Source organism: Phascolarctos cinereus, unplaced genomic scaffold, assembly GCF_003287225.1.
Source record: "Phascolarctos cinereus isolate Bilbo 61053 unplaced genomic scaffold, phaCin_HiC Scaffold_4;HRSCAF=312, whole genome shotgun sequence".
Taxonomy (NCBI): domain Eukaryota; kingdom Metazoa; phylum Chordata; class Mammalia; order Diprotodontia; family Phascolarctidae; genus Phascolarctos; species Phascolarctos cinereus.
Genome location: NW_027555847.1, coordinates 581,498,174 through 581,570,262, shown reverse-complemented (window position 1 = coordinate 581,570,262; position 72,089 = coordinate 581,498,174). Strand labels below are relative to the sequence as shown.

The following is a 72,089-nucleotide window of genomic DNA, read 5'->3' as shown; positions in this document are numbered from 1 at the left end:
TTCTCAGACGGTCCACATATGATCTGCCAAAGTCAAACTAATCAATTTACTTCAACAAGCATTTATTAAACATTGGCATGCTGATTGGAGAACAGGCCCAGAAGTCAGGAAGTCCTGAATGCAAGTTCTGTTTCTGGCACATACTGGCTATTTGACTATTCTCAGCTCCCAGACAACCCTCTGAGCTTGTAACTTGTAGGACTTTGCTGATCTAAATTGGCAGGGAGAGTTTCCTTCCTTGGAATTCCATTTACCAGCAAAGTCACAGATTCTTCTGCTGTCCCCTTTGCCAACCCCTCCCCCAAGTGCCAGATACTGGTATGAATTTAAACACAAAATGAAAAAGTCTCTGCCCTTGAGGAGCTAACATTCTAATGAAGAGATTTTAAAACTGCTATTACGTTAAAGGATGTAAAAAAGAAAAGGAAAAGAAAAAATAAATTGAAACAAAATTGATGATAATAATAATAATAGCTAATATTTATAGAGTGCTTACTATATGCCAGGCACTGTGCTAAGTGCTTTACAATTATTATCTCATTTGATTTTCACAACCAGCTTTGGAGGTAGGTGCTATTATTATCATTATTGTACAGATGAGGAAACTGAAGCAAACAGAGATTAAATGACTTGACCAGGGTCATATAACTAGTAAGCATCTGAGACTAAATTTAGACACAGGTCTTCTTGACGTCAGGCCTTATATTCTATCCGCTATACCACCTAGCTGCCTCTAAAACAAAAAGAAACAAAAATTTTCCTTCATTCCAAAATGTCAATGTATGTACCAGTGACTTTCTCTGCTATATCTTCTCCATCCAGTGTTATTGCCAAATGTACTTATTTTGATCAGACCCTTAACTCTATTTCTACTTGTTAGGGAGTGATTTGACGTCATCCTTATAAGCAATAATAAGGAAATATGTCTCTGTATAGCAGATTATCTCTTAGGGTTGTTCTACAATAAATCGAGGCCTTCCTTTATCAGACCCCTTAACAAAAGTTTGGGATCTATCAGAAGAATGAAAATTTGCCATCTTTTGGGCTTATCTATTTATATGAAGAGTTGAGCTGCCATACCATTAAGTTCCCAACGTTGTTAGTTAAGCTGGCTCTGTTTGTTAGTTGACTGGAGGGTTTATTTCAAGGGATGAAGGCTGACTGCACTCATTCATTCTGCTTGGGAGAACTTACTAAGAAGCATATTTGAAGAAAGAGAAAATGGGAAGTTTGCTAGAGAAAATAATGATTAACTTTATTTAAAATACTCATTTTCAGGTTTCAAAGCAGGTGATAATTGCATGGCTTTAGGCAAAAGGACTTTGCAAGAATAACAGCACGAAGAGTAGGTATAATGAAATTTAAAAATTCAAGATAAAGATTCAAACAGAGAAAAATTAGAGTGAGTTGCTGAGTGTAAGAATAGATAAGATTTTCTGTTTATTTCATAAAAGGTAATATTAAGCCAATGTATCACTGTTATTTTTACCTAGAATTATAGCTACACTTAAGACAGAATGAAAACTAGTTTCCTATCCTTGAGGAGTTTACATTTTAGTACGTTTTAGGACTTTATGGATAATCTAGAATAGGAGTGAACAAAGTAATGCTGGGTGTAGCTTGTTTTTAGACATTAAGAATAGTTTTCCATTTTCAAATAAAGTTTTGTTGTATTGTATTTTAAATTGTAAAAATCATTTGTAGCAAGCTGGCCAACCCAAAACAGGCCATGACAGATTTGGCCGTTTGGCTATAATTTGCCCACACCTGAGCTAGAAGGGAACTGGATATAAATAAATGAATGTCCTCATTTTATGGATGAGGAAACAGTTCCAGAGCCAATGCAAGTCCAAGGTCACATGGCTAGTTTATGTCAGGGCCAAGACTAGAATCCAGGTTTTCTGAATGCCATCTTAGTATTCTTTCCATTGAAAGGTGATGCTTCCCCACGAACGATCTCAGACCAAACCCAGTCTTTTGGGATCAAATCAATGAAGTATGAACAATAATAGTAATGGCTATCATTTATATAGCACTATGTCGCAGGCAGAGCAGCTAGGTGATACAGTGGATAAAGCTCAGGGAGTGGAGTCAGGAAGGAATGAGTTCAAATCCAGCCTTAGACACTTGCTAGCTGTGTGACCCTGAGAAAGTCACTTAACCCTGTTTGCCTAAGTTCCCTCATCTGTAAAAATGAGCTGGAGAAGGAAATAGTAAACCACTACAGTGTGTTTGCCAAGAAGACCGAATAATCAGATACAACTCAGCAACAACATTTTAAGAACTTTTTCCTTTCCATAAGACATAACTTTCTTCTTTACACTTCTCGTGCATTGATTCTATCTCTGCCCTCTGGATCCAAGACTAATCACTCTAAACTGTCTTCCACATAACAGCATTTCAGCTGCTTACAAACAGCTATTTGTGGCCCATCTGAGTCTTCTCATCCTCAGGCTAAATATGCCCAGTTCTTTCGACCTAAGTGAAGGAAATGAATAAGGAAAAAGAATGCAATAATAACAGACCATTTTGGGGGTAGAAAAGATGAAAAAAACTTTTGATGATGTGCCTACTTTTTGTAGTAGCAAAGAACTCAAAACAAAGTAGATGCCCCTCAGTTGGGGACTGGCTAGACAGCTTTTGTGTGGCACATAAAAGTAATGGAATATTAATCTGTGCCTAAGAAATTATGAAGATGAAGAATTTAGAGTCTCATGGGAATACCTACAGGAACTGATGCAGAGTGAAAGAAATATAACTGGGAAGACAACAGACACTATGATTAGTCACAACAGAAATGGAAAGAACAGCAAAAACAAACAAATTAAAACAACTCCGTGGAACTGAATTCTTTGTAAATTTTTTTTTGGGGGGGGGCGAGGCGAGGCAATTGGGGTTAAGTGACTTGCCCAGGGTTACACAGCTAGTAAGTGTCAAGTGTCTAATCTGAGACCAGATTTGAACTCAGGTCCTCCTGACTCCAGGGCCGGTGCTGTATCCACTGTGCTACCAAGCTGCTGCAGATTCTTTGTAATTTTAATCATCATTTGGCCAAGAGGAAGAGATGAGTGAAGAAGTCTATCATTCCTTTGTAAAAGGTAAATTCTCCAGATGTGGAACATTGCATATCAACATGTGATATTACATAGTTTTACTCAACTGCTTCATTTTCCTCTTTTTCTCTTTCTTTCTTTCTATCTATCTATTATCTATCATCTATCTACTATCTATCTGTATCTATCTATCTATCTATCTATCTATCTATCTATCTATCTATCTATCTACAATGAATGGCTCCCCAGTTAATAGAGGCAGGAGTAATATGTTCATAAATGAAAGTCATATTAAAGAATAGCATGCCCAAAAGAAATAAAAATTAAAATTGAAAATTGTTTATAAAGCAAGAGAATATTCACGAAAGGATTGTGTAATGAGAGTCCTGAGAGAAGACAATTTTCATGTCAGCAATTCTTAAAAATGAGGTCACTGTGGGCTATTATCTTCTCCAAAAAAGCACTGTGGGGTCTATATGGATGTGCACCTAATTGTGTACTTGCCAATTCAAATGATTTCTTAAGATTTCAACTTATACCCAATTTTCCCTGAGGTTAAAGGCAAATCTCTAGCAATTTGACAGACACTACTCTGAAAGCAGTACTTTTTCCAGAAGCAACTGGCAGGCATATTAATACTCTAGGATAGTATACACTTCAAGCTGCTTGTATTTCAAGTAGACACGGGGGAGGAAACCAAAATCACGACCCAGGGAGACAGATTTCAGTTTCAGATTTTGTTTTTGAATTTGGGAAAGAGGTACACAGTAGGTCATATGCATTCCAGATCCAGATCCAGATCAAGAGAAGCTGTTAGGTTTCATGTAACTATATGAGCCCGACTGGCAGTCCTGATACCCAGTCAGAGAGTGTAAGATGCTGGAGAGGTGAGATTCCAATAGCTCGTGAGGCTTGTGTGCTTGAAACTAAAGATCCTTCAGGCACTGGTCAGCCAAAGAGGTGGTTAAAACCAAAGCCAGAGACAGTACACCTTTTCTGTTTATTTCCACTAGTGCAGGTTTATAATCTTTTTAAAGGATTGGGAATCAGGAAATGGAGCCTTGGGTTGGTCTAGGTGATATTAAGGGAAATTTGCATAGGATTTCATGACTTCTGAAGAGGAAAATCCAGTGTCCTGAAATCCTAGAGAGAAGTTGATTGACAATGCCAAAGGCTGCAAAGAAGTCAAGAAGGATAAGGACTGTGAAAAGGCCCTTTGATTCACCATTTAAGAGATCATTAGGGACAGGTAGGTGGCACAGTGGTGAGAGCACTGGCTCAGGAGTCAGGAAGTCCTGACTCAGCCTCAGACACTAGCTGTGTGACCCTGGGAAAGTCACTTAACCCCTATATATATATATGTGTATATGTATATATATATATATATATATATATATATATATATATATATATATATATATATATATATATATATATAGAGAGAGAGAGAGAGAGAGAGAGAGAGAGAGAGAGAGAGAGAGAGAGAGAGAGAGACTTTCCTCATCTGTAAAATGAGTTGGAGAAGGAAATGGCAGTGCCTTTGCCAGGAAAACCCCTAAGGGCTCATAAAAAGTTGGACATGACTGAAAAACAACAAACAACAACTTAAATATGAGTTATTTTTAAAATATTATTAAGCATTATATGCTTAAGATTACAGAGTGTTTTCCTCACAGCAACATTATCAATCAGGTAATGTAAGCATTATCTCCGTTTTGCAGATGAGGAAACTGAAACAAAAAGAGGTTAAATGACTTATTCAGGGTTAAACAACAAATGATATGTGATAGCCAGGACATGGGATTATGTCTAGGTTTCCTAATTCCAGGTTTGAAATAATTCCTGCTGGAAAGACCCCATGAGCTTTGTGGATATACAAGTCTAAAACTCAGGAGCAGTAGTAGTGCTTAGAAATGATAGTGAAGATATTTATTATCCATATCTGTGTCTATGTATATATTTTTATCCATGCATAATATATACACACATTTTTAAATACATATATACACATATCAATATCTACACACATATATTTATGTGTTTATATATACCCAGGTATATATATATAATGCTATATATGTGAATATTTATGTGTATGTATGTGTATGAACATATGCGATGGATATAAATTAATGAGACCACCAAGAGAGAGAAAATGTAGAGAAAAGTGGAAGCCAAGACCCTTGATTTAACTTCAACTAGCCTTTAAATTATTTTCAGTAAATATATACAATTAATAGCTTAACTATTACATGTCCTCTATCACCAAAGGCTGCCTGACTTTCTTTTTAAAAACTCTTCTCTGTCTCCCCACTGTTTAAGAAGGCTTTGCAGGGCCATGTTCAAACACTACAAAGTGACAGGGAACCCTGGAGGTTTTCTAGTTCATTTGACCCATGTAGACAGCCAAACTGGATCACTCAGTCCTCAAAGGAACATGATTTTATCCCATTACACTGAAAGTCTATGTTAACTGGAACTTTCATTCAGCTTCAGTGTACCAGAATCATCCCCACAAAGCCAAGAAATGGAATACTCAAACCAGACAGACTCAGGATCCTAAGATTAAGGTTTGGGAGCAAATTTTGTTGTTTGATCAGACCAGGAGGATGAGAAGAGATTGCTGCCTCTATCAGCTTAATCCTTTCATAATGTCCTAGTGTAGCAAACAAATATATTTTAAAGGCTTCTGAGGGCTGGGTTGGGGAGGTGGGGTGGGAAAGGTGTCCTTCTTAAACTTTCTTTTACTTGAAATGATTTTTAACCCTGAGCCACCTGCTTTATTAAAGGTAGGAGTGTAGGAGTGTTAGCCCTTTGCGTTGTGGATCTTGGTATTCCTTTTTACTTTCCTAGTCTTCCTAGTCAATAGTCAATGAATATTTATTAAGCACTTACTGTGTGCCAGGCACTGTGTCAAGCACTGGGGATGCAAATAAATAAAAATAAATAGTACTTGTCCTCAAGGAGCTTGCAATCAAATGAGGGAAAACAATACATGAGAAGAAGCTGAAAAGGAAGGGCTAGCACCAGAGGGTACTGGGAGAGCAGACATGATGTTAGTGAAGTCAAAACTAGAGGGGAGAAGAAGGGAAGAAAAGAAAAGAAGAGAAAAGAAAAGAAAAGAAAAGAAAAGAAAAGAAAAGAAAAAAAGAAAAGAAAAGAAAAGAAAAGAAAAGAAAAGAAAAAAAGAAAAGAAAAGAAAAAAAAAAAAAAAAGAAAAAAGAAAAGAAAAAAGAAAAGAAAAAAAAGAAAAGAAAAGAAAGTTTCATGATGACTTTATTATATCTTTAAAAGGAATAGGAAGTTGTACATAATAGATTTGCAGTTTCATATATAATCATCTTTTTTATTCTACTATATATTATAGAAATGCTTGTTTTATTTCATAAATTAAAAATAAAATAAAAATCAATCAGAGTAACTGGTGGGAAGTGAAGAATTAGCTGGAAAATTCTGAGCCCTCTACAAAGGAAGAATTTGGGAGTTTATTGCTCCTTTCTTTAGCCCTCCAATTCGAGAGAGATTGGCGTCATTAGATATTGGGTTATCCTTCAAACTAAAGCTGGTAGATTATTGAAGTTGGTTATAACTGACATTTTTCACTCCAGCAGCTGCTTTTCTACTTTTTCCCTTCCAAAGGGTCACTGGTTAAAGCAATAGGGCTATGAGAGAAGATAATTCTAGTTCCTTTCCCATTCAAGTCAATATGTTCCACATAGAGTCAATGTCTTAGAAAAAGCCTGGGGCTATGAGTCAAAATTCTTGAATTGTAGTCCTGTTGCCATGACTTTATCTCTTCATGCCCTTTGGTAAAGAGGCAGAGTATGGTACAGAGGAGAGAGATGAAACTGAAGCCACAGGACTTGAGTTTGCATCTGAGTTCTGCCAGTAACTATATGTGTGACCTTGGAAAAGTCACTTAATTCCCTTGGTTTCAGGTCTCTTACCTGTAAAATGAGAAGGCAGTTGTACATAGCCTCTGATTTCCCTTTCAGTTATAGATCTTTGATCCTGTGATTTATAAAGGGAGGGGCTTAGATGACCTCTAAGAGCCTTTCCCACTAGAGATCTATGAATCTCTCTGAGTTTCAGCTTCCTCATCTATAAAATGTAACTAATATCTATCTTGTGTACCTACCAAGGCTGTTGTGAAGAGCATGAGATGAGGAATGGGACCATGATCTGAAGACTACAATAGGAGACAGAACAGGGAATGGACCTGTGATCCCATTGGCATAGAGAACTCTTAGGTGAGGAAAGCTTCTTCCCTGAGGCAAATTGGCAGCTACTCTGCAATTGAGAGAATTGCCTAGAGCAGGGAGAGGACAAGTGGCTTGCCCAGGATTACACAGCCAGCTTCTGTCAGAGGTGGGATTTGAGCCTAGATGTTTTTGGTTTGAAGGTCAGCTCCTTATCTACCAAGCCAAGCTACTTTTTAGCAGTGAAAACTACAAAGTGCTATGAAATGTAAGATATTTATTCTCTGTCTACAATTATTTCTCTGCTAAAGATTTCCTTGGATGACTCTTAATGGCACAGAGGCAGCCCTGGTGCATCAGAGTCTGTATCAGTGGAACACAAATTCTTTGAGGTTCTACCAAGCCAGAAAGGCTTTGAGTAAAGCCTGGTGGTAACTGGATGTCTGTTGTCCAAGGATCAACCTAGTTATGTTGGGGGAGGCTCATCATCAGATTGGCTCCTGGGGGATAGATTTGCCATCAATAACACCTCTCAGGGGGCAGTTAGGTGGCACAGTGAATAGAGCTCTGGCCTTGGAGTCAGGAGAACCTGAGTTCAAATCCAAGCCTTAGACACTTAACACTTACTAGCTGTGTGACCCTTCGACCCAGATTGCCTCACCTAAAAAAGAAACAAAGCAAGAACAAACAAACAAAAAAAACCACCTCTCAAAGCCTGTCTATTGAGCCATAGAGAGATTTCCATTTGCAATGGAAGTATACACATCAACTAATTATAAATACTTCTAGAAATGAGACATAAGAACTCACTGACCCAGCATCACTACTAATGACACTCCCCATTTCTAGCTAGGTGGCACAGTGAATAGAGTGCTGGACCTGGATCAAGAAGTCCCCAAGTTTCTAGTTCTGCCTTAGGCTACCATCTTCCTTCTAAAATTATATACAGTTTCTCCTGTATATATGAATTGTGCACATCATTTTTTTGCATGTTGGAGCTTCAGACGCTTACTAGCTATGAGGTCTTGGTCAAATCACTTAACCTCTGTATGCCTCTGTTTCCTCAGCTGTAAAATAGAGATAATAAAAGTGCCTGTCCTTCCAGGGTTGTTGTGAGAATCAAGTGAGATAATATTTGTAAAAAAAAAAATTAGCATGGTGCCCTGCACAAATGCTTGATAAATGTTCTAAGGAATATGATCATTCAATGTATTTCTCTGACCTTTTATACTCATCATTTAATTTTTCCCCTACCTTCTTTGCTCTGATCCCCAACAATGCACCTTCCATTTCTCTTCCCCGTTTATGTTCATGAAGTTGAACCAACACCTGAAGAAAAATATCAGAAAAGAGGACCAATAACTCATGTTTCATGTCCTACCTTGCTATTTGGTTCATAGCATCTGCTCCAGGTTAACGGTCTCAAATTCCCTGGACCTCACTTCTAATGTTTCTTTATTCTCCACCTGCTCAGCACCTCTATTTGTAGAACATAATTTACAGCATACTTACTCTTATCAAAATAATGCTAGTTTTCTGCAAACCATGTGTTATCGCAAGCCATCTCAAGCTAGTTTCTGTCCTCTGTTTGGCTTTTAAGCCCTTCATATTCTGGCCCCCTCCTACCTTTCCAATCTTCTTATACCTTACTTACCTCCATGAACTCCACATTCCATTGACACTGGAACCTTGCTGTTCCTCACAAAAAAAAAAAAATTCTATTTCCACACTCCACATGCCACCTCCCAATTCTGTCCATTTTCATTGACCCCATGCTTAGAATTCTCTTTCTCTTTGTTTCCCCCTTCTGGCTTCCTTTAAATTTCAGCGAAAATCCCACCAAATGCAAGAAGCCTTTCCTAGTCCTCCTTAAGGCTAGTGCATCCCAACATAATCTACAATTTATCCTGTATATATGTTGTTTATACATTGTTTTTGCATGTTTTCTCTCCAATTAGATTGTAAGATCCTTTAGGACAGGAACTATTTTTGCTTTTCTTTGTATCCCTAAAGTTTGGCACAGTGCCTGGCATATAGTAGGTACTTAATAAATGCTTTATTGAAAGACTCATAATCTACATGTTTATATACCATTTATGCAGTGACTCTGATACCATTGCCCTGAGAAATGAGAAATTTGGATTATATACCTGGCTTAATCATGAATCATTTCCTACTGAGGGTATAGAAGCTAACTTTTTTATGCCTCTCTTTCCTTTTGCATAGTGGAAAAGTAACTATTATTAATGTATTAATATTTGCAGAATACTTTTGTTCCCCAAATGTCTTCACCTACATCCTCTTACCTACTTCAAATAGTTGTGATAGGAATGTGTTGTGTAATCTTGATCCAGTGTATTGAAATTCTTAGCTGTGCAAATACACTGAAAGGTGACAACATAGTTGAAGTTAATGCTGGAAGGCTTAATCACAAAAAATACACACTTCTCTGTCCCTGAACTTTCCCAGGTCAAGGACCTATAGTCCATTAAAGAGCTGATCAAGAACTAAGCTGATGCTTCAGAGCTCTCATCTTTCTAAAACAGGATCATAACAAGAATTGAAAGCTTTGAGACTATGATACATAGTGTAACCTTTCCTTAGTGGTGCCTACCCCTACATGTTGTGGACAATCATAAATACGCCCTGCTGAGAGGCTTATTTCAAAACTCAGTGTCTATCTGTTAATGTATGGAACCTAGGGATTAGCACACAATTCCTGCACTCATATGAAACAACCATTGGACTGTTTCCTAGGCTGACTGCAGTCATGGTAACAAGCATTAGGTGTCCTAATTCCAGTACTTTGTGTACCTGACCTGTGACATTTTTTTTTCATTTGGATGGGTGGCTACGCTGTAGCTCCATATCCATTACTAAAACTATAGATGGGAGAAAATAAGAAAGGGGGAAAATTAAATGATGAGTATAAAAGGTCATAGAAATACATCTAGTGATCATAGTCCTTAGAACATTAGAGGCAAAATCCAGACAGCTTTTTTTCTTTGACAAAGCTAGTAGCACTAATGGAAAGTGTCATCACACAGTTATGTGAAACTGATGATAACAAGCAAAATAATCGTGGTAATTAGGATAGCTGTGCATGAAATTATTTCTATAGTATCCTTACAGAGTAGAATCATGGGAAAATAGAGTAAGAAGAGACCTCAGTGTGGCCCAGTTTTCTACCTATAGGAAGGCGAATGTGTTAATAGCCAGATAGCAGTTTATTATTATTATTATTATTATTATTATTATTATTATTGTTGTTGTTGTTGTTGTTGTTGTTATTGAAGAGCTCCAAGGATAGGCATTCCATAACTTTCCCAAATAGTCTAGTGCTTACCAATGACTCAATCAAAAAAATATTTACTGAATAACCATCTACTGAGCATGGGCAGCTGGGTAGCACAGTAGATAGAATGCTGGGCCTTGAGTCAGGAAGATCTGAGTTCAAATCTAGCCTCAAACATATTAGCCATGTGACCCTGGGCAAGTCACTTAATCCTGTTTGCCTGTAAAATGAGCTGGAGAAGGAAATGGCAAACCACTCCATTATCTTTTCCAAGAAAACCCCAAATGGAATTACTAAGGGTTGGACAGGACTGAAACAACTAACAGCAACAGCTGTCTACTGAATACCTCTTCTGTGCTGTGAATGAAAAAAAAAATTCCCATATCAGATGAGAGGTGGTGTAATAAAGTGAAAAGGAGAGTGGATTTAGAGTCAGAGGTCTGGTTTGAATTCTGGCTCTGCTACTTAATACTTGTGTGATCTTCGATGAAGTTACTTCAGCTTTCTGGACTTTGGTTTCTTCTTTTATAAAATGAGGGCGTTTGACTAAGATGTTCTCTAAGACATTGTCCAGATCTAAAACCTGTGATTCTATGATGTTATGATTCATGGTTCTGACCTCAACTGACATGTTTTTATCAAATGAAATAACATGTTACAGTGCCTTGTAAATATTAGAGTACTATATAAATTCTGTTTTTTTTTTTATCATTGTGTTATTGAGCACCTATTTTGTGCTCTGTACTATGTCAGATACAAAAAAAAGTTTCAGTACCTGATTCTTGCCCTCAAGGAACTTACAATATGTTTGAGGAGTGAACATATCTACAGGAATTATATGATGCTATATCTCACTTTCCTCTCTCCAGTTCTGGAACCATGATCAAATCAGTTCTGCCATTGTTCTTGGAAGAGATGTATCAGTATGTCCCTCTATGGTACCATTCACCATCTTTATGACTTAGCAGACTAAAGTGCCACTCCTTGGTCCCCATTCCCCCATGTGTATTGCTTCCCTTTATTTGAATATAAGCTTCTTGAGGTCAGAAATTGCCTTTGCTTTCACATAGGAAATGCTTAATAATTGTCTTTTCATTCATTCATTCACTAATATGCACAAGATGGTAGTTCTATTATTCATTGCACTGCTTTTATCATCTGAAGATCTTCCTTATGCCCAGTTGAAATTTTTTCCTTCTTTAAATTCTTAGAGTACAGCTGCTTCTTCATGTGAATGGAGAGTTAAATAATAGATTCTTTACCTCCTTGGTAATAATATGACATGACTTTTTATTTACAGTTTCCAGTTGGCTATATCTTGGACTTCCAAGGGTTTTCTGGTCCAAAAGTCAGGATGACCTGAGTTCAAATCCTGTAGCAAACACTTAATAGCTGTGTGTACTTTATCAATTTCTCCATCTGTAAAATGGGGATAATAATAGTACATACCTGACAGGGCTTCTCTGTAGGAAACCATATCTCTCATAATTTCTTATAGCACCATGGGCTGAGTGACCATTAGCAAATGCATACACACACACACACACACACACACACACACACACACACACCCCAAATCAATAATAAGGGGAGTGAAGGGGTTCTACAAGGCAGAGCTGAGAAGGCAGAGTACTCTAGGAATAGAGGGTAGCCTGCACAAAGGCTATAGCTGCTTTACACACTGGATTGGAAGCTCTTATATATGGGCATTTGGCAGAGTAGTAATGCTTTAGTTTCTTTCTGTCTGTTAAAATGAGCTGGAGAAGGAAATGGCAAACCACTTCAATATTTTTACCAAGAAGACCCCAGACTGGTGGTGCAGAAGGGCCTCAGGATTCTCTAGTTACTCAGAACTGTGTTTTAATAAAAGAATATATGTCCTTCACTAGATCTTGTGTCAGTAAATATTTCATTGTGCCTTTGCAGTTCAGTGAAATCAAAAAATAAAATCAAGTTGTAGTTAAGTTGAAGGATGACCTGCAGATTCCCCTTGGAAAGGCAAAAAAAAAAGGTGGGGGGGAATAGTTACATGAAGCATTATTTCACAGGAAATTTTGCCATCTCATATTTCTATGCTCACAATAAGCATTTATAAAAAGAGCACAATGAAGAAATTTTCAGCTTACCTCCAAAGTAAATCAAAATGTACTTTAATACTTGATGATTTCAATGCAAAATTGAGTAGAGGGGAAACTGTCATGTTTGTATGTATGTATGTGTGTGTGTATGTTGGAGAATTTGGTTCCAGACTAAGGAATGAGTATATCATACAGAATCCTCATACCTAAATATCATGAATACCTTATTTGAAAAACCTATCATAAGACAAAGTACAAATAACATTATAAAAAGATGTATTTTCTCTGGCAAGAAAATACATATTACCAACGTGGAGCCCATTTCCCAAATCAGCTGTCTATATACAGTTATACTACCAATTAGCTAGAGAAAAGATAAAAATTAAAAACTAAAAGTATTGAAATAAGAGAAATGAAGAGCATGCAAAAACAACAACCCTTTCAACATGAACAATTTATATAATCTGCTGATGAGAAATGAGAAACAGATATAAGAAGAGACATTGAGGAATATACTACTCCCCCCCCCAAAAAAAATCAAATTTTATCTTTATTTCATTAAACTTGCACTCAGAATTTACTCTGGAAGATCTCCAAGCATAGTTCATGTATAGGTTCCACAAATGTGGGCTAAAGCATTCTCAACTCCCATATAAGCTTATCAGACAGGAGCAAATGACTTACAGGAGGCCATAAGTAGATACCAAAAAAAAAATCATATATGATAGTTATAGTAATTGTCTTATAGAACAAAAAATAACATAGGATGTCAAACTCCATGCTGGCATATAGGAATCAGACAAAAATGTAACTGGGAAATATTTAACAAAATATGTAAAAATATAATACAACATAGAATTTGTGGTTTTCTGAGTCAATATACTACCTTCACATCCATTTCTATTTGAGTTTGACACCATTGTTTTACATAGTTCTTTCCAGACTCAGTGCCATCCTATAATTTGGACTACCTCTAGAAAGAAAACACACTTTTAAGTTGCTGATTAATTCCTCTTATACTATCTCCAAAGAAATAAAATTATAGATTACTCAAGAAAGCAGGTGGGTATGAGCAAATTTCAACACACTGCAAATGAAGAAATACATAGGAAAAGCAGAGTAAAGGATGCTAATCTAGGAAATGTATGCCTAGGAAAAAGAGCTATCCTGGTCATGAAGCAAGAAAGGTGGATAGCTAGTGGTAGAATGTTAGGTGAATCACCTTTGACAAATATTTGAGTGGGCAGAGACCAGAGTAGCATAGGAGGGAAGGAATGAATGGGCTTTAATATGTGTCACTGTAGGGAATACTCACATTGAAGAGATCACTGATTCACTGGAATTTTGGGACATATTCTATTGAAGATTTCACAGAATTATCAGACCTAAGAATTAGAAGAGACTCCAGAAGTCACCCAGTCCAATCTATATCTGACCAAAAATTCCTTCTATAACATCTCTAGCCTGGTTTGATTGAACACTGTCTGTGATGGGGAACCCACCACTTCTGGAAGTAGCTGGTTCCACTTTGGGACAGTTTTGTCTATTAAAAAGTTTGTTTATATGAAAACAAATATATGAAAGGGCTCTAAAGCCCTACTCAGGCAGCTAGGTGGAACAGTGGATAGAACACTGGACCTGGAATTAGGAAGACCTGAGTTCAAATACAGCTTCAAATATTTACTAGCTATGTGACTCTGCATAGATTACTCAACCACTATCTGCCTTAGTTTCCTCAACTGTAAAATGAGGGTCATAACAGGCTTGTTGTAATGATTGATCAATAAGTGAATATTTTTAAAGTGCCTGGCACAATCCTTGGCACATAGTAGGCCCTTAGTGAATGCTTGTCCCTTTCCTTTCTATTCTGATCCTTTATCATGCTATGGAAGTGATCTGGGTTTTCAGATTTTCTTACCATCCCTCTTGCTTTTCTCCTCTATTTTTCTAATCTTGCTCATGTGTTAGGGAGTAAGGTATAACAAGATTGGAAAGGTAGGAAGGGGGTGGCTAGCTCTTAAAGCAGACCTTTAAATGCCAAACAGGATTTTGTATTTGATCTGGAGGCGATAAGGAGTCACTGGAGTTTACTGCGTAGGGGGTGACATTCATTAAATTTAGTAGAATTTAAACAAAGGCTACAATAACAATTCAGCAAGAATAATTTTGTAGTCCTCCCATTATTGAAGGAAATTAAGCTTATAGTCCTGAGAGATAAGATTACTCCTTTCTAAATCCTATGATAATATTATTGACTCAGTTTTTGTAGGATTCAGTTGGTCTTCCAGTAGTATGATGGATTTGAGTTGATTTATTTATGCCTACTTACTTGGTCTCCCCCTGTTAAAAAAAAAAAAGTACGCATTTGCAAGACAGCTGCCTGGCTTAGGGGTGGTAATTATCATTGCCACCCACACAGTGGCACAGGTACTGAATTCACAACTCAGGTCCCACTAGCAGACTGAGTCAACTTGCATGCAAAGTATGAATTCTTAAAATTCAAATCCCTTTAAAAGCAAATTCATGACTTCCCTTTATTAGCTGACCATAAAATGACTAATTGACAATAAAAATCTTTCATGGTATTTCCACTTATCTCCTCAGATTTTCTATGAAAGATTTTTTTCGCTCTAATGTAATGAATATACTACTACCTAAATATTGTAGAGGTTCATTTTTAGGATCCATATAGGAAACTTTGGCCTAATTGAAGTCACCAACTTTAGCTTTTGTCTAGGATGCTGAAGACAGAAATCCACTAACATTTTGATAGTATAAAGGTTTTTAAAGTTATCAAGTGATGGAAATTTTAACAACTAGTTTGTTAGGCTGTGACAAGTAGATTTACATACTTTAATTGAATAAAGAAACAGAATCCCAATTGCTTTGCTATATCTTTATTTGTCTCTCTTGGGATTGAGCAGAATGTGAAATAGTGTCTCCAAAATGGAGAGCATCTCTTTTGCCATAAATGCTGAAAGAACCAACTCATTTTCCACTATACTCTATCTCCTTAATTTCTTGCTGACCAGTTATCAACAGTAAGGGCTTTCCCCTCCCAAAGTGAAGTTCTAGGCATGGTTGGTTGCCCAGTTTAGCTATATTATAGGGTCACCTTAGTCACTTAAGATATATTGTCTGCCCTATCATTCTATCTATCCATCCTTCTTTCTTTCTTTCTTTCCATCTATCTATATATCTCTACCAATCTGTCCATATATATGCATACATATCCATGCATACATATACATATACATGCATATATACGTATTTGCATATGTGTGGATATAGTCTCCCCATTAGCCTGTGAACTACTTGAGAATAAAAAAATAGATAGATAGATGATAGATAGATAGACAATAGATAGATGACAGACAGAGATAGATAATAGATGATAGATAGATAGATAGATAGAGAGATAGATAAATAGATAGATAGATAAATAGATAGATAGATGAATGGATAGATGGATAGATGGATGAATGTTATCTCTCTCATTAGACTCTTAGTTCCTTGAGGACAAGGAGTGTTCCTACCTCTCTTTATATCTGCAGCATTTAGTATAGTGCCTAATTCATAGTAAGGGCTTCATAAAGACTTGTTGACTATTTAACTGAAGAAAGGAATATAGAGTAATAAGATCAGATGCTCTCTTTTATCAGTAAAAAGTGGGGGGGGAAAGGATTTAACATAACAATCCCTAATTGTCATGAAGTACATTATTCTTGGATTCAAACCCTGCTACTTACTGGCTCTATGAGTCTTGGATAAGTCACTTAGCCATTTTAGGCCTAAATTTGTTCATCTGTAAAAAATAAGTAAATAAATAAATAAAAATTTAAAAGACAGAGAAAAAAGATATTTTTTCTTTTTTTAAAAATATTTTCTTTTACTTTTTATTTAAGAAACATTTTATCTTCCTCTTATGCCCCATCACCAATTAAAAAGGGAAAAAATTAAGTTGTAACAAATACACATAGTCAAATAAAGTAAATTCACACATTGGCCATGCCAAAAAATGTATCTCTCATTCTGCCCCTTGAATTACTTTTGTATTAAGAGGTGAATGATGTTTTTCATTATCTTCCCTATGGAATCACGACTGGTCTTTGTACTGAGCAGAGTTCTTAAGTCTTTCAAAGTTGTCTTTACAATATTGTTGTTTTCTACAAATTAGTCTCCTATTTCTGGTTTACTAAACTCTGCATCAGTTCATACAAGTCTTCCTAGGTTTATCTGAAACCACCTCTTTTGTTATTTCTTATACAAAATAGCATTCATATAGCATAATTTATTCATCCATTCCTCAATTTATGGGCACTCCCTTAGCCCTGGTTCTTAGCTACTACAAAAAAGAGCAGCTACAAATATTTTTGTGCATATAAATATTTTTGCTCTTTCTTTGATATCTTTGGGGTATAGGCCTAGTAGAGATATCACTGGGCCAAAGATTACGTACAATTTCTAAGAAGGGAAATATCGTACTATAATAATAGCTTAGCAGGTCACCAGGACCACCAAGAGGTTAACTGAGTTGTCAAGGTTCACACAGCCAATGTAGGTCAGAAGAGAGATACACATAAAGCCAATATGCGTAAGAAGGACTTGAACCCAGGTATTCATAACTCCAAGTGCAGCAATCTATCTGCTATGCAAGGTGGTCCAAGGCTTTAGATACCTCTCTAAACCTATATAAGATAGAAGGGAACATTGAAATTCAATGATCTGCATTGGTAGAGCGATTATATTCACTGGCACTTCTTGATACTGATGAAATTATGTCTGGTCCTACAGCAGTAGCTTTCATGTATAAAATGATTTAAGGTTTCCAAAGTACTTTCCATCATTATATCCTTTTGTCCATACAAAAGTGCCAAAAAGTAAATAATTTGAGTATGGTTATTCTCATTTTGCATATAAGGAAACTGAGAAGCTAAGTGATTTCCTCAAGGTTAGATGTTGAACTCAGTTCTTCTTTCTCCATGTTTCATACCCTTTGCACAAACACACATAATTCAGAACAACAATAGCAAAAAGGCTATTAATTTTAAGAGCCCTAGATCTGAAATCAGAGTATCTCTATTGAATCTTAATTTCTCTATTTACTATCTGTATTACTTTTGTTGTCATTTAGCTTGCTGGGCCTTAGTTTTCTCATCTGTAAGATGAAGGATTTGAGCTAGATGATCTAGGTTATCTTTCATATATCCCTTGCAGGTATAGGTGTATGAATCTAAGGTCCTTTGAGGGGAAAAAAAGATTTTTGCTTCAGAGCATGAGAATCAGAAAAATATAAAAATGCATTTGTTTGGGAGAAAATCTTGTCATCTTGTGTATTTCAGAAATTGGGAGATGACTCCCAGCAAAAATCAATCATTTAAAGTATAAGAGCCTTATAAATTATCCTAGACCTTTTGCAGAGAGTGAAGCCTAGTTAATATGAAAAAAATTAAGAAAAATCAAGTAGCAATGTGGATTTTTAATCATGCTTATAAGAAGGAACATATGGACCATAGCTCTTAAAAAACTCTAGCGTCATAAAGAATATTTTCCAACATTTAAACTTGAATTTAATACAAATTAAAAGCATTGACTGAATGGTTTTAGAAAATTTTTCCTTATGATTTCACTTCCATACCCCCAGGGAAATTGTAACTCAAGTTTCCTTACCAGCTGCCATTCCTGATGTTCTGGTGGCTGCCCTATTTGGCATTCGTGTTTATAACTGAGGCTGAGCCTGCTAGACTTTTTCTGCTTCTTGGACCTTTCTGCTTCTTGCTGTAAAGGTATCTAACACAGCAGCATAGATTTAGAGAGATGGAAAGGGCCTCATGGGTCATTGAGAACAAACCCCTCCACAGAATTCAAAGACTTTCAAGACAAAGACAAATAAGGGGAAAAAAATTTCTCTGGGCATAAAAGCAAGATATAGTCAATGGTGGAATATGACCAGTAAGATTAAAATATGATATATGATATAATATAACATATTATATAGAATCTAATGTTATCTATTATTACATTATATAGTAGGTAAATATGTAATGTAAACATTATGTAAAATATATAATGGAAAGCGATCATATAATGTGTTATATAATAAAATAAAATAATATAATAATAAGCAGGTATTATGAGGATTAAATGAGAAAATGTACGGAAAGCATTTTGCAAGCCTTCAAGCACATGATAAATGTTAAGTTATTATTTTGGAGCCAGGCCTGATGTTTCACTAATATCAGGAATTCAGTTCTCTTTAGTAGAAACCCAATATTATTTCCATCATCCCACACTGCCCTACTCATCGCTGCTAAGACAGTGATTCCCATTTAGTGATTTGCACTCCCTGTGGGTTTTCAACAATGGTCAAACGGGTTCTCACTAGAAATTCTTTAAGCAGTAAATAATTGGCTAATTTTATTGCAAATATATTTTTCTCTGTGACAACAAGTATATGCATTTGTACAACATTACAGAGTGCTGTTGTTTTGGAAGTTTTTTTTTTTACAACAATTTGAATTTTGAGGGCAAAAGTTATTATTGTAAACACTTTATGAATAAATCTAAAAGAACATTATCAGTTGTATTTTTAATTACCCTGGGGATTCAAAACATTTTTTTTGGTCATTAATCATTGAGAACCACTGCTCTAAAATAAAAGCTTATTATTTATGTGCATCTATAACCTGACTTTTAACTTACCTTCTCCTTTTCATACATGCTATGGTCTTAACATAATTGGACTACTAATTGTTCTTTGAACTTCTAGCTCCTGTCAACAAGCTTTTGTTTCCCTACCTGTGAAATACTCTCAGAATAATCGTCTTAATAAAAAATGTATCCCAGGTGCCTCCTCCAACAGGAAGTCTTCCTTATTTCCTTCTATTATTAGTTTGATCTCTCTGCTCATCTGTGTAAGCCTCTTATCCCCTCCCCTCCCCTCAGTATAATATTAATTTCGTGTGTCAGAGGCAGTTTCATTGTTATCTTTGTGTCCAGGACACCTACCATGGTGCCTTGCACATAGTAGGGGCTTAACAGGGACCTAAGAGAGGCTGTGTAATATAACAAAAATCCCTTCTTTTTTATACTTGGCAAGTGGTCATCCAATTTTGATATTGATCTAATGGTTAGGAAGTTTTTCCTTATGTTAAGCTTAAATTTGAGTCTTTGCAAGTTCCACTGAAAACTCCTAGTTCTGCTCTCTGGGACCAAGCTGAACAAATCTCCTACCTCTTCCTCAAGATAATCCTTCAGATGACTGGTGGCAGTTTATAAGGTCCCTTTGAAATATTATCTTATCCAAGATAAACATCTCTAATTCTTTACTGGGTATACACTATAGGCCTTTCACCATCCTGGCTCCCCTCCTTTGAATACCTCTCCATGTATGTGCTGACCAAGGCAGAGTCTAATGGAACAATCGCTTCTCTTATCCTATACTATGCTATCTTTTAATATAACCTATGATGGCATGAGTTTTATTGGTTTCTATAGCATACTGTTGACTCATATTAAGGTTGCCCCTTCCCAAAAAAGAATTTGGGTCCCATTTGTCTACAAGCTCTAGAAATCCTTGAATTGTCCTTGAATTCTCTTACTTGATCAAGGAAGCCTCTGAAGGTATAATCCATCAACTGGCCTTTCCTACACCCAGTCTCTCAATTCTCTGTTCCTAGCCCTCCATTGTCTTACCTTCCTATGGCCACTTGACACCCTTAATCCTATCTAGGCTCCGTTCTCCCTTGGCCAGGTCCCTGGCATTCTATTACCTCACAGTCCCAGCAGACTACTTGGCTACTCCTAGATCCTTCTCACAGTGTTTCTGTGTATAAGGTCCATCTTGTCTCCATTAAGGGGCTCCAATTCTTACAATCCACCCAATAGCTCACAGATGCTCAGTTCCTTAAGAGTCTGGCTAATATAGTGGATCTTTAATAAATCTTGTCTCACTGAAAGAAGGCTTGGTTTGAATTCTTTTGGATAGGAACTGCATGTCATAATTTTGGGGTTCCAGAACCCCTAAGCCTCTAGACCTCATCAAGATCACATATTGACTCAATTCCTACATAGCATTAGTCCCATCAAATTCAAGTTGAAAAAGGTGGGATATCTCCTCTTTTTATCCTTACACCCTAGCTTGTCAGGTGTTCTTTGCTGGGCTGGCTACAATGTGTGGCCTGGAATCCTGAGCTCCAAGAGTGCCATTGCTAGAGTTCCCAGGTCAGAGATTCTACTCCTCAAATGTATAACTTAAAAAAAGAGATGAAACTGACCAAAACACCCAAACCATTTTTCAGGGTCACATATCTTGGGGAGAAGGGAAGATGTCGCCTGATATGCATGAATGAGACTTTCATCCTGAACGCTAGAAAGAGAAAGATTGTCCCATTCAGATAGCTTTGAAGTCAGTAAGTTCTGGCTATGTAAGCAGTTAGAGGAAAGAGACTGCTCTCAACCATGTGGCAAGCTGAGTGGAATGCCCACACCTTCACTAGATTAACTATCTCCCGGAAGCAGGTTCCTGACATCTCCCATGCAGGTGATGGCATTTTAGGTGGTCTGGGTGTGCAGTAAGCCTCCATTACATTTTATCTTTGGATATGATCAGAATTCTTGGTAGGCAAATGCTTAAACTGTACTTTGTATCACCACCCTAATTCCTTACCATTTTACTCATGAAATGCCTGCCCTCCATCTCTACCCACTGAAATGCTACCCATCCTTCAAAGCTCAAACCAAATGCAACCCCTTTGGTGACATCTACAGCCAAAGGGAACTCACTTTCCTATGACAGCTCTTACTACTCTGTAGCTCTCTCATTAATATATTATTTTATGTTTTGTAATGCTGTTATTTGTACTGTAATTGCAATATGTCATTTCCCATATTGTATTACAAATTATTTGAGGGCTGGCTCCCTGTGGTATTCTTCATTGTATTTTCTTTCCTATCTAGCAGTGTATTTTGTACATAATAGATACTTAATGAATGCTTAATAAATGAGAATTAACTCATCACTGGAGCCTGGAAAAGGGATGGGAGTCAGGAGCTGCTGAGTTCAAAATCTAGCCTCATATACTATGTGACACTGGGCAAGTCACTTAACCTCTATTTGCCTCAGTTTCCTCAAGTATAAAATGGGATAATAATGGTACCTAGATCCCAGGGTTGTTCTGAGGCTCTAATGAGATAATATTTGGAAAGCATTTTACATAGTTCCTGTCACATAGTAGGCCATATATATAAATGCTAGCTATTATTATTATTAGAAGAAAACTTTTTTTATGCACTTATACTATGTTCTTATCACCAACATCACTAAGAATACATAATAATTATCAGAAGTAATAATAATACTATCTTCCAGTTTTTTCTATTAACTCTCTCTCTCTCTCTTTCTTTTTTTTTTTTTTGGCAAGGCCACGGGGTAAAGTGACTTCCCCAGGGTCACACAGCTAGTAAGTGTTAAGTGTCTGAGGCCAGATTTGAACTCAGGTCTTCCTGAATACAGGGCTGGTGCTCTATCCACTACGCCACCTAGCTGTCCTTCTCTTCCAGTTTTTAAACTGATAATTATATAATGCTTTAAATTTTGCAAAACACTTAACACATCTTCTCATTTGAAACTTTTAACGGCTCTAATGTGAGGTACAGTTAGAGCATTTTATAGTTTATAAATCACTTTCTTGGATGTGATCTCATTTCATCTTCACAACCATTTCATTATAAAGGCAAGGCAGGCATTATCTGAAACAAGAAAGAACCTAGGTCTAATCATTTCTAACCCAGCAACCTCTCCACATATTAGGCTAAGAAATGAAGTTGCAGAGAATTTAATTGTGTAACACCTATTCTATAACAAGAAATAGCAATTTTCATTTGACCTAGTTTATAATTCTTTGACATCTAGAATCAGGTAAAAACAAAAATCCTTTTTCAAAGTAATCGATAAATGCACATTTATATATATGTATACATGTATACATGCGTACATACATATATACATGTGCATCACTGGGTCCTTGAAAACTCTGACTCAGCCCTTTGCCACTTTTCCTCGTTTCCGGTGTAGTCTATATTGAGTGTGAATGATGTAAATCATGGTATGAATAATAGTGTGAATCATGGTCTGAGCCCCACCAGCACAACACTATCTATTCATAGACCATGCTGAGCCTCTGAAATAGAGTAAGAATCAAGTAGCAGACTCAATAGAATGCTATCTCCTTGAGGGCAGGGACAGTTTCACTTTAATAGTAATGTTTAATATTCACCGTCACAGCATCTGGCACCTCATAGGTGCTTAATCAATCTTGTTTTGCTTAATTGATTCTCAGACCCCATACAATAATGGCCACAAGCTTCTAAACTTCCCAAGATGGTGCATGGTGAAGAAACTTTCAATGGTAAATTTAATGGGAAGGGTCCTGGGGAACAATAGATGGCAGACAAGGTGAGGACATTGTTAGTCATTCTTTCATCTTCTCTTAGCATGAATGTAATAGCCTGCGTGAAGATCTGCTGACTGACCCCCTTGTGGTTGGCCTTGTTTTGGCTTGGCTCTGGTTTGCTAGTGACAATTAGTACATGGGTTTCAATCTCCTGGATACTCATTCCCTCACTGGGCATTGAGGGTACTGATCACAGCGGCAGCACCAACATCTCTTGCTCTGCGACCCATGATAGCACAATGCTCTAGTTTTGCGCCCCTTTTCCTTGCCAATTGATGCTCAGGAATACCCTAGGACTGTTATTTCCATCCCTTAATTCTATCCCTTTATCATCTGGCTCTTCCTCTGCAGCTTCCTGATATTACCCTAGTCCTGTGGGTTTCAGATGTCCTAGAACTTCCTCTAGTGAATAGTAAGGAGCATCTTTGCTTCAGACATTATGGGCATTCATTCATAGGAGGCCTGTTATCCTGCCGTGTCCCTATTACACATACATAACAAATGACTACAAAAACTGATGAAATAAACAGTAGGTGGATTTTTACTGAAGTATAGTGATGATGATGCTAGCATTTACATAACACTACTACTTGCAAAGCACTTTACATATGTTAACTCATTTGATTTGAATAATAACCCCACCAGCTTCCAGGGAACTATTGGGTGTATTAGCTACATAACATACCACTATTGCTTTTCCTCTTGTGTTTTCTAGGTTTCATCTACTTCTCTTGGGATGCATATAATACTCATTTATGCATAAGTAAAGTGGGCATACTGTATTCTCTTGATGTTTTGTAGCTGAAGTATTACTTTTGCTATGGCTTCAAAGCTGGCCTGGTGTCCTGAGTTATTGGTATTGTCTTTCCTAAATTCCAGGGAGTGGCCTTGGGTAATCGAGTTCCATAATCCTTCTTGAGATTGCTTCTGTCACTCTCTCCCATACTTGAGAGGGCACTATTACTATGACCAAGACTAGCTAAATTTATATGTCCCTGACTCAACGCTAGTTACTTTACAAATATCTCTTTTGATCCTCACAACAAACCTGGCAGGTAGGTGCCATTGTTATCCCTATTTTACAGATGAGAAGATTGAAGCAAAAAGAGGCTAAGTGACTTACTCAAGTACACAGGTAATATGTGTTTGAGGCTGGACACTTGGTCTTCCTCTTGTAGTGTAAAGCTTAAAGTATCCAATAGCCTTCATGTGACTGCATAGAGCTACTGGGTCATTTTCTTCTTGTTCAGTCATTTCAGTTGTATCTGACTCTTTGTGACCCCATTTGGAGTTTTCTTGGCAAAGATACTGGAGTGGTTTCCATTTCCTTCTCCAGCTCATTTTACAGATGAGTAAACTGAGTCAAACGGGGTTAAGTGACTTGCCTAGGATTGTGTAGCTGTTAAGTGTCAGGGCCAGATTTGAACTTGGGTCTTTCTGATGCCAGGCCTGGCTCTAGCCACTGTGCCACCTTGACATTTTCTTAGAGAGTGTAATTCTATACTTAAAAATCCTATGTTGATTGATTCTTAATAGAATTCCTCCTGCTCATTAACTTTGCATATTCAGATTACAAATGAGTTAGTACTTAAAATATATTTTAATATCCTCAGATGCAAGACAGTATGTAAATGGTGTTTGTTAATACAATTAGGAAACACAATGATATTTCTAGATCACTTACCCAGGTTTACAAACATCTCTTCTAGCAAAGAGCTAATTACATTCTTTATCTGTAATTAACCTTGAAAGATAGAATTGGCCCATATTGTTCCCAAAGTGACAGAAAAATTGCCTTAACATTTTAATATTTGATAGCTCCTTGCACTGCAAAACTAATTTAGAATAATAATACTCAGTTTGCGACGACAATCAGCTACAGAAGAAAGAGGCAGCATGATGCAATGGCTGAAATGCTACATTTGAAGGCAGGAAGACCTGGATTCAAATCCCACCCCAGATATTTAATAATAGCTAGCATTTATATAGAAAGCACTTGAGAAATATCATCTTGTTTTATGCTGACAACCCCAGGAGTCAGATTCTATTATCTCCATTTCACAGATGAGGAAACTGAAGCAAATAGAACTTTAAATGACTTGCCAAGGGTCAGAGACCTAATAAGTATATAAGACCAGATTTGAACTCAGTTCTTCCTGACTCAAAGCATGCTCTAACTTCCTGACTCATAGAAGTGCTCTAACCATGTGTTACTCAGCTGCCTCATATTTACAGTTGAGTGACCCTGGGTAAGTCATATAACTTCCCTGGGACTTAGTTTCCTCATCTATGAAATGAGAAGGTTAGATTCAATGACCTCTAAGATCTCATACCTACAAATCTATAATTCTATGATAAAAAGAAATGCCGTCCTTTTATTAGATGAGGAGGGGAAATAAGTAGCCAGGATATCCAAAAGGTAAAACCATATAATCTTTATTTTATCTCCCCCTTCAATACTGAAAAAAGCCAGTGTCTCTCACTGCATCCAGGGCCATCACCGGTCATCTTTACCTATGTCTTGCCATTGGACTCTAATGACTGTGGAGGAGAGAGTGAGGCTGATGACTTTGCACAGCTCTGCTTCACTTAAATCCAATTCACTTGCAAGTCATGACATCACCCCCATGATGTCATAGGTCTTCTTCAAGAACGAAGGATGAATGATACCATTTCAATACTACAAAGGCTCTAGGACCTCACTGAGATAGCACCTCTACTGGTGCAGATTATGACCTGCCTCATCTTCTCATGCCAGGCCACTCCTGTGAATGTCCTGCTGGAAAGCCTCTCCACAACAGCTCTATCCAACCTCCTAGGGACCTTATATTGTGAGGATGCAAATAGGGCACATGACATAAACTGGCCATGTGTTATTGCTCCCTGTCACTTAGTGTCTGAACTATCTCTTGAGTTATATATTTCTTTCATTTACTTCTGTTTGTACCAAACATTATCACTGGTAAGATGGTTAATTAAGTCGGACAACTAGGAAAACCTATTGAAAGACCATAAGCCATCTGCAGTCATAAAAACTAAAAAAAAAAAAAAAGGAAAAGAAAATAAAAGTAGTTAACATACTGAGTAAGCAGTCAGTACTTCACATCCACAGTCCTCCCATCTCAGCAAAAAAGGAAGGGAGAAATATTTTTTTCATCTCTTTTTCAAGGCCAATCTCGGTCATTTAAATTACACAGTTGTACCTCATTCCCATTGCCATTGTGGCTTTTCTTTTCATTTATGTTATTGTAGTTATTGACTATATTCTTTCCTAGGACAAACTCAATGTTTTAAAATCTAACAATGAGAATGTACTTTTTGAGATTTGGTCTAAGTTCCAGACAACTGAGGAAAACAACCAATATAGTCAGTCAGTTAAATATCTATTAAATGTCTATTGAATTCTGGGTAACAAGCTGAATTCTAGGGATACAAAGAAAGGCAAAAACAGTCCTTGCCCTCAAGAAGCCCATAACCTAATGAGGGAAACAACATGAAAACAATTATGTACAAACAAGACATATACTGGGTGAATTAGAGGTAATCTCAGAGAGAAAGCACAAGCATTAAGGGAGACCAGGAAAGGCTTCTTTCTCAGGGTATGATTTTAGCTGAGAATGGAAGGAAGTCAAAGAAGACAGGAGATAGAGACATAAGGGAGAGATTTCAGGCAAAGGAGACAGCCAATGAAAAAGCACAGTGTTAAAAGATGGATTGTTTTGTCTGAGGACCTGCAAGGAGGCCAGTGTCACTGGATTGTAGAATATGTGGAGGAAAGCAAAGTGCATTGTAAAGGTTGGAAGGGACTAGATTCTAAAAGGCTTTAAAAGCCATGCAGATAATTTTATATTTGCTTCTGGAATAGAAAGCCACTGGACTTCACTGAATGGCAAATGGGGTGATATAGTTAAGCCTGTGCTGTAGAAAGATCACTTTGGCAGCTGGGTAGACTATGGAATGGAGTGGGAAGAGGCATAACACAGGGAGATGAGCTAAACCTTACCCTACCCCACTAGAATTACTGAATATACCACCCCATAGGTTCCCAAAATGAGCAATACTGCCCAATGGTGGGGGGTGCTAGAACAATCCAGGGGGGAGGTAGTAGCCTCAGGTGCAATTGGGGAATGTTGAACAAAAATAAGGGGGTCGTGGAAGCATAAGGAAAGAAGAGAAGAGAATTTTTTGAAAAACTGTTAGTACATGTTTCATCTATTGTGTAACAAAGCTAAAGTTGTAGTGATTACGTTATTTTCAAATAAACACAGAAAATGTAAGTTATAATCAATCAGTGGTCAAGTCTGACAACAGGTGTTAACAAGCAAGTATTGGCAGGTGAAGGTGTCACACATTGTCACAAAGTTCAGCATTCATTGGCAGGAATATGTGTGCATAATGACTTGTTTACAATATGATACTACCACTTCATCAGGATTTCAATGCAGGAAAAAAATCCGCAAATTTACAATAAATTATTAAACTTAAGATGTGTCATTTAAAAATACATATTTTATACATTTTTTGAAATGACACAAATTTCAAAAAAAACCCTACGAAATGGTTAAAGAAAGTAAATTTCCAGGGGGGAGCTGAGTAATTTTTTTTTCTTTGAAAAGAGAGTGGTCTGCCAAAGAAATTTGGGAACCACTGCCTTATACCCTGCCCCACCAGCTCCACTGTCTACTACCAACTATCAAATCAACATTATCCTTTCTGAAAGGGCTTGTCACTTGATTGTTCTATGACTCCTCTCACCATCCTGTGATTTCTTAGATCAAAAGACTCCCTCTTCCACCACTCCCATTCCTTTACACATTTTGTCTTTTCCTGCTAGAATGTGTAAGCTCTTGGAGGCAAGGACTGTCTCTTTTGCCAACGCTCAACAGGGCTTGGCACATAGTAAATACTTCATAACTGTCTTTTTTAAAAAAAATTAATTATTTGTCACCCTCCTTACAGAATGAGCCATGTTTAAGTGGGACAAGTTCTTTCCAGGTCTTTGCCTTTCACGCTTATACAGAAAGATAGTATTTGATCAGTTTTACCAAAAGTTACATTCAGAGGCCTGCAGTGATTTGTTGGTAATGATTGGATTGGTATTCTGTCAATCTACTTTCCAATTCTGGATCTGTTATTAAATGTATAACCCCTCTAAGTCTCAAGTTCTTTGTAAAATTAAAGGGTTAACTGTTGGGCATATACAAGCAAAGAAATCACACACAGGTAAAAAGATTCAATATATACCATGATATTCACTGAGGCATTTCTTGTGATAGCAAAGAACTGGAAAGAAAATTTGATAGCTATTAATTGAGGAATAAGTGAAAAAATTATTGCATAGAAATGAAATAGAGTATTATTATGCAATAAGGAAAGATATATATGAGGAATTCAGAGAACTATGAGAAGATTTTATGTAGAGATGCATGAGGAAATGGGCCAAGACGGAAGAAAAAAGTGTACTATATGTTTGGCTACAACCGTACAAATGACAAGATCACACACACACAAAAATGCTGAAATGAAAGTTAAAAAAAAAAAGTGGTCATGAAAAACATGGCAGAGGGGAGTAGAATTTCTAGCGTAGAATGTCATGTTTGCTGTCAAATGTGGTCACTGTACTGTATTGGGTTTTTTGTTTGTTTTTCTTTGTTACCAGGAATAGTTTAATCTGAAAGGAGGTGAAGAGGAAATGGTGGCATTGTAAAGAAAGACAAAAGGCATCAATTAAGTGTGTTAAAAAAATTAAAGGAGTAGTTTAAATTAAATGAAATCTAAGCTTTAAATCTAATGAGCATCCTATGAGTAGGTGTAGCCGAATAGTAACAAAATGAAATAAAGGAAGGACCTTGGTTCCTGAGTCTCAGGCAAATGATGCTTTTGATATATATGTTGCAATCAAGACACACAAGAGATACTCATGAAAAAAAAAAGGGAGGTGACCAACAGCTTGTCAAATAATACCATAGCAGAATTCAAAACCAACTTACTGATTTGGAAAAGAAAACAATAAAATTCAGTAAGGGCAAATGAAAGGCAGAACCTTGGGATACAAAACTAAATGGTCTCCTTGAAAAAAAGGGGCATGTATGTTGAAGATCTTGGAGATCTTCACTGAGGAGAGACAATGATGATTAAAAGAGTGGACAATTAATCTGAGGAAAGAGGAAAGGAATGGTAATTAGCCTCACTAAAGACCAGGGAGATCAGGATAATTTTCAAAAGCCCATCATCCATTAGCTCTCCTCTATCTTCACTGGAGATAGGATGAGGATTTAGGCAAAATGGAGCAAGAGGGATTTAAGCTTAGCCTAGGGAAGAATTTGTGGACAGTGATAGCTATCAGAATAAATAATTGAGGAATATTTGTGAAATTTCTTCTGAAGGTAGCTCAGAATAAGATTGATTATTATCTATAGGTGGCAAATTAAGTGTAGTCCTATCAGAAAAGAGGAGATGGACTAGATGACATCTTGCTTTTCTTTTTTCTTTTGGGGTTAAGTGACTTGCCTAGGGTCACACAACTACTAAGTGTTATATGTCTGAGGCCAGATTTGAACTCAGGTCCTCCTGACTCCAGGGCTGGTACTCTATCCACTGTACCACCTAGCTGCCCCTGGATGACATCTTAAGTCTTCCTTCCTTCCCTAAGATTTGTGGATGCTTCCAAGATGGATTCTGAAAACAGAAATGACTGACAGCATTCAAATAAAATTGCTTACTTCAAATCCTTGGAATTGCTAATTAAAAGAAAAATGTCGTGAGCAAGTTCTGTAACTTCTCTAATTTCAGGTATGGCTCCTAAATTCAAATAAAGTAAATTGAACTCCCACAAAAGATATTTCACCAGCTTGCAACATCATCACTTGATTTTCCCACATTTAGCTAATGATGCATTGTATGATGCAGCTAAGCATCTGCAGCGCAAAGGAATATAGTGTGGGTGTCTTGAGATCATAATTTCCGTTCCTGCAATATGCATTCTTACTTCCTGAGAGATGGTTCATTTTGAGCCTGACCGAATTTCTTTTAAGGCCATGTGTTTTTTGGACCTGTGCTAATTTGCATTACGATTCAACTTTTTCAAACTAAAAGTACATGTAATTTCTAAGACATTTCACCCTCTTTGAATATGGGCCCAGTCTAGAAAAACAAAAACAAGGACAAAACAAAAACAAAACTGGAAACAAAAAGAATGTCCTTCATTTGGAGTAGATGTATAAATTATGATATATTCCTTTTTTTATTTGTGATTTCATTGCTATACAGAGCTTCTAATTAAAAGAACAACCCTTTACTAAGGCCAATTGGCATTTGTTTTGCAATTTTATAGTCTTCAAGTTTGCATAGGAGCATGAAGAAGTTAAGTCAATTGCTTTGAGTCACACAGTCAACATGTATAAAGTCTTCCAGGTCCCAAAGCTACCTCTCTGTAACTGTAAGGGAATATTATTGTGCCATAAGGAAAAATAAATAAGCAACATTCTGAGAAGCCTAGGAAGATTTGTTTGAACTGATATATAGCTAAGAAAGCAGAACTAGGACATAAGTCAGAATGACTGGCATTTGCCCCAGATGCAGTGAGAGACCCTGGCCTTTTTAAGCTAAGGCCTTTCCCAGGTCTCAGTTTGATGTTTGTTGGCTGACTATTATGATGAAGATATGGCAACCTATTCCCCTATCATATGTCTCTTGGGGTACAAAGACTAGTCAAATACTTGGAAGATATGTCAGCTAATCATTGAAGGGATTGCCCAAATGAATGAGATCACAGATTCATTTGAGTACTCTTTTCTTCCTTCCCAACTTAAATTTATATTCAAATCAGTTAAATATTACTCAAGAAAATAGTTACGCTATATAATAACCGTATATTTTAATTCACTGATTTACATACCGAAGTGATGGAAATATGAGGCAAAATAACTCTTTAAAAATCTATATGTGAGATAACCACAAATGTTGGTATGGTAGAAAGAGTATTGAATGTGAAGTTGAGAGATCTGGATTCAAATTATACCTCACGATCTATAGGACCGTGGACAAGTCACTTAATCTCTTTGAGTCTCAGTTTTCTCATCTGTAAAATGAGTATAACAATATTTGTGAGTATGAATCGAGATGATGTATGTATAGTACTCTACAAATCTTAAAGCAGCACGTACATTATTATTATTATTAGTTATTATTAATGTTGGAGCTGAAATAGCTCCAACACAGAGATTTCAGTGTAGGTTAGGAAGCTGTTGACCCATTCTAAGATGAACCTACAAAAAATCCTGTCAAAGTCCAAGGTCAGTCTATTCCTTTCTTGGAAAAGTTGGGAGAATTCCATAAAAATACATTGGCCATTTATTCTGAGAAAACACTGTAGTAGCTGCAGGGGGGAGATAGGGGAACTATATGACTTAAAATACACTGAGAGGTGCATTCTGACCTTCTAGAATAAAAATGGCTAAAGTACCTATCATAAGAATAGAAGAGAAGAAGGCATGTGGGACAGAGAAAGAGAGAGAAGAAAATTCTAACAGATACACTTTTAAGATGGTAATAGACAAAAAATTCTATGGAAGAGAGACATAGCCAGAAAGGGAAATCTCAATAAATTTCTTAGCCATTTGAAGCAAGATAAGATGAATGGAAGGGAGGAGAGCAAAGTAAGGAAGCATTTAATTGGTTATATTCTTTACTAGAATAAATTTTAAAACTAAAAGGAACCTTAGAAATCATGTAGCCTAACTTCTTCATTCTTCAGATGAGGAAGTTGAAGCTGAAAAAGATGAAATGTTTTGTCCATGGTCACATTAGTTACTGGCAAAGCTAAGACTAGAACTCAGGTTTCCTTAGATCCTAATTCAGTGGGATTCATGCACAACAGACTCATGAATTTCAAGCACCTTTAAGCTACTGGAAAATTACTGAGGAACTGAGAGTTATTGCTATCTTGAATGTCTGATTTGAAACTATTCATTGCCATAGTTATCAGTTCATGAGTCTGACTTCATGATTTCAAATCTGGCCTCAGACACTTACTAGCTGTATAATCTTGGGCAAGTCACTTAATCCTATTTGCCTCAGTTTCCTCATCTGTAAAATGTGTTGGAGAAGGACAGGAAAAGCCAAGAAAACCCCAAATGGGGTCATGAAGAGTTGGATGTGAATGAAAAATGACTGAACAACAAATAAGAGTGAAGGTAGTTGATTATAGGAGTAATGCAAGTTTGGGGCTTGGCAAGGCATGATGGTGATGGGATAAAGGATCTAATAATCTTTATTGATGAAAATAAATGTGCCACAAGCTCATTTTTCCCTGCCTCAGTCCCCTTACCTTCTCTTCCATACCATTACACTGTTCCTTTGTTTGGCTCTCAAGACAAGGCCCATCTAGGACAACAGATTAGATATGGTCATACTCTCCAGAACCCATTCCTGGAACATTTGCCCAAGTCCATCTGGGAAGATGGGCTGTTTGAGAGATAAAAAAGAGAGAGAGAAAAACAGAGAGAGAGAGACAGAGAGACAGAGAGAAGGCTTTCTGCTGAAAATATTAAACATGGAGAAGTTATCTCCATAAGGAGGATAGTGGGCCAAGAAGGTTCCAGTTTTTATTTTATTTTTGTCATTGAATCTTCGGTGGCTAGCAGAGTACCTGGCACAAAGTAAGCATTTAAATACTTCTTGAAAAACTCAGTTTAAATACTGTGACCAATGCTGGTACTATATGATTCAATCTAAAGGACACATTTTTCATTTTTGTTAATTAGTAAAGTATAAAAATGTACAAAAGTAGAAGGCAATATGTGCTGTTAGTCACAACCACACTATAAGGAAGTTCTATTTTTTTCCTCCTCATCTTTTGTGGGATGTGATTTGTGGAGGCTTTGTTTGGGTCTTTGTTGTGAAGCATCTTTTGTTTCAAAACAAAACATATTAATGATATTTAAAAGATCAACAATAAATGAATGATCAGTTCCATTGTGGTTTGTAACATTGCATTAGGGAAAGACTTTTCTCTTTCCTTTTGCCCTAGCAAACAGAAATGGAAAAGTTTTTCTACCAGGGAACCCATTAGCAGTAGTTGCCACTAATCTCATTAATGTTAGCATGGTAACTAGAAGAACCCAGCAGAGCTGTGGCATCTAAGGGAACAGCTGAAATATGTCAAGCATAATTGTAACTGCCATTCCTGCCTGCAAAGAGAATTCCTAAGTGAGGTATCTGGAAAGGGACAAAGTTTTCTTATCTATAATACTAGACTCAATAGCCTTAAAGGTCACTTCCAGGTCTAAATCTGTAATCTTAAAATAGTAATGCTTTGGAGCTATAATCCCAACCCAACTTGCATTGCAGTCCTAAAAAAGTCAAATCCACAAGCCCTTACCACGTGCCGGGCCTTGCACTAATTGCTGGGTCTACAAAAAAAGGCCAAAACATTCTGGGCACTGAGGGTAATTACTGAGGTCAACTTGGACCCTGAGGGATTAAGGAATTTTCTTCCATTTTCACAGCAGAGAGTATCATCATTTACCGAACCCAGGTTACCATTACTGGGCAAATAAATGGAGGGCTTTGGCTCCAAATCTCAAGGAATAAATGGACAAGAATTAGGCAATGTGATACAGCGGATAGAGGATTGGACTTTGAAGCAGAAAGAACTGGATTCCAATCCTACCTCAGACATGTACTAGCTGTATCACCTTGACCAAGTCACTTAATCTCTTATGGGTATCCTCATCTGTAGAACAAGGGGATTAGACTTAATGGCCTCTAAGTCCCTTCCAGCTTTAAATCTGTGATGTTGGGTAATATTGGTTGTCTCTCTGCTGCCTTTGGAAAATACTAAATTAGTCTTGGAGAGAAGTACTGAGCTTAGGAAACCTGAGTGGTATGTAGGTTGGGCCCAGAGGCTCTAGGAAGGCAGCTGAGGAGCAATGGTAGGATGGCCGTGTCTTCCCCTTAAGGCAATAACTGTTCTTATTACCTGTCCCAAGGCAGTTGGTCAGTTCACAAGAAAGAAAAGCCTGTGATAACATAGTTCAGATATAGTCTAAGCTGCCTACCAGTGAAAGCAATAGGAGGCTCTGCCTTATCTCTCTAGGGAGGAAATTGCATAATTTCATGCTATTATTCAACCCTCTAATTATCTGTCTCAAATCTGGTATTCCTTCAAGAGAAATGTATTTGGTCCTATGTGTGTCTTATAGAAGAAATATCATTTGTTTTTTAGAGTAATAATGAGAACCCTGTAATTGATCTTAATGCCAACAGGAATACTTCTTTGAACCCACTGGGTCAACAAGGCCTATTTTCTTTTTTGGTGAGGCAATTGAGGTTAAGTGACTTGCCCAGGGTCACACAGCTAGTAAATGTCAAGTGTCTGAGGCCAGATTGAAACTCAGGTCCTCCTGACTCTGGGGCCAGTGCTGTATCCACTGCACCACCTAGCTGTCCCAACAAGGCCTATTTTCTCAGTGGAAGTAAAATCCCTGATTTGGCCAGTTAAAGACATGACTAAGCCGGCTAGAAGGTAGTGCTAGCAGGGCTAATTTTACAGGTTTGATCTTAGAAACTACATCTTAGAAGGGATATTGACAAGTTGGAGTACGTGTGTGTGTGTGTGTGTGTGTATGTATATGTCACCATAATTAGATCACATATACATGCCTACAAACGTGTGTGTGTATATACACAGATATATACACACATACACACAAATAATATATATGTGTATATATATATATATGTATATATGTATATATACACAAATAATATATATGTGTGTATATATATATATGTATATATGTATATATGTATATATGTATATATATATATATATATGTATGTATGTATGTATGTATGTACAATCACATGGATACTTGAGGCATCACAGAGCTAGAGCCAGAAGGCCTCAGCACAGATGTACTGGTAAATGTTCAACAACCCTCTCTTAAGGGGAAAAAAAAGTATGCTTGACATATCTTTAAGTTTAATCTTCATTATTCACATTTCTTCTATCCCTTTCTTCAGTCTAGACAACCAACAAAACAATAAATCAAATCCCAATTTGTAATATTTGCTAATTTCTGAGATATAGATGTTCACAGTGAAAATTGCACAGTTGGCTCTTGGGACCAGTTTAATCTGGCTCTAGGACCCCAGAGGCTATCTAGTCTTTCCTCTCATTTTACAAAGGAGAAATCTAAGGCCCAGAGTGTTCAAAGTCACACAGGTCACACAAAATCACAGCAGCAGGCATGGGATTTGGAGTTAGGTCCTCTAACAACAAATCCATTATTCTTTCTACTATACCACACAATCTCCTTCCAGAGATAGTATACTTGGTGATTACATTTATGTTTTTACATTAATTTCTACTTCATTTTAATGCAGCATAAATCTGGTCTGATGGAGAGAGAGAGTTCTCAAGGCCACAGGAAATCATATCTTCCCTGGATAGTTTGATCACTATTCAGTTTCCTCATTAAAATGAGATTAGGTCATAGAGCTCTGGATTTTCTGGTAATGGAGACCTGAAGGAAGGGCTTAGTTTTCAATGTGGTTTGGAGACATAGCTGATTACTTTGGAGATAAGTCTGAATATGGAGGGAGTACAAATATACTTTTTAGAAAACAACCCCAAGGAAAAATAAATGCTGTGTAATTACAGTAGCTAAGTTTGATTCCAAGGAAGAGATGAGAATATATGCCTCCTTCCTTTCCCTGCAGAGGTAGGGGACAATCAGTGGGGGATATTCCATGTGCTTTCCAGGCTCACTTGTCGTATTTGTTTTGCTGAACTGCTCTCCATTTTCTGTTTTATTCTTTGTCGCAAGGTCTGGCTCTTATTGGGAAAGAATATGTTTGGAAATGAAGGTGATATAAAAATGTAAGATACTGTCAAATACTGAAATGGACCTATGATCTCATTGACTGGGAAGTTCCCTCTATGATACAGTTCTCAACCTGACCCATCCATGCCTGTCCATCCTGTGGAATTCTTGATCGTTTCTTCCCATGGATTTGCACGGGATATCCACCTTCTTCACTTTCTTCTGACATCATGAACATATTGGTGGAATGCTCCTGTTGTCTGTTAACTCTCATCACTTGATCCCTTCATCTTTTCTTCCTATCATACAATTCTTTGAAGACCTTTAGTTCTCCTTTGGAATTCCTTGTTGTTGATAAATAGCAGCCTGATCACAAAACCAGGTACATCTCCATTGCCCTCTGTGTGATATTAATTTTCGATTCTTCAGAAATTGCTCTATTCCATGTCTTGCTGCCATAAGAGAGGATGTTGATATTAAAAAGATAGGGTTTTGCTTCCAGGAGAAGCAATTCCCCCAAACAGTCCAACCCTCTCTCTTTCTCCTGTTCAACTTGAGTCTGGTTCATTGTCTAGATGTATTATCTATCCAAGATATACATACTGATGGGCAAGCTCTATAGTTGGTCCATCCAAATGCACATTGTAATCTGGGCAATAGATATTCTTCATCCATTTGGTCTTTCTTCTGTGAATGGTCAGGCCAGATTCTTTGATTAAGAGGCTCTGCAATGTCCAGAGCTTGATGTAATATGAACAATATCATTTGTGAACAGGAACACCTAGAGGACCTCATCATCTCCAGGGAATCTTGGACTTTCAACCTGGACTCTTCTCCATCACTACAGCAAATATCTTTGGCAAGTATCTACCTTTTTTATGCCCCACCTGGTGTTTATGGTCAGAGGATCATTGAATACTGTCATCTATGTACTTAAATCTTTCAAGGAATCTTGAATGATCTTGGTGAATGGATAGGGGGTACCTTTTTGAAAAAGAGATTGGCAAGGTGATTTTTTTATCAGATCAAATGCTTTTTATCATTAACAAATAATATCATTGACAAATAAGTGGGATCTTATATTCTCTACTACTTTTAGTTAGCTGTGAAATGTTAAAGATGTAGTCCATTAATTAATATTGCTTGCAAAAATCTGTTCACTACTAACACCCTCTTTCAGGAAACCCTTGATTCATGTACAGATGAGTTTCATAAAGACTTTGTACATATGGGAAGAAAGTAATTAGTGATTCCTTTAATTTTGTTTGTGTGTGTCAGTCTCTCAATATCCTCACAATTGTGTTTCCTTAAGCATTTACTCTCTATACATATACTTGGTCCAGACAGGCTGCATTACCCATCTTTATTCTCTTTAGTGCCATTTTTATCACCTCTATAAACATATTCAGGACTGTGGTGTTATACTCTAAAGGTGGTGATTCCATTGGTCTTCATGGAGAAAACAATTTATTATAATAAATTTTTCTAAATCTTTTCCATTTTTCTTCTGTTTTTTTAAATTTTCATTCATAAATGTCCTTGATATGACCTTGATTAATTGGCTATCTCACCATAACTTATTTAAAGTGATTTTATCCTGCACTGCTACTCTCTTCTTTATGAGACAATACTGCTCATCAACTTTTTTCATAAGATTCATTTATTTTTTTAATTCTAATCTGGTATTATCCTGGGCAGTTATTTCTCTCCATGCGGCAAGTAAGTCAGATGTTTGCGGACAAGGGTACTTGTGAGCTCTTTTGGTATCCTTGTTGTGGCAATTGCTCCTGGATACTTTGGCCAAGCTCCTGGATAAAATGGATATTTTTGTGTTAATGCCATTTCTATTGTCCATAGAGAGCAAAAATAAAAGATATCAATAAGGAGACAACAAAAAGAGAATATGTCAATAAACATATGTCTATATTTACCTATATCTGTATCTATATCTCTTAGATCTTTTTAGGGAGACCCTATACTCTAATCAATGTTCCCCAGTGGCCCTATGTGTAAGTGAGCTATAGAATACATTGTCTTTTTTCCCCTAGATTTTTTGACTTTCACAAATACAACACATAAAATGTAGTGTGTTAGATCTGGAAGGGAACTTGGAGATCATCTTGCCCAACCTCTTATTTTACAGATGAGAACACTGAGGACTAATAAGGTAAAATCATTTGTATAAGATTCATGTAAATAGTACATAGCAGAGTTGAGATTTGAAGCCCTATCCTCTAACTACAGATCCAAACAATCTTTCCACTGTGCCATTTTGGTTGTGGCAGAATGCTTTTAAATTCCCTCCAAGCTCTTGACCCGTGATCATATGATCATCTGACTGGGCATCAGAAGACCTGGGTTCTATTCTGGGTTTACCATGTGAAATTGGATGAGTTGTTTAAATGAACACATATTTATTAAACACCTACTGAATGCAAAGCCCTGGGCTCGATTCTGACATGCATGTGAAACTAATCAATAGGGTCTCTGTTCACTATGGGCCCACAATTCAGGTATAGAGGCAGGATCCCAACACTTCCCACAATGCCTCGCACATATTAGGCACTTGATCAGTACTGGTTGGCCAATACCACAAATCATCATATTGCAGAATAGAACACAAATCACAGAAGGGAGAGGAGCAAATGGTGCTGTGATTAGGGAAGAGAGAGATCATTTCTGTTTAGGGGAATCAGCAAAAAGGTACCATTGTGAGTGGAAGTTTGACCTAAATACTTTAACATACTCAGAATTATTTGAGGCCTCTTTTCGACGGCTATACTGACTGAGACAAGATGGACAAATCTTTGTTGGTGCAAAATCATTTGTAAATAAATGCTGTGAATGTACAGAATGTCCCACAAGTCTTAGTGCATTTTTAGCCTTTAATATTTTAAAACTGTACTAAGACTTTTGGGACAACCTCTGTCTTTGGAAAGGCACAATGGATTAAACCAGATACAGGTCAAGAATCCTCTCTCTGATCCCCATATTCCTGAATCTCCCTCTTCCAATATTTTCTTACTCTCCTTCATCGTACTTTAATCCCCACTGATCCCACCTGAGACCAAGATAACGAATTGTGGCAAATTGTAGAATGCTTTGTCCACAAAGGGAAGATGAGGGGTTTGGGGCGGGGTGACTATTAAAAGTTCATTTTCAGTTTCATTCTAGTTCAGGATTTGATTCCAATAGTTGAGAAAAGTATCAGTTTTACCCTTACTCATACTGAGGGAACTAAGTAACTATTAATGTGTTCCACGATCTAATTAAGAAGAGGACTTTTACTAATCCTTTAAAGCAAATGAATTACAACTCTGCGCTCTGAAGTGACCCAGCAGATGAAACCATGCAGGGGAATAAAAATCTGATTTCCATAGCTTATCAAAACCAAGATAAGAATCCATATTCTCTTATTAAAATCTGTTTAGCACAATTAAAGGATGAAACATTGCCTCCTTTATCAGATTGTTGTTTGACAGCCCAGGGAACAGACCTACTTCTGACTCTTGCCAAAGCTCTGAGCAGTGACTAATGCGAATTTATCCTTATTCTACTCCTATGCAGCATGGGAAAAAGACTGAGAACAAGCCATTACAAATAAACGTGTTTCCACCATCAGACTTTTTCCTCTGCACGTTAGGCTAATGATATCCTTTCATCATCTTACAAAAGAAATATTACTCAAAACCCTGTTAAGCCACAGGGTTAGCACAACAGAAGCTGCATGACACAATGGGATCTAGCTGAAAAAAAAAATGAAGGATTGAACTGAAAGTCAAGAGATGGGGGTCTGGTCTTGGCTTTGCCACTAATTAATTAGACAAATCACTTGACCTCTCTGGCCCTCTGAATATCCTCTGATGCACAGGGTTGGCACAACAAAAGCTCCATGACACGATGGAATCTAGTTGAAAAAAAAATGAAGAATTGAATTGGAAGTCAAGAGATGAGGGTCTAGTCTTGGCTTTGCCACTAATTAATCAGACAAATCACTTGACCTGTTTGGGCCTCTGAATATTCTCTTAAGCATAATTGAAGCTTGGGTTAGGTGATATCTCAGGTGCTGTCCAGCTCTGAAACTCAGTGCCTCTGTTTCATTGCCATAGCATTGCACTGGAAATTCAATTCAATGTAATCCCCCCAAGAATGTAAACTTCTCAAGGACGGGGAATATTTCCTTTTTGGTTTTGTATATTGAATGCCTACTAGGTGCCTGGCAAGTAGTTGGAATTTAATGAATGTTTGTTGAACTGAATTGAATTAACAAATATTTATTGAGAGTCTGCTGTATGGGAGGCCCTGGGCTAAGTGTTGCTGCTAATTTAAAAATGAAACCAAAAAGTCAGTGAGAAAAACAGATGAAATCCTATGGGAGATAAATGCAAATTGTTCAAACAATTCCAAGATGACTTCTCCTATTCGTAATCTATTACTCACTAAAGCAAATTTACAAATAAAGTCTTAATCCACACAAAAAAGAAAAAAATACCAGAACCTCAAATAATATTCTAATTTATTGGATGCCATTTTCTTCTGTCTGCTTAGAGAGAGACAAAGTGTCTTACCTAAAGACATGGGTAGTGAATGACAGAGCCAAAGTTGGATTCTAGACCAGGATTTTTTCCACCATCCCTTGAGTCCTCTTGGCTAATTAGGGTATTAGCTGATAATAAGAGAAGCATCATAGTATAAGAGGAAGAACATTGGTTGTGGGATAGGAAGACCTAGGTTCAAATCTTAGCTCAGCTACTTACTACAAAAGTGATATAGGCAAATTTTCTTATCAGCAAAATGAGGTCTCTGAATAGATTGATCTTTTGTATGCCTGTTGCCAGGACAGTGCCTTGCAACATGCTAGATGCTTAATAAATGTGTCCAGAGTTGAATTTTTGAACTAAATCTCTAAGATCCTTTCCAGTTCTAAAGTTCTATGGCCCCTTACCTTTTGTGAAGACTCATGGACTAAAAATTTTTGCAATGCAAAGGATTGAAGCTGTAATGGGTAATATGATGAGTGTTAGACTTGGTTTTGGAGTTAGAGGCTTCTGTCAAATATAATTTCAAACCACAATAGAACTTGCTTTGGCACCGGAGGAAGTCCCAGGGTGAGAAGACAGCTGAGTAATGGTGGCAAAGTTCAGAGAGTCAGGAGCACAGCTTTTATATGAAGCATTATTTAAATTTGTCTAGTAGTAGTTTACTTTGATCAGACAACAAAAGGTAGAAGCACTATTTTTAGTACCAGAGGGCAGCATTGTTTCATTTTTGTCTCTGAATCTCTAATATCTAGCAATGTGCCTAGCACGAAGTAGATGTATAGTAAATGCTTGTTGAAGTAGATGAGCTAAAGAGCAACCAGGATGGAAAAGAGCATTCAGTTCCTGCTATATGAGGACTGGTTGAAGGAATTTAGGATGTTTACCCTGGAGAAGAGAAGAGGAGGGGAAAAAAAGATGTGAAAGTTATCATCAGATATTTACTGGGCTGTCACATGGAAGAGGGATTAAATGTGTTCTTATGAGTCCTATAAGACAGAACTAGAAACGATGAGTAGAAATTTTGAGAAGGTGAATTTAGGCTTGAGGAAAGGAACAGCTTCCTAACAATTAGAACTGTTCCAGAGTAGAGTGGATTGCCTAGAGAAGGGGGGGGAAGAGGCATTTCTATAGTGTCTACAGTGTGCCAGGCACTTTACAAATATAATCTCATTTAACTATATTTATATTACATATTTCTATGTAATTATATGCTATATGTTTATGCATATAATTACATATGTTATGTTCATATATTATGCTTATACATAACATATTTATATTTCCTCACAACAAACTGGTCGGGTGCTGTTGTTACTACTGGCCCCATTTTACAGATAAGGAAACTGAGGCAAAGTGATTTGGCCAGGGTCACATACTTAGGAAGTATATGAGGCAGGATTTGAACTCAGGTCTTTCTGAGCCTAGGCCTAGTTCTCTAGGTACTGAGCCGCCTACCTGGTTCTTCCTCATTGGAGGCATCCTAGCAAAGGGTAGTTGAGCACTTTTGGAGGATGCTGTAGAGAGTCCATTATGGTTTAGGTGAGATGGCCACTTCCTTCCCTTCCAACCCTGTGAGATTCTGTGATTCAGGGATACTGTTGTTAGAGTTGTTGGAAAGTTATGGAGAATCTTTAATAGATTATTCCTGAAGGGCTTTGTTTGTCTGTTTGGTCTCTACCATATACAATTAAAATAAGACTGAGGGTAGCAATGTGGTTTAGTGGAAAGTGGAGTCAGAGGACTGACTACAGTCTGGAGAGCTCAACCCAAACTGTGTGACATAAGCTTGACCATACACAACTCACTTAACCCTTAATCTGTTTTCTCATTGGCAAAATGAGCATGATAACACTCGTTATGTGGAAAGCACTAGAGAAAGCTGAGTTGTTTTTAAGGAAGGATATGGTAGTTAGAACACTGGACACGGAGTTATGAAGACTAATTTAAATCACCCTTTAGACATTTACGAGCTGGGTCATCTTGGGCAAGTTTTGGTGACCCCTCTGAGCCCTGTCTACCTCATCTGTAAAATAGACTTGATAATAGGACCTAATTGACAGGGTTATGGTAGCATAAAATGAGAGAATGCACATAAAGCATTTTGCAAATCTTGAAGCACTATGTAAGTGCCAGCTATTAAAATCTTATTTAGGAAATAAAGATTCAGGCTAATAAAAGTTAATTTGAAATTTAACCTCCTAGTATTATTGTATGACACTAATCTCTCAAAGAACAATCAACAAAGGACAAACTTGACTGTTTTTGAATATCAAGGGGACTTTCCAGGTCTCAGTTACTAGATGGATAGACTCCACTAAGACTGGTCTTTTCTTCTTTCTTTTTACATTCTTTCTTTTTATTTGTGATCCTAACAATCATAAATACATACAAATATTTCATTCTACAAAGAAGCACAAGAAAGAGGCTCAAATATTTTCTTCTTCAATGAGGAAAAAATAACCCTTTTCTCAAAAACAGGCTTTGCCAAAATTAAGATCTTTATTTCACAGTGCATAAAGGATTATTCTAAAACGTTAGCTGGCTCATTGGAATTCCTAAGGGCAGTGATAAAAGATGATGATTTACTCTGATTATCAGGAAGGATCACATTGTACAGTAAAAAAAAGTTGCTTAAATTGGGTTAAGAGAGGCTAAGTGGCGCAGTGGGTGAGTGTTGGGCCTGGAGTCAGAAAAACTCATCTTCCTGAATTTAAATCTGACCTTGGACACTTAGCAGTGTGTGAGCCTGGTTAAGTCACTTAACCTTGTTTACCTCAGTTTCTTCATCTGTAAAATGAGCTGGAGGGGAAAAAATGACAAATCACTGTAGTATCTTTGTCAAGAAAACTCTTAATGGAGTCACAAAGAGCCAGGCGTGACTGAAACGACTGAACAACAGCAAGAAAACCTGGGTTAACACAGACCCCTTCAGAACCTCCCTACTTGAAGTCTATCTATTTCTCTCTCTTGCTTCTTTCTTTTTTATTTTCTTGCCTCCTTTTTCCTCCTCTTTCTCCTTTTGTATCTTTTGTTTTTCTTCTTTCCAGAGCTACCTTATCCTCCTCTCCATCCCCCTTTAAACTGCCATGTCGTAGAACTATTATTTGTCCTTTTTTGTTAGATGTCCTACTTACATTGATTCTGGCATATTATCTTCTTTTTGAAAGGACTGTATATTAGAAAGAAGGAAGGAAGGAATAAACATGAACCATTCCAAAATGAAAAGAGACTAAACTCCACCATTATTCCAGCAATCTTCCCAGCTTTATTTCATAGAATCATGAAATTTCAAAATTGAAAAAGACCTCACTGGGCAACTAGTCCAACCTATATGCTCTCTAACCATACCTAAGTGGCCAGCCTTTTCTTCAAGGCATTGCCTAACAGGAGAACCTACCATCTACTAGGGCAGTTCATTCCACTTCTACTTTTGGGTAATCATAATTGTTATGAAGTCTTTCCTTATATCACACCTAAATTTGTCTTGCTGAAACTTCCATCTGTTTATCTAAGTTTTGCTCTTTGGGGCCATACAGAAGAATTTTTTTTCAATTTTTTCACAGGCATTTTTATTAACAGACCACTAGAAAATAATCATGGTAGAGACCTTTAGTTCATTCTTCTAATAAGCCTGTTGATCTGGTCTTCCCTGTTACCACCATCTCCACCTTCCAAAAAATGTGTAGTCTTTTTTTCCATTCCACCTCATGGAGAAGTTAATTTGAAGGGCCATGGGGAATTGTTGGCAGCTTTGAAGTGCTTGCCAACAGTGTAGATCTCATGGATCAAATCCTCCATGCAGATAATTCCATAGTTACCAAAAGATTTTGCAATAAGGGCATTATCCGTCAGAGCAATTCTCTGTTTCTTGATCTTGCCATAACCATGTTTGTAAATCAAGTCATTCACAGACTTCAGGTTTGGGTAACCCCATGCAATGTATGGTTCCACAATCCTCAGCATGTTAATTGAAGCCTTGTTAAACTTGACAACAGTGCCATTGAAGATTTGGCAAAGATGAAGAAGCTACAAAACTTTTCAGACCTTTGGGCTAACACCATTGATACCTCTGATTCTGATCACAAAAGCTAATCTGGGTTTAGCAGGTACATAGTAGTTGCCAGCTGGATTTCACTTCTGTACATCTGTCTGTACTCCTTATGGTAGACTTTAGCTTTTCCATAGATGACTTTCCTGAGTATTTTATGCAGCTTTTTTATAGCCATCTCCTTTTTCAGGAGTTTGGACTTCAGTACTGCAAAAGCCTTTCACTTTTTTAGAAGGAATTCTGGAATGGATGATAGTTTCTTCTTTTCTTCTATGCCTGCCATGATTCCAGCCAGAAAAAGAGCCATGCAGAACAAATTTAATCGCTTCTCCAAGGGGCAGCCCTGCAGATCCTTGTGGACAGCTATAATATTCCAATACCTTCTCCCGTCTGGTTTCTTTTTCTTTAAGTTAGATGGTAGAGTTCTTTTAATCAGTTCTCCTATGACATGAACTTGAGTCCCTTCTCTATGTAGATTGCCTTCTTCTGGACACACTCTATCTTATTACACTCAAAGTGATCTGTGATCTCATTGATTCTGAAGTTCCCTCCAATGATGTAAATTGAAACCCTCCAACAAGGGCTATTCCAATATTCATTATGGTGAGTGATGTGGAGGTGACTTTGGATTCTTTTTGTTCTTTTTAACTTTTATTAATTTCTTTTGATTGATCAACAATCATTTCCATAAGCTTTTGAGTTTCTAATATTTCTCCCCGTCCCTCCCCATCTCCCTTTCCAAGATGGCACACGATATGATATAGGCTATACATATACATTCTTATTAAACATATTTTCACATTAGTGATGTTGTAAGTAAGAATTAGAACCAATAGGAGGAACCACAAATGGCTCTGAATTCTTAATGGTTATGGCAGCCTCCATCATGCTGGAAAGGCTTCAGGTATTCCTTGAAGCCAGACTAAGTCTGTTTTCCAAGGTTCAACCTTGCCAACTAAGAAAAAGTTGATTTAGCCACATGGTGATGATTTTTTTTTTGCCTTGACAATCCATGAAACATATGACATCAAGAAGTGAACGCAGTGCTCTAGATGTGGTCTGACCGTGATAGAATATAGTAGAAATATCATCTTATTCCTAAACAATGTACTTTTCTCTAAGACTGATTTAGCTTTCTTGGCTGCCATCTCACACTGTTAACTGATAGTCTAACTGCAGTTCACTAAAACCCCAAGTTATTTTTCAGATGAACTCTTGTCTCTTCATGCCTTCTCCATTTTATGCTTGCAAAGTAGATTGTTGAACTCAAGTATAAGACTCTACATTTATCTCTGGTCAATTTCATTTCAGATTTAAGTCCATGTTCTAGCCCATCGGGATCTTTTTAAGGACTAGTTTTGCCCTCCAGTGTGTTAGCTATTGTTCCCAGCTTTCTGTCATCTACAAATTAGAAGTGATTTGCTCAAAGCCACTGAGGAAACAGGCCTTTGCCTGTAGGGATTGCACTGAAGGCCTAGTTTCCTGACTCCTATTGCTGATAGTGACGTTCCTTCGTAACAGCACAGAAATTTTTAATATTAATAGGTTTAATGATGATGTTCTATATGTTGTCAAGTAGCTCAAGAATAAAAGGTCAGACAGAAAGTCATAAGCACTTTATGAAATGGACCTTTAAAGGTTAGTACTTCATGTATCAGGATTAAAACTATTATCCTACATGTAATTTATTTTTCAGGAGATAGAGTTTTAAGAGGAAGGTGATGTTTTGGAATGAACATGATTATTTTTTCTCCTAGTAGGACATAAAATAAGTTAGGACTGAAGGAAGAAAAATGGCAATGTTCTTACAGAGCCAAATTTTAAATTCTTTCCGAATAACAAATTTAACAATAGAGTTTCCCTTTTTCCTAGGGAAAATGAAAAGAATTTTCTTACTTGCTGAATGAGGTAATTAGCCATAATCAGTCTGGAGAAAAATATTAAATGAAAAAAATCTTTGATAACTTCCCACAGTAGTGTAATACTATGCAAAATGTGCTAGATTTGGAGACAGAGGGTCTGGGTTCATATGCTGGCTCTGAACTTTACCTTTAATGTGACCTTGGATCAATCACTTAAACTATCTGGGCAGAGGTTTTCTTATCTGAGAAATTAGGAGGTTGAATTAGATGTCGTCTAACATCTCTTCCAGTTCTAAAATCTATTATTGTGTGTGTGTGTGTGTGTGTGTGTGTGTGTGTGTATGGACCGTAGAATTTTTGTTGATTGATTGATTGCAATCTTCTCCCTATGCTTGATTCTTTTCCTGTCCACGTACCCATTCATTGCCTTATTCCTACAAAAGTGTTACTCTCAGCTGGTTGTCAGCTAATGCTGTTCTGTCATAGATGCAGGGGTGTGCTAAAGCCAGTTCATCCTGGCTCTGAGCCCTATTATTAAATTTTCAGTGGGTCATCTACATCTTGGAAATCAGCAAATGCTACAAATCCAGGCTCTATTTATTGCTTTGTTGATTGTCCAGACTTAAGAAAGTGATGGAGAAATGTTAATAATGTATATTGAGTTTAAAAGTGTGTCCTGCATATGTTTTTCCCCTGAAGGAACATTTCTAAATATTTACCAGAACACCTTTGCCTAGATGTTATACTTCCCAAGGGAAGGAATATCCCAGCCTCTAAATGAAGTCCCCTGGGTTGAAGACTTGTGTAAGACACATGAACTACTTACCTTCATCTAGTAGTGTGTGTCCCTGATTTATTCTGCATTGAATTCCAGAATCCTGGACCATTCCTCTGAACTCTCTCTGACTTCTGCTTTGCCCTGGGGGGTGCTGGAATGATCCAGGGAGGTGGTAGTAGCACTTGCAGGGCAGTGAATAAAAATAAGGTAGCAGTGGAAGCATAAGGAAAGAAAAAGAGATAAGAAAATTTTGAAAAATTGTTCTTACATGTTTCATCTGTTGTGTAGCAGAATTAAAGTCATAGTGATTGCATTATTTTGCAAATAAACACACAAAATGCAAGTTATAACCAGTCAGTGGTCAGGCTTGATAACAAGTCTTAACAAGCAAGTGTTGGCAGGTGAGCATATCGTGCATTGTCAGGAAGTCCAGCATGCATCGGCAAGAATATGTGTATGTAATGACTTGTTTAGAATAAAATACTACATGGTTATATGACACAATATTGCATCATCAAAATTTCAATGCATGAAAAACCTCACAAATTTACAATAAATTAATAAATGTAAGTGCACGATTTAAAAATATATTTTATATGTTTTTGAAATGATGCAATTTTTTTTTTTAAAAAGTCACTAAAGGATTAAAGAAAGTAGATTTCCAGGGGGGCACTGAGTAATTTTTTTTGAAAAGGGAGCAATAGGCCAAATGAGTTTGGGAACCTCTGGACTGAATGATTCTTTAAGGTCCCTTCTTGCAAAAAAAAAAAAATTATGATCCTGTGCCCTCATTCCTTGGAAGTCTTCTCTCAATTTGTCTCTGTTTATTTTCCTTAAACAATTATAAGCTACACTTGGACAAATTATTACTATCTTCAAGTATCCAAAATAATGCAAAAAGAAAAGAAGCCAGGACAGAAAATCAGTGGTTAGTAACCAGTGAAACAGAGGCAGGAGAGAGATGGGAGAAACCAAAGGAGCTGAGATGTAGATAGCCTTTCTTTGCCTTTTCATTGGCATGTAACATCCCTAGTTAGAATGTAAGCTCTTAGATGGCAGGGAGTGTTTCCTCCCCTTTTGTTTTATATTTCTAGCACTAACCCACAGCTTACATGGTAAACAAGGTAGATCCCAATCAGGATGAATAATGAATTCCCTGAAGATATAATATACTTGAAGTTACAATTATGTTAAATATGGTAATTAATTTCAACCCAATGGAATTATCCTGTGTGAATTCAAATAATGAGACTACTTCAGGGGGTTCATTATTCTCACTAATAAGGGATGTAGCTGTACTCAGTAAATGCCTGTTGGTTGGTTGATTAATAAGTTAAAATTTAATAGGGATAAATGTAAAATCTTGCACTCACTTCACAAAATCAGTTTCATAAGTACAAGATAGAGAAGGTGTTCCAAGACAGGTTTTCTGAGAAAGATCAAGATGTTTGGTGAGTTATAAGTTTGATAGGAGTTGATACTGTGACATTGAATTCAACACACACTTATCAGGCTCTCTTCTGTGCCAGACATTGTTCTAGGCTCTGCGGATGCAAAGATAAACAAGTAAACAGTTTGTACCCTCAATCGTTTACAGTCTTCTGGGAAGGAATAACATGTACACTGATAAATAAATGAGAAAAATATGTAAAATAATTATGAAGTTATTTTTGAGGCTCACTGGGGAGAAAGGAGAGCACCATTGACTGGAGGAATCCAGGAATGTCCTCTTATAGGAGGTGGCATTTGGACTGTTCCCACAAAAAAGTTTAGAATGCTAAGGAGAGAAGGTGAAGATGGAGAGTGTTTCAGATGAAGATGAAATATTGTGCATGGGGAAATCGAGTTGGCCATTCTGGCTGTAATAAAGAGACACTAAAGTGTATTTGACTAATCTGGAAAGATAGATTGGGCGCAGATTAGAAAGGTCTTTAAGTGCCAAATAGCAAAAAAAAAAATAGTTATTTTCTTTTTCCATTAGGGGAGCCAGCTTCCAGAAATAAGGGGGTGTTAATCCCACCGTACCCTGCCCTGATTTGGCCACATCTGATATATTATATTCAGCCATGGGAGGCACATTTTAGAAGGACTTAAGTAAGCTGGAGGGCATCAAACGTAGGCACCTTGTTTTTCAAATCCCCAACTCCATTCAGGGCTAGGTCAAATGCCAGCTCCTACATGAGGCCTTTGCCAGTCCCCACAGATTATTTCTGTTTCTTTGCCTTCTTCTCTCATCCCTTTGTATATATTTTGTATTTATTTGTCTGTATTCATATTGTTTCCTCAAGTACAGTGTAAAATTTTTGGGAGGAAGGACCATTTTATTTTTGTCTGATGAAGGATGGTGAAGGGCCTTGAAGATGCCACATGAGGATCATCTGAAGGTTATTGAAGAGAAGAAGACTTAGGTAAGGGTTATGATAGTGGATGTGGTACGTGTACCTAAGTATTCAAAGAACTGTCATATGAAAGAGGTGCAGACTTGTCCTACCTAGCCCCATGAGTCAGAACAAGCAGCAAAGGGAAGAAGTTGAAAGGAAGCCAGTTTTGGCTTCTAAGAAGGATGAAAGGAAATACTTCCTTACAGTTAGAGCCATCCAGAACTGAAAGGGGCTGTGCCATCATCCCATGTCACTGGGGATTTTCAAGCAAAGGCTGGATGCTTACTTGTTGGATATGTTGTAGGAGAGATATTGGTCCCAGTATGGTTAGATCTGGATCAAACTCTATCCAGAGGCAATGGTCCCTTCTGACTCTGAGTTTCTATGATTCTGTCCTGCTTAAAACTAACCTTCATTCTTCAGAGCTCATTCATTTTCTTTTTTTTTTTTCTGTAACAATGGACATATCTGAGAAGTACTTTGTATTTCCAAGGACTATAACTTCTTGGAGCCACAGGTTAGAGTTGAGTGCCAGGTAGACACCAAAGGTGGCTGAGCAGCCCTAAAAAGGACTCAGTAAACCCTCCCACCAGAGATGCTAGTCCTGCCTGAATACCTGATACTCTATCCCCACTTAAAACCATCTCAGCAGACAGATTAACTCAGGGTGAGGGTAACCAAACGGCCCCAAATCCATTGATGAGTTAGAGGGGTGTCTACCCCAAGCATGGGAAGTTTCCCCTGTCAGAATGGGTGGATGGGAATAATTTGTTCCAAGGGCCACGAAGGTGGCTGAAGCAGGCACAGTAGAATGCCTAAGCCTTGGTCAGACATTGAAGATGCCAAGGCCATCCACTGCAAGGTCGTCTTGCCTTTTGTCTTACCACTGGATTTCAATGACTGGAAGAGACAGAGTGAGGCTGATGACTTTGTGCAGCTCTGCCTTATTTAAATCCAATTCACATGGGAGTCAAGATATCACTCTGTGATACTACTGGTCCTCTTCAAAAACAAAGGACAAACAGCAGCAGCATTTCTCAGGACAAAATAGATTTGAGTGTTTTCCCATTGGCACTTGTCCCACATATAAGTATTTCTATGCTAGAAATATGCATAGTTGATGAAAGAGTAAATGAAAAGAGCTGCTAAGCAGATAAGTTGCTTTTTTTCCCTAATCCAAGTTTGACAGTTCAGGTCTTGTGCTTCCATGTATTGTTTAAGAATAGCTTCATTGTTTAAGAATAGCCCTGCACAGTACTGTATATTGATCTTTCCCTCAGGACCCTTTCTTCTTTTTTTCTTTATAAAATTTTATTGATATTTTCTCTTTCTTACATCACCATAATTATCCCAAATATCCATTTCCGTCCCCCTCTCACAGAGCCATCTCATGTGATAAATAGTAATTTTTAAGAGAGGAAAAAAGTCAACCCAATTAATTAATATATTGAAAAAGTAAAAAAAAAAATGTCCAATGTGTAATACCTGTGCACCTCTCACCTCCATGAAAAGGTAGATTGGAAGTGTATACACACACACCCACACACACACACACACACACACATCTAGCAACTTCTAGGTGGAAAAAAGAAAGAATCCTAAGTTCCACATGCTGTGCATTTGAAGCCTATAAAAAGAATTTGACTCAATGGAGACAAAGGTGGTTACAGGATAACCTATGTTGACATCATCAATAAGATAAATCCTGGATTCAGAATGGAAATCCAGCTGTTTGAAGGACTGAGCTAAATCCATATCCACAAAAGAGTCTGACACAACTATTCATGGCTATCCTGCAGGCATTGTTCAGGTCCTCAGACTGGAAGTATAGAATTAGGACTGATGGGGAGCATCTCACATTTTTGCTTTTCAAAGATGATTTGTATCTTTTTTATAGCTGTCATCTCAGAAGTTCAAGAAAAGCTACATAAGCTGCAGAGGGCCTAATGGGATCAGAGGTGACGTTTAATAACACAAATGGGATATGAAGTGAACACCAACCATAAGGCACGGTGCCCACTGTGGCTTGGAGATTGAAAAGGTAAGGAGATTTTGTGCTACTTAGTCATAAATTATAGTAATATAAAAACATGGATGAAAAATGGACCCAAAACATCAAGCCATCTGGATTAATTTCAGCCACATCAATTTACTGCTGATTTTCTTTTCTAAAAATTTGTTATTCTGTACTTCAGAGCCTTCAAACAGGCCTGCATCTGAGGCTTGAACCAAATTAAAATGTAATTGAGAAATAGTTAACAAAATAAATAAAAGTACAATAAGACAAAAATAATGAATAATGTTAATTCATGGTTTTCTAAACCAATGTGCAGCCTGAAGGGATCCTTATATATTGTTTAGTGGTCCCCATTTCTTTTCTTTTTTTTTTTATGCTTCAATCTGTATTCAGACACCATCAGTTCTTTCTCTGGAGCTGGATAGCAATTTTTATTCTTTTTTCTTTTTTTTTTGCCTTTTTGGTGAGGCAGTTGAGGTTAAGTGACTTGCCCAGGGTCACACAGCTGTAAAGTGTCATGTGTCTGAGGTCAGATTTGACTCCAGGGTCAGAGCTTATCCACTGTGCCACCTAGCTGCCGCTGGATAGCAGTCTTCGTCATAAATCCTTCAGAGTTGTCTTGGATCATTGCATTGCTGAAAATAGCTAAATCATTCATAGTTGATCATTTTAAAATAATTCTGTTACTTTGTACACAATACATTTCATTTTGCAACAGCCCATGCAAGTCTTTCCGGGTTTTTCTGACAGCTTTCTGCTCATTATTTCTTATAGTATAATAGTATTCCATCATAATCACACACCACAACTTGTTCAGCCATTCCCCAATTGATGGGCCTCCCCTCAACTTCTAATTCTTTACCCCCAGAAAAAAGCTGCTGCAAATATTTTTGTACATGTAGATCCTTTTCCTTTTGGTTTTTTATCTCTTTTGAGATACAGACCTAGTAGTGGTATTGCTAGGTCAAAGGGTATGCATAATTTTATAGCTCTTTGGGCATAGTTCCAAATTACTCTACAGAACGGTTGAATCAGTTCACAACTCTGCCAACAGTGAAGTAAAGTCTCATTTTTCCCACATCCTCTCCAGCATTTGTCATTTACCTTTTCTGTCATATTAGCCAATCTAATAGGTATAAGGTAGTACTACAGAATTGTTTTAATTTGCATTTCTTTAATCAGTAGTGAGAGTAATTTTTCTCATGACTATAAATAGCTTTGATTACTTCATCTGAAAACTGATCATATCTTTTGATCATTTATCAACTGGGGAATTGATCTTATTTTTTAAATTTCACTCAGTTCTCTATATGTTGAAGGACCCCTGTTTGCATACATTCAGGAGTTCTGGTTTCTGTTGCCCCTTCTTTATTCGGAGATTGATCCCAATCTAGATAAACAAAAAGATGACAGACCATCTTTCCCCTCTTGCTGAAGGAAAGCTGGGTTGAAATAGTTGACCTTGGTCCAGAACTGTATCTCTCTGTCTTGCTGTGAATAGAGGAAGTATCTTGGAGAAACGATTTCAGAAGAGGTGGTATTACTCTTACCCAGAAAATGGCAAATGCATGAAACCACCAGTGATCATGCTTTTTGAAGCCTTATAGCAACATCACAGGACTGCTCCCGCATGCTTGAAGACGTGAGCTTTTCCCCCCTTAAACTAGGACATACATGGGGCAGTCTTATTCAAGCCTATGATTGTACATGTCAAGATACCATGTTGCAAAAGAGGGAAAATTTCCTTCTCTTAATTTGAAAATTTGCACACGCTCAATGCTTACATTGTGCAGTTCAATGTCATTACAGCTTTTTTCCCCCCATTTATGCCGGACTCTTGATGCTCTTTTAAAACTTGCTTGTGGTCAGCACAACAAGGAGCAAAAAGAAAGCTTTGAAAAAAAACTTTATTATGACAAATGCACTGACTTTTTTTTTTTAATTTAACATAGCCTGGACTTTACCTGTGTAGCACATGTCCAGAACTGTCCTTCTAGGCTGACCACATGTCACCTTTTCAGCTTGGATCCAATTGTGGATTTATTCACAAACATCAAATGCCTTCAAGCCAATCCTTTTTGCTATATGTTTTGCAGCCTACTGTAGTAATAGTAGCAAGCACCAATGTAGGGAGAAAAAAAAAAGAGACGAGAAAACTCATGAGACTGTCTCTTGATTTATTTTAAGAATGTGTTGCCTTTCTACTATTATAGCAAAGCAGCATTTTGTTACAGACTGCCTAAAATCACTTAATCTCAAGTGAATTCATCACTTGCCAAACTGTTGGAATGCTATTTGTGTTTAATTGCACTGCTGAATTTTTTTTTGTTGTTTGTTTCTTTTGTTGTTCTTGTCTCTATATGTTGAAGGAATGAGGACTTTGTCAGAGAAACTTGCTTCCGAATTTTTTTCACAGTTACTTTTACTAACCTTATTTCCCTCCATTCAATTTCCCCTCCCCCCGCTTATTCTATTCTCTCTCTTCTTTCACCCTGTCTCTCCTCAAAAGTGTTTTGCATCTCACTACCACCTCTCCCAATCTGCTGTGCCTTCTATCACTGGCCCCCCTTCTCTTATCCTTTACCCCTCCTATTCCCCTGTAGGGTAAAATAGATTACTATACCAAACTGAGTATGTATGTTATTCCTTCTTTAAGTCAGTTCTGATGAGAGTAAGGTTCACTCATTCCCTCTCACCTCCTGACTCTTCCCCACCATTGTAAAAGCCTTTTCTTCTCTCTTTTATGTGAGATAATTTATCCCATTCTATCTCTCCCTTTCTCTTTTTCCCAGTACATTCGTCTCTCACTCCTTAATTTTATTTTTTAGATATCATCCCTTCATATTCAACTCACACCCTTGCCTTTTATCTTTATATACTCTTAACTACCCCCTAATAATGAGAAAGGTCTTATGAGTTACAAAAATCATTTTCCCATGTAAAAATGTAAACAGTTTAAGTTTATTAAGTCCCTTATGATTTCCCTTTCCTGTTTACCTTTTTATGCCCCTCTTGAGTCTTGTATTTGCAAGTCAAATTTTCTATTCATCTCTGATCTTTTCATCAAGAATGCTTGAAAGTCTTCTATTACATTGAATATCTATTTCTTCCCCTGAAAGATTATACTCAGTTTTGCTGGGTAGGTGATTCTTGTAATTCTAGCTCCTTTGCCCTCTGGAATATAATATTTCAAGCTCTCTGATGCTGTAATGTAGAAGCTGCTAAATCTTGTTTTATCCTGACTGTAGCTCCATGATACTTGAATTGTTTCTTTCTAGCTGCTTACAATATTTTTCCTTGACCTGGAAACTCTGGAATTTGGCTATAATGTTCCTGGGAGTTTTCATTTTGGGATCTCTTTCAGGAAGTGATCAGTGGATTCTTTCCATTTCTATTTTACCCTCTGCTTCTAGAATATCAGGGCAGTTTTCCTTGATGATTTCTTTTTTTTTTTTTTATTTTTTAACATGTGTTTTTAAAACTTTGGATTACAAATTTTCTCCCTTCCTCCCTTCCCACCCACCCTCATTGAAAAGGCAAGCATCTTGATACAGGTTATAGATGTGTAGTCATGAAAACACTTCCATAGTAATCATGTTGTGAAAAATTAAGTATATTTCCCTCCATCCTATCCTACCCCCCATTTATTCTATTCTCTCTTTTGATCCTGTCCCTTCTCAGAAGTGTTTCCTTCTGATTATCCCCTCCCCCAACCTGTCCTCCCCACTATCAATCCTCTACTCTCTTGTCCCCTTCCCCTCTTTTTTTCCCTGTAGGGTAAGATAGGTTTCCATACCCCACTGTGTATGTTATTCCCTCCTTAAGCCAAATCCTTTGAGAATAATATTCACTCATTTCCTCTCACCTTCCCCCATTTCCCCTCCCCTGTAAAAGCCTTTTCTTGTCTGTTTCATGTGAGGTAATTTACCCTATTCTACTCCTCCCTTTCTCCTTCTCTCAGTATAGTCCTCTCTCACCCCTTAATTTTATATCACCCCTTCATCTTCAACTCACCCTGTGCCCTCCATCTATCTATCTATCTATCTATCTATCTATCTATCTATCTATCTATCTATCTATACATACATATAATCTTTTTCCCCTCCCACTACCCTAATACTGACAAAGGACTCATGAGTTAATATCATCTTTCCATGCACGAATATAAACAGTTCAACCTTAATAAGTCTCTTGTGATTTCTCTTTCCTGTTTACCTCTTCCATGTTTCACTTGAGTCTTGTATTTGAAAGTCACATTTTCTATTCAGCTCTGGTCTTTTCCTCAGGAATGCTTGAAAGTCCTGTATTTCATTGAATGACCATTTTTTACCCGGAAGGATCATACTGAGTTTTGCTGAGTAGGTGATTCTTGGTTGTAATCCTATCTCCTTTGCCCTCCGTAATATCATACTCCATGCCCTCCGTTCCCTTACTGTAGAAGCTGCTAAATCTTGTGTTATCCTGATTGTGTTTCCACAATACTTCTATTGTTTCTTTCTCGCTGCCTGCAATATTTTCTCTCATACCTGGGAATTCTGGAATTTGGCTACAATATTCCTAGGACTTTTCCTTTGGGGATCTCTTTTAGGAGGTGATTAGTGGATTCTTTCAATTTCTATTTTGCCCTCTGGTTCTAAAATATCAGGGCAGTTTTCCTTGATGATTTCTTGAAAGATGATGTCTAGGCTTTTTTTTTTTACCATGGCTTTCAGATAGTCCAATAATTTTTAAGTTCTCTCTCCTAGATCTATTTTCCAGGTCAGTTGTTTTTCCAATGAGATATTTCACATTCTCTTCTATTTTTTTGTTCTTTTGGATTAGTTTTACAGTGCCTTGATTTCTCAGATGGTTGCTAGCTTCCAATTGCTCCATTCTAATTTTTAAGGAAGTGTTTTCTTCAGTTAACTTTTGGACTTCCTTTTCCATTTGGCCAATTTTGCTTTTTAGGGCATTCTTCTCCTCATTGGCTTTTTGGACTTCTTTTGCCATTCAGGTTAGGCTATTTTTTAAGGTGTTATTTTCTTCAGCATTTTTTGAGGTCTCCTTTAGCATCACCTCAGTTTTTCCTCTACTTCTCTTACTTGCTTCTTAAAATACTTTTTGAGCTCTTCCATGGCCTGGAACCAATTCATATTTTTCTTGGAGGCTTTGGATGTAAGGGCTTTGGTTTTGTTGTCTTCTTCTGGTTGTATATTTTGATCTTCTTTGTCACCAAAGTAATATAATACAGTCTGACTCTTTGTGCTTCTTGCTCATGATCCTGGCCAATTACTTGAGTTATAAACTCTTTGTTAAGGTAGGGGTCTGTTTCCAATGTGGAGAATGTATGGTCCCAAGCTTCAGGGGTTTTGTGCAGCTGTTTTCATTGATACTTCCAGAGACCTGTAAGTTTTCAGTTCTTCCAAGGTGGTGTGATAAGGCATGACGTGTTTACTCCTCTCCTGGCCTGTGCTCTGGTCTATAAATGACCACAAGCACTATTTTCTGCCCTGGAACTGTGAGAAGGGTTCTCCCTCCACTGTGATTGTAGGCTCTGCTATGCTAATGCTCCTTCTCACCCTGGGACAGCCACCCAAGAGTGGGACCCAGATCTGCATATGGACAAAGCAACAGAGTTCTCCCAAAGTGTTAGCAAAAAGACTCCTGTAATCTCCTTCTGACCAGTTGTTTGACCCCCTTATTATCTGTGGGCTGAGAGCTCCAGAAACAGCCACTGCCAATTCCGTCACTCCCAAGGCCTGCTCTTGGTTTGCTCAGGCCAGGCCTGTGTTGGCACAGCCTTCACTGGACTGTGCTCCACTCTCACCCCCGAGTGGCAGACCTTTCTTGCTGACCTTTTAAGTTGTCTTTGGTGTCTGGGGTCTGAGAGTTCTAGAAACTGTCAGTGCTGCCTGTTATTCAATTGCCCCACAGCCTGCTCCCAGTTTGCTGGGGCCGGGGCTACACTGATGCAGCCTGTGCTGGACTGTGCTTCTCTCTCAACGTGGTACAACAGACCTTTCCTGGTGATCTTCCATGTTGTCTTGTGCTGGAAATTTGTTTCACTCCATCTTTTTGTGGGTTCTGCTGCTCTAGAATTTGCATAGAGTCATTATTTAAAGGTATTTGGAAGGGTTTGGGGGAGAGCTCAGGTGAGTCCCTACCTTTACTATACCATCTTAGCTCTGCCTCTTCCTCCATTTTTTTTTGTGTTTGACATCACTGCTATACTTGACAAAGAAAAAAAAAGGAACATCTCCATAAACAAAGAACAACAACAAGAAATCAACAAGAAATCACTTCGACAGTTTCAAAGCTTGTCTGTGTTTCCCTTTGAACTTCCTTCTATTCTCTTCTCTGAATTCTAAAAATGATATATTTCTGTTCCTTTATTCTATGACATATGAAAAGTTTGAGAGACATAGTTTCTGGGCATTTAATAATCAATTTTATTAGTTATGGGTAGCAGATAATTAATAAAATTGTGGTCATTTGGCTTTCTCTCCTAAACCAAAGACCCCCTTCCCACCCCTACACATACCCTGGAGAATATTGAATGCTTAAATAGATTTGAAAAAGGGGGTGTTCCTGAGGGTAGAAAGCAAAGCTGATTGGTTAACAATCAGTGAGGGAGTGGACATATTAATGAGGAGGTGGGGAAAAAGTCTTCAGCCCCTCCTGCTGAGAAGTGACCCAATCATGAGACTCAGCTACCTCCAGCAGTCTGTACAAAAGAAGCCATCTTTACCCAGACCATACTGTCTGGTTTTCCCCTTCATAAACTGGATTATTTTAATTGGAAGCTGTAAAGTCAAGGCCTTATTTCCTAAGGGCAAGATCTCACCTAGACTGGATTCTGTTTGTTAGGTTTTCTAGTTGAATAGGGTCCCACCCAAGATCTAAAAATGTGTACCCTGAGGATTTAGGCAGTCTCATCTATCAGCAATGTCCTTCAGAGACTGGCTACAAGGGTTTATTTCTGAATGAGGAAATAGAAAAGAAAGCCTTACCCTCAATTAATAATTGCTTATTAATATAATAAAGAAATAATAATTTCTCTAAGTTCTCTTTTTTGGGAGCCATCACAGACACTACTCCTGCTCTCAACTCCCCATTCTCCCCCATTTTCTTTTTAATTTCTCCCTAAATAAATAATCATAGTGAAGCAAAATGCATCCACACAATGACCATGTCTCATTCTATACCTGTAGTCCATCTCCTCTCAGAAGGTATTCCTCTAAAAAAATTTTGTGTATTTCCCCCTTGGTAATCCTTTGGTAGTTTAATTGGAATGGCACTGAATAAGTAAGTTAATTAAAGTCATATTATTATTTTTATTACATTGATATTATGCAGCCATGAGCAATAAATATCTCTCCAATTATTTGTCTGCCCTTACTTCTGAAGAATGTTTTATGTACTTCCTGTGGCGGTCTTGATAGATGAATTACCAAATATTTTCTATAAGTTCCATAATAATTCTGAATGAAATTTCCCTACCTATCTTTTCTTACCGGGTTTTATTGTTAAGATAAAATTTTTTTAATGATGTGTTGGTTTATTTTATGTCCTGAAACTTTGCTAAATTATTAATTATTTCAGCTAGTCTTTAAGGGTCTCTAAGTATTAACTTAGAAAAGTAATAATTTTGTTTCTTCTTTGCCTATACTTGCTCCTTCTATTTCTTTTTCTTGTTTTATTGCAATGGCTAACATTTCTAGAATTATATCAGATAAAAGTAGTGATAATGGACATCTTTGACTTGCCTCTTATTTTGTTCATTTATTTGTTTGTTTATTTTCTTATACATAATGTTGGCTGTTGGTTTTAGAGAGAGGTATACTGTTTATCATATTAAGAAAAGGTCCACTTATTCCTCTGTTTGTAAATGTTTTTCTTTATTGAGTGTCGTATTTTGTCAAAAGCTTTTTAATCACCTCTTTATTGTTATTGTTATGTATTTTTAATTTTTATCATTAATATGGTCTTTGATATTTATAGTTTTTCTAATATTGAACAAATTCCTGCATCACTGATATAAATCCAAACATGCCATGGTGTCTAATTTTTTTATTATGTTTTTCTAACTTCCTTGGCTAACATTTTATCTGATATCTTTGCAGTGATACTCATTAGGGATATTGATCTATTGCTTTCTTTTCTCCCTGGTTTAGGTATCAAGTCCATATTTGTTTCATAGGAGGAATTTGGTAAGATCCTTTCTTTACTTATTTTTGAAAACACTTTATGTAAGATTTGAATTAACTGTTCCTTGAATGTTTTGATAGAATTCACTTGTAAAACCATCTGGTCATATTTCTCCCTTCTTTGGGGATTAATTTATGGCTTGCTCGATTTCATTTCCTGAGATTGGGTAATTTTAATGACCTATTTATTATACTGTTAATCTAGAAATTTTATTTTTTTTCTGGAAATTTATCTATGTCATTTGTTATCGATTTTTAGCATATAATTGCACTAAATAGTTTTAAAATTCCTTTATTTCTACTTCAGATATTGTAAATTCTTTTTCTTTTTTGATATTGGCAATTTGTTTTTTATCTTCTAAAGATCAGATTAATGATTTATCCATTTGATTATTTTTTTTGTAAAAATCTCCTACTTTTATTTGTTTAATGAGTTTTTTACTTTTAATTTTGTCCATCCTTTCCCCGAAATTTTTATTTTTTGTTTTTAGTTGGAGTTTTTAAATTTGTTTTTATAGTTTTTTTCAGTTACATGTCCAATTCATTAATCTGTTCTCTCTCTCTCTCTCTCTCTCTCTCTGTGTGTGTGTGTGTGTGTGTGTGTGTGTGTGTCCCTCTCACTGAAAGTGTTTAGATATGTATGTTTCCCCTAAGGGCTGTTTTGATTGAATCTTCAAAATTTTAGAATGTAATGTCATTGTCATCCTTTGATGAAATTATATATTGTTTCAAGGATTTGCTCTTTTAGCCCACAAATTCTTTAGGATTAAATGATTCAGTCTCTACTTAAGTTTGAATTCAATCTTCAAAAATCATTTTTTGATTATAATTTTTATTGCTTTGGGATCAGTAAGAATTTATTAATAGCTCTGATTTTCTAAATTTGTTTCCAAATTTATGCCTGATCTAAGGGTCAGGTTTTTGTACTGTACTATTGTAAATATGTATAACTTTTTGTGATCTATCATATCTAACTTTTTCAAAATTATATTCAGTTTTTTAACTTATTTCTTATTTATTTTTCATTAGATTTATCTAAGATTGAAAAGGGTACATTGTAATTTTCAGCTATTATGGTTTTACTATCTATATCTCATGGTAATTTGATTAAATTTTCACTTGAGTACCCAGATACTATGCCATCCAATACATGCATATAAGAATTGATAGTATTTCATTGTCTATGTTTCTTTGCATAATAAAGTTTAAATTTTTTTTTTTTTTACCATGTCTATATTTATTCTTGCCTTGTCTGAGGTCATAATTTCTAACACTATTAACAAAAAAAACTTCTGAAGCATGATAAAGTCTGTGCCTGCATGTAGTTATTTTTTATTTTGAGTACCAAAATATTTATCTCCTTTCAACCCATGCCCCTGTCTGTTGAAAAGGTGAGACATATCCATTATATGTGTGAAGTCATGCAAAATGTATTTCCATATTAAACATGTCAAGGGGAGGGCAGAAAGCAAGAAAAATAAAGTCAAAGAATTTTGCTTTGCTCTGCAGTTAGAGTTCATCAGTTCTTTCTCTGGAGTAGATTGCAGTTTTCATAATAAGTCTTTGGGAAATGTTGTGAATCATTGTACTGATGCGCCTTTTACTAAGAAAGTAAGGCTTTCACAGTTGATTATTGTTTCAATGTTGCTGTTCCTGTGTTCTCCTGGTTCTGCTCACTTCATTCTGTATCAGCTTATATGTCTTCCCATATTTTTCTGAAACTATCCCCTTTGTCATTACAACACAATAGTATTACATCAAAATCACGTACCACAACATCTTCAGTCATTCTCCAAATAATGGGCATCCCCTCAATTTCCAATTATTTGTCACCACAAAAAGAGCTGCTATAAATATTTTTGAACACATAGGTTCTTTTATTTTTCCTTTGATATCTTTGGGATACAGATTTAGCAGTGGTATTGCTGGGTCAGAAGGTATGCAGAACTTTATAACTCTCAACTGTTCTCCAGAATGGTTGGATAAGTTTTCAATTCCACCAATAGTGAATTGGTGTCTCTATTTTTCCACATCCCCTCCAACATTTGTCATTTTTTTCTTTCATAATAGCCAATTTACTGGGTGTACCTCAGAGTTGCTTTTACTTGCATTTCTCTAATTATTAGTGATATAAAATTTTTTATATGAATGGATTTGATTTCTTCTCCTTAAAATTGCCTTTTCATATCCTTTGACCATCCTTAACTTTAAAATAGTATGAATCTTCATAATTACAGGTCTATTTCTTATAAATAGCATATTTTGGGATTCTGTTTTCTAAATAATCCTTCATTCTCCTTACATTTATGGATGAGTTATTTTTATTTACATTTATTGTCATGATTATTAGTTGTGTATTTCTTTTCATCATATTCTCTTATACTTTTTCCTCTCTTCCTCCCCACTGAATTTACCCTGCGTGCTTTTATACTTTTTTCATGCCATTGAAGAGAAAGTGTTTCACTCCCTTCTTCATTTCCTTCCTATTGTATTTCTTTTTCTCTCTTTTTTCTTACCACTTTTAAGACTTGTAACTTTAAGACCACTCTTTTCCTGGTGGCAAAGAATTGGAAATTGGGGGTGGGGTGCTAATCAATTGGGGAATGGCTGAGCAAGTTGTGGCATATGATTGTGATGGAATACTATTGTGCTATAAGAAATGAGGAGGAGGAAGGTTTCAGAAAAATATCTCAAGACCTATGTGAACTGATTCAAAGTGAAGGGAGAAGAACCAGGAGATCATTGTACATAGTAATGGCAATATTGTAATGATGATCAACTGTGAAAAACTTAGCAACTCTGATCAATACAATGATCCAAGAAAATTCCAAAAGACTAACTGATGAACTCTGAGTGCAAATTGAAGTAGAGTTTTTTTTTCCCTTTCGTTATTTTTCTTACTTTATGTGTATGTGTGCAATATGGCTAATATAGAAATATGTTTTGAATGATTTCACATGTATAATTGATGTCATATTGCCTGCTTTCTCAGTGGGTGGGAAAGAGGTGGCAGGGAGAGAATTTGGAACTCAAAATTTAAAAAAAGTTAAAAATAAAAATATTTTTTCAAAAATAAAATAGATATTTAAACCTTTTCAAAACCAAAAAGCTTTTTTTATTGCTAGAAAAGCAGCAGCAAACATCTGGCTTCAAGACACAAAACTCTTGCCCTTGGAGATCATTCCATAGTTTAGGTTTTATTGCCTGGGTGTTGCCATGGTTACTGGCCATGAACTGAAATTGCTGTGTAATACATTTTATCTCCCCTGATTACTCTCTGAAGCCCACGGTCAATTTTCGGTAATTAGAAGAGACAGGTTCAGAGGAGGACAAGGGAGTGGTGTAACCCTGTGAGCTTTGCAGCTGCCCCCAGGGTCTGGAAGCTGCTGGCTGTGGATTCCAGAGCCGTGTTGGTACAGACAGGATCATCCCAGCTCCAGCTGAAAATGGAGCTAACTCACCCTGGTGAGTCTCTGGACACAGGAGCGTGTGTCAAGTGGTGTCAAAAAGGAAGGAGGAAAGAAAAAGTCCAAGTCTGCACTAGTTGGATGTACGAGGGAGTAATTGATGTGTTTGGCAGATTCTCTGACTCCTTTCCAAACAGCAATTTTTGGATCCAAGGCAAATTAATTTTGTGTCATCTAGAAGAGCTCACTTGACTTGGATGTCGTAGTCCTAACACAATACACATACATACACACATGCACACACACAGGACCAAACCTCCTGGGTATTCTGGGGAAATATTATACACACACACACACACACACACACACATACATGTATAATATATATGCATGTGTGTGTGTGTGTGTGTGTGTGTATGTTTACTTATTTAAAACAGAGGTCTTGCTTTTGTTTAGGATAATTGATTTCTTTTGTCTTCAGAATTAGGAGATAATGATAACACCTTAAATGTCCAGCCCCAAAGCAGAGATAGCTGTCCTGAGCTAATGTAATGCAAACTTAACTGGGCTTTATGGCTACTATTCTGGTGAAATCTATTTTCTTTATCAGGGCCTAGGATCAAGGATGTTCTGGGGTCAGCTGTCTTTTTTTTTTTTCAGTATGCAGTGTTGTGATATAAAGGCAGAAATAAAACAGTTCTTGCCCTCAAGAAGCTTACATTCTATTGGGACAATGGAACATATATATATGTGTGTGTGTGTGTGTGTTATATATACATATACATATATATGTGTGTATATATGTATATGTACATATATATGTATATGTATGTATATAGGTGTGTGTGTCTGTGTGTGTAAATACAATTTAGGGGGTAGGGGTCCCTAATAACTGGAGGAATCCAGAAAGGCCTTTAGAAGATGCACCTGAGTTGAGCCTTGAAGAAAGCTGTGGCTTTTAAGAGATATCTGTGAGGAAGAAGAGCATTTTAGGCAGAGACAGCTTGTAGAAAGGCAAAGAAGTGGGAGATGGAACACTATATAAAGAGAAAGTAAATAAGACCAGTTTGGCTGAAACATAACTGCATAATATGATATCAGTATGGGAAAATAGGTTGGGCCAAATACTTAAGTGTTTTAAATCCAAACAAAGGTGTTTATATATTATCTAGAGGCAATGGGGGGTGGGATGGGAAGAGATAAGCATGTATATAGCACCAACTATATGCCAGGCACTTATTGATAAATATATCATTTGATCCTAACAACAGCTTTATGAGGTAGGTGCTATTATTATTATCCCCATTTTCAGTGGAGGAAACCGAGCCAAACAAAGGGCTGTTACTTATCCAGGGTCCTACAGATAGTAAGTGTCTGAGTCAGGATTTGAACTCCAATCTATCCTGACTCCAGACCCAACACGGAGCCACTAGTTGCCTCAGTAAGGAGGCATTGAAGGTTTTCTGAAATCACGGGAACTAATGAGATCACTCAGAGAATGTAGAAGAAGAAAACGAAGACCTAGGCTAGAGTGCTGTGGCTCCCCTATGCAAAGGCTGGGGATGGGGGGATGGGAGGGGATAATGGGAGGTAATCCAACAAAAGAGACTGAGAAGTAATAGTCTGGTGCTCATGCAACCGGGAGAGGACATGTCATGAACCTCCGGGAAAAGAGACTGTCCAGGAGGAGACGGTTGGCACTACTAAATACTGCAACAAGAAAAGACCATTGGATTTGGCAATTAAGAGATCACTGGGAATTTTGGAGAAAGTATCTTCAATTGAGTAAGGAGGTCAGAAGCCAGATTGTTTTACAATGTTTGAGAAGTGAATGGAAGTAGAGGGAATGGAGGAAATAAGGTTAAAAAAAATTTTTTTTTGTTGTAGTTTAACGTTGAAAAAAAGGAGAGGAAACAGGTAGGTGGTACAGTGTCTACAGCACCGGCCTTAGAGTTAGAAGGACCTGAATTCAAATTTGGCTTCAGACTCTTGACACTTACTATCTGTGTGACCCTGGGCAAGTCACTTAACTCCATGGCCCAGAAAAAAAAAAAAAGAAAGGAAAGATAGGAAGACAGCTTGAGACGGTGGTAAAGACAAGTGTTTTTTTTTTTAAGACAGGGAAACTTGAGTATATTTGTAAATGGTACAAAGAATCCAGTAGATGGAGATTAAGCTTTAAGGAGAGAGCATGATCCAGGGGAACAAAATATGGAGAGAAGATTGAATCAAGGTTACAGAGAGAGGGGGTTGACTTTGGTCAAAATTGCCACCTCTTTATCATAGTCTGGAGTAAAGGGGAAGAAAATGGAGGGTGATGTTAAGGGGTTTTGAGATGGGGAAAAGGGAAGAAGTGGGAGCTCATGGTAAATGGCTTCTATTTTTTTTTTCCTGTAAAATAAAAATAAAGAAACAGGACATGAGATGAAGGGGAAAAGGGAACATTTGGAGCAGCCAATTTTAAAATACTGCTACTGTGGTTGTTAAGAAGTTAGTATATCCATGACTGTAGAAATAGCTGAAGTATCACTCATTTGGGAATGTGGGTTCAGTTCAGATCCCTCACTGCTGCAGCAAATGCTTTTATTATTATTTTCAGATAGTATCCAGGTGTGCTGTAATTGCCACGTGAATCTTCCACATCAGTATCTAGCTATCCTTGGCACAATTGGTTTCCCTTAATGAATTCCCCCTTCCTTTTAGCTGAGGCTTTAAAAGAGATGACCTTGGTCAATTTTTACATACAATTTCTTGTTGAGTAGGAAAAAAGTGGAAGGAATAAAAACAGCATAAAGTCCAATTGTATCCTGTAGGTGAAAATGACATCAGTACAATGCTTAGATGCTTGAAAAATGCTTATTGACTTGACTGACTGATGAGCAGTGGCTAAATTCAACAAAAGCCAGTAGAAAATTATTTAATGGAAAAATACCTAAAATGATCAAGTTATGTAGTTGTAGGCAGAAAAATTAGAGAACTAACCTTCAGAACTATAAAATACAATTTCTCTCAAATATCCACTTAACTTACTTGGACCTGAATGAACTTCCATATTTTTGAGAACAGAAATTACTTTGAAAACATCAGGCTTCTGCTAATAAAATTATGAAAAGCATTAAATAAATTAAGGACAAATAAATGAAAAGCACTTAGCCTCTTCTGATCATGAAACAGGTACAATTGAAGTGACAATGCTTTTGAGCATTTTATTTTCTCTACTGTTAGTCTCTCCATGGCATATTACTGAATATGAATATTATCTGAATAAGAGGCACACTTTGCTTGAAACCAAAAGCTGAGTGTGATGTATTATATAGCTGTTAGAGAATGACAGGGAAAGTGATGCAGATAAAGACAGCAATGATAATAATGAGAAATAAGACATCTTTATTTGAATTGCAAGACAGAAAAAACCTTCAACAATAAATACATTTTGTACATTAAATTTGCATAAAGGTAGTGTGGTTTAGAGTCAGGAAGATTTGGGTCCACATCCTGCCTCTGACACTTACCAGCTGTGTGATCTTGGCCAATTAACTTCATGTCAGTGTTCCTCAGAATTTTTAAGAGCTTATGACTAAGTCACAGTAAGTTTGAGGGAGGAAGTGGGTACTGGCCTTGGGGAGGAAGTTCCCTAGCAACCTATAGATTCTTAGGTTAATTTGGGGTAATTACTTTTCACTGCATCCTCTTTTTCCCTTCTTCTAGAAAAGCTTTTAGTTTAGAAGCAGAGTTTATACTCCACAGAGCATTACTCTCTGGCTTCATCTTGACATGGAGATGACCATGGGATTTCAAAGGATATGTCAGTGGGATGCAAGAAGCAAAAGAAGGGGTTATAGCAAGAATGCTAAGCAAAGAGAGGAGTTAAAGGTTTGAAAACTAGAGAGAAGCCTCAGACCTATGTATCGTGAAGATTTTCTAAGCTATTTTAGACTGTCAATAAACATTGACTTATCTCCTGGTCCTCTCTAAATGTGAGATCCTCATTTGGTGACTTTTGGTTTAGTATGTATTACTGTAGGAAATAGATCATATTCATCCTTACATTGTAAGAGATAAAGGAAGCCATGGCTAAATAAAAGGATGGCTCATAGGTTTACTCTTTGGAGATGCAAAAAAAAAAAGTTGGAGAAGCTGGTTTTATTGTGAATCCAATCAATAAAAATCCAATCAATCAAAATATTAATAAACAAAATCAATTAAGCATCTCCTATGTTACAAACAGTGTGCTAAGTACTAGAGATACAAAAAGAGGCAAAAGACAGTCCCTGCTCTCAAGGAGCTTATAATCAAGAAACATTATCTTGAGAGATTTGGTCATCTTGTGTTGCCTTGTCACAAGCAAAATAGGGATAGAGACTAGACCTATGTTTTCATTTGTCCCAGGTGAGGAAGGTTGGAACCCTCTCTGAAACTTAAACTTTTAAAGAGTGGTTTAGAGTAATCTGAAGTGAAATCATTGCCCAGAGTCATACAATTTCTATGCATTAGAGGCAGAACTTGAAATTAGATCTCTCTGGCTCCATGATCAGCTATTTTTCCACTAAGTCACACTATTATGAAAATCATTTGCAAAAATACCACCATGGAAAGAATTGTAGCTTGTGTATCAACAGTCTGTTGCAAAGGTTGAGGAAATAGAAGGATTCTGCTATGAACTTGATAAGCTCCTCTAAATTAAATCAATGCATACTTTCCTACTCAGTGACTTCAATGCAAAGTTATGGCTAGAGAAAAACAGTGAAAAATATTTTTAAATTGGTTTATCATTAAGAAACAGGAGAGGCCAAAGGTGTAAAAAAAGAATAATTTTTTTAGATAAAAGAATCAAGTGTTACTAGATGTGTTCATTACTCATTAAAATATAAAAAATTAAAAGCATTATATTTTAATGGAGAGGAAATGACTAATATTACTGATTTGAAAATTATTTTATGATCTACTTTCTATATAGTTACCTCACTGCCATTAGAACAAAGATTAAGAGTTTAAAGCACTTAAAGAAAGAATAAAAATGCAAAAAAAAATGTGGCATGCACTTAAAACAACTTTAACCTAACCTATTTAAACAAGCTGTTGGTGCCAAAAAAAAAAAGGAGAAACAGACATAAGCGATCTTAAAACAATTTCTTTTTAACTGGCATAAATCAGCTGACATAGGGAAGACAGCATAAGATTCCATAAACTGCTTCATTCATCAAATAATTGATATCCTTGCTAAGTGGAGAAACATTGCAGTCAAAGGCAACACTGGTATAGGATATAAGCTCATTTTAAAAATCTTACAGAGAAGGATGGTGGAATTTTATACACAATATTGCTTCATAATTCATCAAGAAAACATGGGCAGAAATACAAGCTTAAGGAATGATTGATGAGAGAGCTTAACTTAAGCAAGTAATTCAAAAGGCATTTAGGATAAACCAGGACCACAGAGAAAAATGAAAAAAAAATCTATAAAAAATTTAAGAATATCTTTTTCCCATTCGAGTATAGCAGAACGACCACAATTGAATTCTTAACATCATATGCTGATAAAGAAATAGAAATGGTGGTTTAAAATACATATAGGAAAAGTAAGCAGATTAGACCAGGTACATAAAGAAGAGGTCCACACTGGAAATATTAAGAAAATTAATTCTCAGAGGGGAGGAGGAGAGGGAAGGAGAGAAAATTTAAAATTCAAAATCTTATGGAAGTGAATGTTCAAATCTAAAAATAAATAAATTATTTTTTTAAAAAAGAAATAAATTCTCAAGTTATTGAAAAAAGGGAAAAACTAGAGTAGAAAAAATTTGAGCATCATTTCTCCCAAAAGAGGTGATCAAGAGAATATTATTACCTGTAAACCCATAAGCCTACTGTCCCATCTCTGTTTCTCTCCATCTCTTTGTTTGTTTCTGCCTCTCTTTCTCACTGTGCTTAATATTTGTTTACTATAATAGAGTGGTAGAGCAAACAGCCTCCTTAAATCTTCCTTTTCAATAGAGTGTCTTCTGGGAATATGTCAAAAATCATACAAGATTCTCTGCAAGGTATAACAACAGAGGTAAGTTCACTTAATAATCTTTTATTATTGATTTAAAATGAAGCATAAAACAGGGAGGCATATGCTCACTAAAACTATTTCCTACCAACTCAAAACTATTCAATAAAAAGTCCAAATGGAAGATGAATTCCCAATACATGGTAAAGTTTTCTAGATGCAGCAAGTTGCCTATGGGCATCTAGGTGGCACAGTGGATAGAGTGCTTGGCCTGAAGCCAGGAAGACTCATCTTCCTAAGTTCAAATCTGGCCTCAGAGACTTACTAGCTTGTGACCCTAGGCAAGTCAGTTAGCCCTGTTGCCTCAGTTTCTTCATCTGTAAAATGAGCTGGAGAAGGAAATGGCAAAGCACCCAGTACCTTTGCCAAGAAAATTCCAAATGGGGTTATGAAGATTTAGAAGGGACTGAAACAACCAAACAACAACAAAATTTGTAGATGTCATCCTGCTGACTGCATGGAACCACCGAGCACTGTAGTCTCCTAAATGAGATCTATAATTTTTTTTTAAAGTATTGGAGCAATGCCTATTGTTCACAATACAATATACGGTTGGATGGATAGCCTATAGAGTTCATCCATTTGTACACATATCTAGAACAGACAAACCAAAGGGACAGTGACCTGGGACCATACTGAACAAGAGGAGGAAATTACCTAGATTGCTTTTGGGAAATCATTCAGTTCTTTTTAAATGACCCCAAGCTTCTCTGTGAAATAAAGGTTCATCTTTTTTTTTTAAACACCAATGTTCTTCCTATGCCATTATATACCCGAGAATAATGGAATCTTACAGTCTCAGAATAACTGAAGTGCGAGATCATCCACAGTGCAATGGGGACTCTGCCCATGGTAGGTTGCAACCTATTGCAAATGATGAATTATACAGGAGAACAAGTACAAAGGGTGTAATCAAAGAGCTGATTAACTGGGCAAGAAGATAGGAGAGTGTCATGTACTGAGAGTGAGGGATAACTAATAAGACTATTGATATGCTTCATTGCCATACTTGCAGTGCCATACTAGCACAATGCCAATGTGCTAAAGGAAACACAGTGGAAAGGCCATTTGTGCTATGTTTTTAGAGGACACAGACAAGAGTCCAATACATTAGGTTGGCATGAACATGGGGTGATCTTTGGAGAGGAAACCCACATCAATAAGGTCACAGATCCATTATAGCACTAGAGAGTTCATATTCCAGAAGGACCTATATTTGGACTAATATAGTATTTTAAGTTGCTCTAAATTGTTGATAAAGGTACAATTTAAACTATGACATGGTAGTTTAAACTGTAAAAGAATAGTAAAAGAAGATACGAAGCCATTCCTTGCTGAAAAGAGGGATGTTTAACAATATAAAAAGCATAACTAAATGGAACAGAATTGATAATAGATGAATCAAACATAAGAAAAGTGGACTGTTATCTTCCTGATGGCAATTAATTTTTAATTAACTAATCTATTTGAAGGACTTGTACCTATAAATGATTTCAACTTTCATAAGACTGAAATACAATATTCTTTAGAATAAGTATTGTAACAGAAAATTGAACATTAGACTTTTTTAAAATAACTATAGAAAATGTGGCAGCTTCAACTAAGAAACTGTGACTCCCTTGGAGCAGTAACAGAGGAAGAGCTCCAGGGAACTTCCATCAGACTCATCACCATATCTCTAAGGCACAGAACCAGATAAATAATTATATTACTATAATATACTTCCTATTATAACTAACAGATATTTTAAATTCTTATGTATACAATTTATATTATGTGTAGGTTTATAAAGCATATAATAAATGTTTTTTTTATTAAATATTCTAAGTAAACACTCAGGAAGATGATTTACTTCTTGCAGGTCACTAGGAGCCAGGTTATCTCTGTTCAAAGATTTGTCTGAACATTTTAACTTACTACTATGAGACAACTTAAGAGCTAGGAGAATATGGCTTGTACTTTATTCACTCGAGAAATCCTAAGGCTATGAAGAAAAAGGAACCCTAGTGTTATGCACCCCTTTTTCACAACCTTAGATTGTGTATCCTTAGGCATTATGGAGTTTTTAAACAGAATCATTAAATCTACAAATAAGTAGAATAAATAATAGAATAAATAAATGTCTCACATATTTATATCACTTTTTTTTAATTTAGGTATGAGGGAAACAGTGAGGTCTTATGTTGGCTCAAAAGCTAGGATTGTTTTGTAGTTGTTATAATATATGTATACATACATACATCCACATTCTATCTATCTATCTGTCATACAACATGTGTGGATATATGTGCAAAATGAGAGAGCTCTACATGTAAAGAGACCCACTTGTGGCAAGGCTTGTCTCCTTACATGTAGCAGGGGGTTGTCCTCTCTCATGAGAATTGGAGTGTCATTGTGTAGCTTAAAGGGAGGCAGAATAGATGCCTCTAAGCCTCTTCTGCCCCCACTCTTCTTCAAGGGAGACTTTCATTTCTGCCAGAATGGGAAGTAGGAAGTTAAGATCTCTGCTCTCCTCAAAGGGAGGTTCCAGGCTAGAATTTTATCTATTTCTCCCTTAAATATTGGTGGCTTTAGAGCTTGTTAGTTAAAAAATAAAATAAAATAAAATTTCAAGAAGAATTTGAATTAGAATTCTACCTTCAACGCTTACTAGTTATGTGATCCTGGGTAGGGTGTTTAAACTCTCAGTTGCAGAGTTTTCATGGGTAAAATGAGGCTAATAATAGCATCTACCTCATAGGGTTATGAGGTCAAATAGGATAATATATTATAATATAGACATAATTATTATATACTACACTTTGCAAACCTTTAAGCATTTATGTCAATGTCAACTATAATGATTTTTTATGTGATGAAGGGCCCCAAGTGCTATAGCTAGGTGTTATTTTAGTTTATAAAATACAAATTC

General features: G+C 36.8%; 1 long non-coding RNA gene and 1 pseudogene across 1 annotated transcript; one reads left to right on the top strand and one right to left on the bottom strand.

The window, feature by feature from the left end:
* Nucleotides 1-43,997: 43,997 nt before the first annotated feature.
* LOC110198550 (large ribosomal subunit protein uL30 pseudogene) lies at nt 43,998-44,781 on the bottom strand (annotated as a pseudogene).
* Nucleotides 44,782-49,364: 4,583 nt separating this feature from the next.
* LOC110198551 (uncharacterized) lies at nt 49,365-59,814 on the top strand. Its single transcript, XR_002321752.2, has 3 exons — nt 49,365-49,546; nt 51,417-51,560; nt 59,690-59,814. It is a non-coding gene; the product is annotated as an uncharacterized LOC110198551 (long non-coding RNA).
* The last annotated feature ends 12,275 nt before the right edge of the window (nt 59,815-72,089 follow it).